A 72,089-nucleotide genomic window follows, 5' to 3' on the forward strand; every position below is an offset into this window, starting at 1 on the left:
TTGCCAAAATTTATCTTCTGCTGTTTCTACTTTATTGACATCAACTTCTCTATAATAAAATTAAGGGTAAAGAAAGGTCAACCACCTGTGTTAAGCTTTCTTCTCTTTCTACTCTCTCATATTAAGAATGGCTTGCAATTTTATTTTTCAAAACAGCTATTTTAAAAATTGGATTAGAAAAGTTAAACCTCCTATTTAACCATTGGAGCAACATGAAATTCTTTTTTCTAGGAAGAAACAAAGACTTAGTACCATGACATTATAATGGAACAAAATAGGTGGCAGCTATAGAAAAGAGTAAAATGTACAACATGAATTTTTTAACAATAACTTCTCAAATCTTGTACTACAACAGACCAAATTAATTCTTCTATTTTTATTGTAAAAGGTAATCATGTTGTCTACACCACCTATGTGGACAAACTAACACTGGATTTTCTTCTTAGCATAAACTATAGCCATGTGTTGTTCACCATCTATTGTAGAAAGCACTCTTGGGACAATTATCCCTTCCTGCATCACTATATAAATGGCTCATTCCAGTGATGTAGGTTTTAACACATCTTTGTATATTATAATTGCTCATTGGGTCATTGCATTAACAGTACTCTGATTTCTTACTTAGCTTGGGGTCCACACTACCTAGTGTCCTCACAAGCAAATTCTGATTAGCAAATGACTCCAAAGGAAAGCTACATAAATGGAGAAATTTGAAATAATGACATTCATGGTTTAGAGAAAACAAAAGGAAAATCTTATGATAAACAAGTTAGAAAATGAAATTAAATGACATGGCTATAGATACCTCAAAGATGGGTTCTATGAAGAAAGTGCAGAGATGTTCACGATAGAGAATATGCCAGAATGATAACCATGTGAGGCACATGTTAATTAGCAACATTTAGTCATTCCATAAAGTATATATACTTCATAGCTTTATGCTGCACACCACAAATAAATACAATTTATGTTTCAAATATACAAAGAATGGCCTACCAATTTGGGACTGGCAGCCTCACTATATTATTGCTAGTGACAACAGCAGTAGGGCTACTCTAGACCCACCAAATCTTAACCTTTCTATTCTACCATGATCACCTGTCACTTTTTATATTTGGGGAGCTCATCTGCATAACTGGTATAAATAAACTGTCTTTTTACCTTTAGACACCATACATTTTATTTCTTAATATTACAGCTTTGTCTTTTGAAGGGACAATTTTATGAATTAGCAATCATCTGCCATCCTGTGCAACATAATCTTTTACAGTCAACTAAACATCATCTACAGTTTTTCATGACTGCTTTTATGTGAAATTTCCCTGACTTTTAAATCAGAATCTTCCTTCCTCAGCCTCCCAAGATCAGGCATTATTGGCATATGTCTCTATGTCTGGCTCCAAAATGTGTTTTTATCCACACAAGCTTCATCATGTTTATAAAAGTTTGCTCTTATATATAATAGTAAGTAGCTATAATCAGTGTGTTACTGTGAGGAACAGGGGAAATAGAACATGTGATGCATGTAGCTCTTGTGGGATAAGACCTCATAAAGGGATCTAATGTAATATTTTAATCACAGTTGTTACTTCATTTTGTTGTCAATGCCTTGAAGTGTGTACAATGTGGAAAGCAAATTTGAATTCCTTTATGACTACAAAGGATGAAAATATTTGTTTAGGTACTGTTTCTTCCATTGCTCCTGAGTTGTACATATTTGTCACTATTTTTCCAGATTTTGTTATTTAAATTCTGAATTAGAGACTCATGTAGAGATTATTAGGTGACTGCTTCAGATCTATTTATTCAAAATTTATTTTAGACTTTCATTCATATTCATTGAGTATTGTTTGAGTCCACTTATTTATCTCATCACTGTTTTTAGTGTATACAAATCTTTTATTTTTCTATACAAGTGCCCACCTTGGTATGAACACAAACAAAAAGAGCAAGACATGTGATATTTCAACTCAATCCAATCTGAAATTGGAATGGAAAATGTACACTAGAATGGAATAAATTCATGGATGCTATAATGTCCCCAGGGTTAAATCCTGTAAAAAATTGAACACATGGTCATGGCTGAGGCAGAATCTTACATGGACTCTTACAGTGAGAGCTGTTCTCAGAGCCAGAGTCACTAAGCAAATTTATACCAAATTTGAAATAATTTAACATGGTATTGTGTTGTGGATTTTGTATAGATGTTCATCAAGGACATTGGCCTACAGTTTTCCCTTGGAGAATCTTTAACTAAATTGCGACTCTTATAATACAGACACCTAAATCCTAAGTAAGTTTCTATCCTATTTGCAGCACAGGGCATCATTGAAACCAAAATACTGCATTTGGAAACTCAGAAATGGTGGTTTCATATGTAACATCAAGTGTGGTTATGGAACAACCTGGTATGTATTAACACATCTGATTGTGTATTTTCCACATAAGCAGTATTTCCCCTTACAACTACACATCAAAAAAGCCACCTCAACAAACAAATACAAAGGACAACATGGCACTTCTGTAATTTAAAGAAAACTTATTACTTCAGCAACTTCAGGGCCCTATTTCTTTCCTTAAAACACTCAGAATCTTCCCCAAGTCTCCCTCTTCCTCATTCCAATTACCACTGTGGTTTTGTTCTGAACTGTGACATATGAAACAAGGAACACCCTCAGGACCTTTGCACCACTCCTTCTTCCTGCCAGACACACCCTGTACAGATAACTGTGTGAAAACCTTCTCCTTCTATTATGTCCTTTCAAATGACATCTATTTACATCCCTCGCATGGACTCATTAAAAAAAAAACTCCATATTCTCTGTTTTTGACCAACTCTTGATTTCTGTGGAGCAGTTATTAACTTTCTACAACTTGATTATATTATGTGATGCTTTCATAAATGTATACATAGAGTAGTTGTCAAAATATCTCCTAGAATATTAATCATGTTTTGGATAGACATTTAAAATCTTATTGTGTATCTTAGTTTTTCATAAGTTACAAATTTTCTTTCCTTTACCCATGATTGAATGGCTGGGAGTTTTAATTTTCAATGGCATTCCTAAGTGCATGCAAGAGTTCTTCAGTAAAACAAAATGATAAACAATAGTGAGAGAGGCACAGGAGCTCCCAATGAGTCATGACACAGGGAATATCCTAAAGGACACTAAATACAAAAATTAGCCACATTACTTCTCTTTCCCCATGGTCAGTTAAAGCACATGTAACCACAAAATAATACAAGGATTTTAGAATTCCTTCCAGGATTTTCAAAGCAAAACTACAGACCCCCTGTCATGGGCTCTTTCTCTATACATACCTGATAACAGTTGTTGGGAAATTGATCATCATTCTGGCCATGATCTCAAATGTACCCCTGCACATGCCAAAATACTTCTTCCACTCCAGCTTTACCTTGGTGGACATTTGTTTTACCTCCACCACTGTCCCAAAGGTGTGGTGAACATCCAGACAAAGAGCAGGAGCAAGGTCATAATTTATATCCAGATAAATATCATCCAGATATTTTTTCCCATTATTTGTGGGGCTTAACAACTTCCTCCTGGCTGTGTTAAACTATGAGAATGTTGTAGCCATCTGTCACTCCTGCATTAAACAATCACATGAAGCCTGAGCTCTCTGAATTGCTGGTGCTGGTGTCCTGGGTCACTAGTGCCTTGAATTCCTTGTTACAGAGTCTTATGGCATTGCAGCTGTCCTTCTGCACAGACATGGACATTCCACACTGTTTTGTAAACATAACCAGCTGGTTCACCTTGCCCACTCTGACACTTTTCTTCATAATATGGTGATGAATTTATTAATCTGACTTATGTATGGGAATCACTTGCCAGCATCTTTTACTCTTAGTCCATCTGTGCAACCTTATCAACTCATAAGTGAACACCATTTTCCACCCATTTGTCTCACTTCTCAGTAGTCTCCTTATTTTAATGTGAACTCCTGAGAGTGTAACTCAATTCTGCTGTGAAAAAAGCTCACATATAAGTGTCACAGCCTCCCTGATGCACACCATGGTCAACCACTTGCTCAACCCCTTCATCTGCAATCTGAGGAATAGGACATCAAGAGAGCTCTGAAAAGGTTTTTGAAAAAGAAACAACAAAAGTGACCATTCTAGTGAGCCTTAAAATGTGCTATTTATCATAAGCCATGCAGTTGCAGAGCTAGAACTTAGAATATTTCAGTTCCTGTTCTTTTCTGGAGTTTTTTTTTTATTTCACCTTATCTATACAATTATTATTTCATCTTATAAGCTTTCTGCTCACTCTGTGACATCTAAGTAGTGTTTCCCTTAATAACTTTGGTAGTACCTCAAAGTATTTATCACTCATGTATTGGAAAGATGGTGAATTCCCTTTTGTCATGGGATAACATGGGTTGCTTAAGAATAATTCTTAAAATGACAGATCATAACAAATTATCTTCTTTTTGTTGTTACTGTACACAATATTGTGTTATATTCCACTTATGTAGAAAAGCCACACTACATAGAAAAAACTACTTAAGTGGCTATTTAAGTAGTTTTACACTAGAGGAAATCCAGACCCTTCAGTTTTGGGCATGTGGGTTTATCATGCCATCAATTATCACTATTTTAAGGGCTCTTCCTGAAAACATTACATTGCAGTGGTACAGTGTGCTCTGTAATTCAGCAACAATTTTACTCTCAGCCAACAGGATTTTGTTATCTTATTCAGCTTGGTGTCCACAGTACCTACCGTAATCCCTGAAAGAAGTCATTATCAGTACACCTTCAAGTGAAGTCCACATAGAAGTTCAAATTTGAATTAATAAATTGATTATTTTGATCTTAGAATGTGAGAAGTCCTTCAAGATGATGATTTTATTGTCTGCATGGTACATTGTATTACTAAGAAATGCAAATAAAGTACAATATCTATGAATAAACTCAACCAAGGAAGTGAAATACCCCTACAATGAAAATTACAAGACTTGTGGAAAAACAGAGAGCTACACCATATTATTTTTTACAAATTAACCTAATATATGCAATGGAGAAGAGAGAGCCTCTTCAACAAATGATGCTGGGAAAACTGTTCATTTACCTACAGAAGACTGAAACTAGACCCCATCTCTCACCCTGTACAAAACTCAACTCCAAATGGGTCAAAATGTTAATTTGTATTTGGAAGCAATGCAGGTTAGCAGAGGGAAAAACCTGGTAGGTGAAATACACATAGGTAATTATTTCTGAATGGATTCCAATTCCCCAGGAAATAAGGAGAAGACTTATTTGACTTCATCAAGTTAAAAAGTTTCTGTACATCAAAAGAAGCAATTCTTAGACTCAAGATACAAGACAGAATGTAGAAGTATTTCAACAATTATTCAACAGATAAAGGCCTAAAATCCAGAACATACAAATATGTCAGAACAGTAAACAGCAAAAGAACAAATAATTCATTTAAGCAATGGGCAAATGAATTGAACAGACAGTTCTGAAAAGAAGCTAATTATTAAATAAATACATGAAGAAGTGTTCAACTTTAGCCATAAATGGATGCAAATCAAAACTACACTAAGATTCAATCTCATCCCAACAGATTGGCAAGAATACAAACAAATGCTGGTGAGGATGCAAGGAAAAAGGAACCCTCATACCTGTTGATGAGGATATAAACAACTACAAACACTGTGAAAATTAGTACAGGGGTTCCTTGAAGAAACTAAAAATAGACTTATCTTATGACTCCACTATATTTAGGCATATATCCAAAGACTGTAAAGCAAAACATAAGAGAGATATTTACTTGTATATCCATGTTTATCATTAACAATAGCTAAAGTGGAATCAGCTGAGGTGGTCAACAACCAATAAAATAAAAAAAATTATATATAAGATGTAATATTATTCAGCCAAAAAGAAAGATTAAATTACATCATCTGAAGGAATAAGCCAAGTGAATGATTCAGATATTCCAAGCTCAAAAGTCCAAATATATGCTCTTACTCATTTGTTGAACCTGGGCCTGTGATGATAATGATGGTAAGCATGTGAACTACAAGTGAATGGGGGATGACCTGGAGGGGGAATCAACAGTAATGATGAGGGAAAAGAAAGGATATTGGGCAAAGTAAATGAAATATATATATATATGTATATATATATATATAACTTATTACTTTGTCTCATGCACTCGCTATATGAAGACATTATAATGAAAACCACAAAACACTGTTTGAAAAAGGAGGTAAAAGGAATAAAACAGATGAGACTACTTAAAAGTACACTGTACACATGTATGGGATTTTTAAAATGAAACCCTCTCATATTATTAATGTATGCTTATTCAAAAATATTATGAAACTATTAGTAAAAGCAAATGAGTCATATCATGACAACTCAAAAACACCTATTGAGGCCAGCTAGCACAGAGACTGGTGGCAAGAGAATTAAAAAGAAAGCCAAAACAAAGGGCATGAAAATCAAAGTGATCTAGAAGCAGGAGACAAAACTGCAAAATTGCTAGGATACTAAGATTAAACATTGGACCAAAGAAAGAAAGCACATGCACTCATCTTCTCAGCACTTCTCATTTTCCCATTAAGTAGCATATACAAGAGTTTCTCCCACTTCTTCCAAATGAGTAATGCACAAAGAATGCAAAAATTCCTGTTAAAGAAAGTCGTTGGATAAAAACAGTGGCCATAAAAGTTACAAGAAACAGGCATGCCCTGCATGTCACAAAACCCTTTAATTAGTATGACCACCTTGAACCAATGTGTCCATGTTTTGGTGATAGCATCAAGAGTGAAACAGCAAAATGAATGACTTTTACCAGGTACTGAACATAAAGAACATACTTACCTGGAGTAAAGCAGAAGGTAAATTCTTCTAGCCTTCTCCTGTAGAGAGGTATCTACCACACTCACACAGGAAGCACTTGGAGTGCATTTACCTATCTCTTGCTTGTTCCACACCACTTATTAAAGTTTTTGCCCTCAAACCATCCCAAACAAAAACCAAAAAATAAAGAACAAATAACTGAATGTCAGAGGATAAAGCCAGATTAAATTGAGTGGATTCAAAATAAACTGTACAGAAACTTTAATGGAGCACCAAAAATTAAGAGAAACAACTCATAACACTAATGATTCAATGCTATCGACATCCATCATTAATTTTATAACAACCTAGATATAAGAAACCATAATGAAAAAACCCTGAAATTTTGTGGCATGTACCATATATTGACTTACTGTTTGTTGAATGAGTAAGAACTACATCTCAGTATATAGGCACATTTCACATATTGCTGAGCTTAATGTTCACTTCCCTTTCTAGCATGGTAAATAAACACAGCAGTGAATTAATTAACCCAGCAAGCAAACAGCCACAGCAATCTCTCAGCTCTGGGCTAAGATGCATTGACTCCCAGATGGCTTGAGGTAACTCTTGTTAACTTCCTTACCTCAGAAGCTCTCCTGTTGAACTTGCTGGGATCTCTTTCTCACCTGGATGGATTTTCCCAGTGGAAAGTCTCCAGACTGAAGTTGAAATTTTTTTCCAGATGATTAACGCTCAGGCTGTATGATGAGACAAGTCTGCAGGAAAGAGCCAAATGTCACTCCCTTAGCCAGATGAGGACTCAAAAAGATATACATATGTGGTACAGACCGAGGTAGCATGTGGTGAGGCATAAGAGCAGGAAAGGTGTTTGCACTGCTGAAGAACATGGCAGGTGCTCAGGAGATTTCTGTCTATTATTTCAGTACGATAGGTAGTTTCAAATGTTGTTTGGAAATACTGGTGAAGTAGCTCAAGTTGGTAGATGGGTAAGAATGTTAGCACCATATGGAAAACAATATTGTGTCAAACAAACTAGATTCTTGGGTTCATATTTTTGTGGTAACAGAGTCTCTTAAAATTTTAAAGGATAGGATCTGATACTGGCAGCCATTTCTTTTGTCTCAATGAATAATACTCCATTCCTCAAATTTCTTCCTCTCTTTATTTTGCTAATATGATACCTGCCTATATATATATATGTCCATTTACTACTTTCTATTACAATTGTTTTTATCAGGAGGTATAATTTATCAGGCATAAAACATTATGTGCATTTTACTTTATGGAGCCATACTATCTAATCTAGCATATAAAAGCATCTTCTTTAACTTCTACATACTTCATAATGTTTATTATGTTTACCAATAGTTGCATAATATATCTCTTGTCCTTCCTTGAGTTATTTTTCCTTCTTTATTAATTTTAGGAATTTCTTAAATAGTGTTAAATATTCTTACTGAGTAAAACTTGGACTGATAGTTTTGCAATTCTCTTTTATGAGACTACTGGAAGAATAATTGAGTTTAGTAATTTGCATTTACTTATTTAAAAACTGATCACTAGTATTTTTGTTAGTCCCAACCTACTTGGAATTTTATGTTTATGCATCTAATATTTTTTCTTAAATGATGTGAAAAAAAGAATAGATGCATGGATGAATGGATAAGAGAAATAAGGATGCACTGATGGGAAGGAGAAAGAAAGTTAATGGCATAAATGACAGGAGAAGCTCATGGATAAAGGATGGAGGTGGAAAAAATTAGAGTCAGGAAGCAAACAAAAATAAAATGGGATATAGAGTATTTTATCTGTTTTGTTAGTTTCAAAACTTTAAGATATTTTCAATCACTATTATGTATGAAACCAGAATGATGAAAAATGCTTTTAAAAAGGGATATAAGAAAATGATAAGAGTAATTGAGGAGATGAATTTGATCAAAGTATATTATATAGATGAATAGAAATACCACACTAAAACCCATTTGTACAATTAATATGTGCTAATAACTTTCAAAAAATCCAATATGAAAGCCAGAATCTCAAAATTAAAAACATGACAATTAGGCTTTCCTCTGTCTTCCCCAAACCTACTGAAGTACAAGTCCTCTGGTGATGCTTCCTTCCACTCAGCAGAACCCTCACCCCAGCACCATGTCCATTGACCTGATGGTGTAAATTCTTCATCCCTAGAATTAGGGACACAAGCTTCATTTCTATCATAGAATTAAACACAAAGTATTATGAAGGATCTGTTTTTATCTTCAACACTACATTTATATCAAAATGAAAACATGGCTCTTGAAAAATTTTACTTTCCCAGTGCCCAGTACTTTTCTTGACACAGAGCAAGGGCTCAGAAAGGTTACATTTGGTTTAAGAAGTATTTTTATGTGTGCTGGGTAGCATTCATATAATGCTTTCATGAGTGGTTTTATTCTTGGCTCTCCACTATCTCTCCACAGGTGAGCAGGAGAGGCATGATATACTAACATGAATACAAAGCAGTGCTGTAGAGTTGCATTGGATGTATTCATAGACATATGGGAGAAGTAAGCTGTATTTTGTACTGTTTTTTGTGGGTGGTAAAAAGATCTGCACAGAGATATGAGCATTATTATTTTATCACAGGGAAAAGAGTGGAATAAACTCTTGTTTGAATAGAAGTGACAAAAAATTTACATAAAAAATACATATGATAGTGAAACTTAAAATATTCAGTCAGACTGAAACACATAGAATGTGGGAATGAGTGGTGGAATACGGTATAGAAAAGGGACACAAAACCAATATTGCATATTTATAGACTTCATAATTATCACTTTGGTAATGTTCATATTTAAATTAATAAATGTTATATGCCAGAATCTCGTCTAAGTGAGGATTTGTTTAGAAATTTATTGAGGCCCCCAATATGGTAAAGAATGCAGTTAGTCTACATAAATATTCTTTATAAACATGGGAATTGTGGTAAATTCAAAGTAATGTTCCTCGTACATAGGATGAACACTGCACACATTGATGTCATTCCTTATTGCTTAGAGTTTGAGAAACAAAATTCTCCACACATACTGTAAAATAAAGACGTGATTAATATACTTATTATCCACAGTCTGACGTGAAAATGTTATGAATGCAATTTTTGGGATGGAATTAAATATCTTTTTAGTACAAAAATTTTTCTGGCAGTTCAGGGCTTTGAACTCATGGCCTCACACCTGTTAGGCAGGTGCTCTACCATCTGAGCTACTCCAATAGCCTTCCTTTTAGACAGTACTGTAAAATCCCATAGTTTATATGACTATGGATTTCTTATGTATATTTCTATGACACATGTCTGAAATTCTGCATATCAAGTAAAAAATTTACAGCTCATTGGACGGAGAAGGAAGGAAGGAAAGAAGGAAAAAAGGAAGGAAGAAAATAAAGGAACAAGAGAGAGAAAGAGTGAGAAAGAAAGAGAAGGAAAGAAAACTAAGCCAATTGTGGTGGTGGGTGCACACGTATATATTCTGAACCCTGGAGGAAGCAGGAGGATTATGAATTCAAGGACTGTATGGACTAGATATCCAGTTTGAGGTCAGACTGGGTGACATATATCACATATTAAAAAAAACAGAAATGAAATGAAATATGACAGGAAAACAAAATAAAATGAAGAAGTTACAAAAACCTAAATTGTATTCTAAAAATAAATTTGATGTAACTTTAATAAGATTGATCACTAAGAAAGAGTAAAATTGAAAAGATTCATTCGTACACCTCTACATAAAAACAAACATCATGAAAATATAAACAAGATCATATTGATACATTTAAGGATATAGATAAAATTCTCAAATTCTCAGGTAATTAAAGATAATCACTGTACTAGAAGCGAATGAAAATATATGAAGGTCTGAGAGTATATCACAGGGATAAAGCACATGCATAGGATACACAAGGTTCCAAGTTCAACCCCCACCAGACAATACAAGATTTCCATACCCTGATACATAATAAGGCAGTATAATCCACAGTTCAATCACTTTCCACATTTTTGTAATATTTTTAGTTTTAAAACAATTTTATTAACATATATTAGTTGCACAGGTAAGATTCAATGTGACATTTACATACATGCTTACAATGTATCATAATTAGATTCACCCCTTCATTCTCCTTCATATCCCTCCCATTAGAACAATTGAAGCATATTTCATTGTTCCATTTTCACACATGCATATGAAGTTCATTGACCATATTCCCCCTCATCACCCACTCATTTAACCTCCCAGTCCTCCTGATACCTACCCCTTGACAAGTACAGTCTGTCATTCATTTTAGAATATACTGGGGGATTCGTCATGGTATTTCACTCATGCACATAATGTACTTTAATCAGATAAACCCTCTATTACTTCCTCTTTCTATTATGCTGCTCCTTTATTATTCAGCTGCTTTTAGTGCAATTTGATATACCATCTTCCTACATAGGTAGTATGTATTTTCATATTTCAGTGTAGGAACATCAAGAAACCTCTTTGAACACTGACGTAAAAATTATTAGTGAAATACAGGACTGTAAAATAGGTACAATGTGGGGAGGGGGTACTAGGAAGTGTGGAAGGGTGAAAGCAGGACATTAAGGTGAGGGAGTAAGTTTGAGGGACTTCATATAATTATACAAAATAGAACGACAAAATCTCTTGCAATTGCTTTAAGTGGGGTTGGGAGGCTATCAAGGAGGAGAGAAGGAAAAAATAAATTTTAAATAGTTAATGTAAAAAATTTAAAAAATAAAAAAATTTTCTCTTTCTTTAGAAATAGATATTATATATATGTGTATATAAGATCATATATGTATTTATTTGTGTATTTATTTAGGTATACCTTCCATGGATCAGTGGAAATATATAACCTTTGTCCTTTGAAGTCTGGCTTTCTACATTTAACAATAAGACCTACTTACATTCATTTTCTTGAAAACAACATAATTTAATTTTTCTTTATGGCTGAATAATACTCCATTGTGTAAAGACAGTTCATATTGTTAATCCATTCATCAGATATAGGGAATTTGGGCAATTTCCATTTTTTGACTATTGTAAATAGTGTTGCAGTAAGTATGGATGTGCAAATGTCACTACTGTGTCCTGGCTTGCATTCCTTCAAGAATATGCAGGAGTTGCATATCACTGGATATGCAACAGTAGGTATATTTTGTGTTTTTTGAGGAACCGCCATACTGCTTTCCAATGTGATTGCACTAATTTGCATTCCTACCAACAGAATGTAAGGGTTCCTTTTATGCTGCATCCTCAAGAGCATTTATTATTGTGTTGCTGATCCATTCTAACTGGGGTGAGGTGAAATCTCTGTGTTGATTTGATTTCATTTCCTTTATGACCAAGGATGTTGGGCATTTCTTCACATAATTATTTGCCATCTGTACATCTTCTGAGAATTGTCTGTTCAGTTAATTTGCCATTTATTTATTGGGTTGGTGATTCTTTGTGGGGTTGTTTTTTGAGTTCCCTGCATATTCTGGTTATAAATCCATTGTCAGATGCATGGTTGGTGAAGATGTTCTCCCATTCTATAAGCTGTCTCTTCCATCTAATCACTATTTCCATTGCTGTGCAGAAGCTTTTTTATTTGATGCAGTCCCATTTGTCAATACATTCTCTTATTTTCTGAGGCATTGCACTTGGTATAGGAAGTTACTACCTATGACTATATGTTCCAGTGTTTTCCCTATTCTTTTCTATAGTACTTTCACAGTTTCAGAAATTATATTGAGATCTCTGATTCTCTTAGAATCTATACTAGTACAAGATGACAGAAAGCAATCTAGCTTCAATCTTCTATAGGTGGGCTCATTTCTGGGTCTTCTATTCTACTCCATTGGTTTTCAAGTCAAATTTTCTGCCACTATCATGCTGTATTTATTACTATGGCTTTCTAATATAGTTTGAAGTTAAGTACTGTGATACCTCATGTTGCTCTTTTTGCTCAGAATTGCCTTGACTATTCAAGGTCTTTTCAGCTTCCCTATGAATTTTAGGATGGATTTTTCTATCTCTGTGAAGAATACTGAAATTTTCATGGGGATTTCATTGAACATATAGATTATTTTGAATCTGGTATAGCCATTTTCATATTGATTCTGCTGATATAAGAGCATGGGATGGCCTTCCATCTTATAAGGTCTTCTATCATAGTTTTATACTTTTCATTGTCTAGGTCTTTCACTTCCTTCATTAAATTTATATTTACTTATTTTAAATGTTTTGATGCTATTGTGGATGTTATTGTTTTGAATTTCATTTTCTATTCATTGTTCTTGCTTTGAAATGCTAATGATTTTTTTATTGATTTTGCCCTGCTACTTTGCTGAACATATTTATGAGATACAAGAGTTTTTGGTAGGGCTTTTTAGGTGTAACAGCACATAATCTTCAAATAGGGCTAATGTGACTTCTTCCATACCTAGGTGAATTTCTCTTATTTCCTTGATTCTGTTTATGTGTTGTAGTTCATTTATTGATTTGTGAATGTTTTATCATTCTTGCATCCCTGGAATGAAACCTACTTGATCATGCTGTATGACTTTTTAATGTGCTGGACTCAGTTTCCAAGTATCTCATTGAGGAATTTTGTGTCTGCGTTTAAAACTGACATTGGCCTGTAACTTTATTTTTTGATGTGTCTATACCTAGTTTTGGTATTAGGGCAATACTGGCTTTGTAGAATGAGTTACCTTTTATGGTGTAGAAAATAGTTTGAGGAGCATTAGTGTTCATTTTCCTTTCAAGGTCGGTAGAATTCTTTAGTGAATCCATCTGGGATTGGGCTTTTCTTTCTTGGGAGTTTCTTTATTACTGTTTCAATCTCATTACTCATTATAGATCTTTTTTTTGCTCTTGGCTCAATTTCCTTGTCTCACATGTGTGAGGAAATTTATCTGTTTTTCTTGATTTTCTTCTTTTCTGGAGGACAGTATTCAAAACATCCTTGCATAATTTTCTTTAAAAACTTTTTATTAGAGTATGTTAGTTATCAAGGGGACTTCATTATTACATTTGCATATATACTTACAATGCGCCTTAGTTAGGTTTATCACACCATTATTCTCCCTCATCCACACCCCTCCTACTTAATATGATTATGAGGGTTCCAATTCTCTATCTTCACAAATGTATATAAAATACATTGACCATATTCACCCTCCTTTACTTCCCCATTCACTCCCTTCCACAAGAACCCTACACTTAACAGTACCTGTCTTACATTCCTATCCTTACTTATTTAAGTGTGTATTCATTATTCAAAGGCTTTTTTGCCATGGTTTGTCTCCAGTGTATATTTTATAATATAATCAGTCTCACTGCCACTATTACACTTCCTTACCCTTTTCCCTCTGCCCCATATTATTAAACAATGTTCATTATATTTTGTTATATCTTCTTCCTACAGGACTGCAATTTATTTCAATATTATTCAATTTCTATCATTCTCCTTTCTTCTCTCTCCCCATCTTCATCTCCTCAAATATTTCAACCACGAAACATGTTATAATGAAGATGCAGATTTCTGAGAGCCTCACTAAGGTCCCACAAACCTGAAAGATTTCATAGGTTGGTGGCTGCAAGGGTGATTGGTCTGAATTATTTTCAAGGGATTGAAACTATATAGACAGAACATATCTACTACGACCAACCTCTAAATAAGCCTTTTAAAACACAAATCTGCCCCAGGTGTGTAAGTACCGCCTGGAACTCAGTCCATTCTGTGACACTACCACCACCTGAGTTTTCTTCTTTTTTTCTCTTGCTTCCAGAATTGAACCAAAGTAGCTTGCAGTCCAAGACGACCACCAAAAGTGCTAAAAATTGACACGTGAGTCTTTAAGGAGCCTCTGTAAACTACAGAGAAAGGGAATGATTACCAACCAGCACCCTGGGTAGGAATCTGATACCAGAAAGAGGACCCTGAAAATCTTTTAGGTGTGCTAACCACTTTTAGTCCCGAGGGCTACGCACACACCTGCTCAGCTTATGGAATCTGACTGCTCCCCAACCCCAGGAGAAGGCTTTTGGCCTAATAAACTCCAGCTGATCTCTCACTGCTGAACTGCCTGGGGTGTGGCAAGGAAATCTCAGTGATGTACCATAAAGTAGAAAGGCACAGAGTAGGCATGGGCTGACAAGCCAACCACCTAGAGTAGCCGCCAGCACTCAGCAGAGATCCAGAGAGGCATAAAGGCTGTGAGAGGGAGTGGAGTAAGAAACTAACCTCCCAAAGCAGCACAGGAGGTTGATTCCTGAGCTTATCTCTGGGACAGAGGACACCATTCAAAACTAAACTGCCCCATCTTGCTGGGAGAGGAGCTGACCAAACAGAGCTGCAGGTGAAGAACAACAGCACTGCCGCCTGTTGAGAACAACTCTGACCACCCTGCATTAGCTGGCAGTCTTACCTCACCTCACAACTCCAAATAACCTTATGGACAGAAAGTCCAAATACCACTCACAAGGAAATCATCTGGTGAGACCACAACAGAGCTTCCACTTGAACACCAATACCAGGATTGCACACCTAAGGAATAACTCCAGAACTTATATGAATAGAATGAACTTTCTATGGCTCCTGAACCTGGTGCTTTTTAACTTGTGTTTCTTTTATCTTTCATTCTTTCCTTCTTTCTCTTACTTTATTCCTGTAATATTAAATCCATTATCACTATTCTCTTATCCCTATGTTCATATCGCCACTCTCCCTCCTTCTCCTGCATTACAGTCCATTTATCTCGTCCAAATTACTCTTTCTGCCCCTTCACATCCACTCTTTCCTCATCTTCCCCTCCGCCTCCCATTCTCCCCCAACCTGTCAGCGCACCACCCCTCCCTCCTAGACAGTCACCACCTGCTGACTAGACTACTGTAACAAATATGCATATCCCCAGCCCCCTGAAACCACTGACACAAACACCCTCCATTACAGCAGCAGAACTGCACCCAAACACACATAAGGGCCACAAAACACAGCAGCTCCCATACCTCTTAACCCACCCACCCACTCCTTTTCCTGCCCTGCATGTTTTTTGTACCACCTTTACCAATTCCCCTAAATCTATATCTAGCCTAATAATCATTACCCCCCAACTCCAAAAATTTTTAGATATTGTCACCAAGGGGTTTTCTATAGAATACACTAGCAACTGGTCAGGCATTGAAACTGTGAGCTTGTTATTGCTAAATTACACCTCCAGACAAGGGTCAAATACAGCACATCAACATAGCTAATGACTAAGTCAGCCACAAATCAAAAATTAAATCAGGTAAAGAAATCAGGGAATCAAATCCACCAACTAGCCTACCAGCTATATAGTGACAAAGCGACAAGTGGAGCTATGAGAAGAAGAAGGGATGGAAAACACTCTCCTCAAAAAAATAATTCAGGATTTAAAGGGAAATGAAGAAAATGGATACCTAGTTCCTGACCTCAACAAAACAATGATCAATGTAACTAAGGAACTCAATTATGCTCACAATAAAAAAAAAAAAAACCTCAAACAAGAAAACTGGGAAAATAGATCTGAAGAATTCATCAAGAAGATATTAGACATGATTAGAATGTAGAAGATGAACTCAAGAAGTTTCAAAACAGCAAAAATAAATAACATGAAATGGCACAGAAACAAAAGAACTCAGAGAAGACCTCAACCAAAAGGAAAGTGAAACAAAGGACACTATAAAAAAGAGCTGCATGAATTAAAGAGGACAACACAAAATATAAAAGAAGAGTTGAACAAACATATGGAAAACCTCAGAAAAAAGAATCAAGCAGAAATTCTGGAAATAAAAAACACTAGAGTCAAACAAAGTGGAAGGCTATTCCAGCAGACTAGAACAAGTGGAAGACAGAATCTCAGCGCTCAAGGATAAAATAGAAATTAAAGAAAAAAAACAGTAGAAGCCTCAGTAAAAAAACTCAAGAGCTGTGAAAGGCTTATGCATTTACCTCAGTGATTCTATCAAAAGACCAAACCTGAGAATCATGGGCACTGGAGAAGGAAAAGAGTTGCAAGTCAAAGGGATATGTAACGTATTCAATAAAATAATAACAGAAAATTTCCCAAATGAGAAAATTTTGCTCATTCAGGTACAGGAAGCCTCCAGGATACTACACAGACTTGCCCAAAATAAAACCTCCCCAAAATATATTATTAAAACAACAAGCTTAGCGAACAGAGAAAGAATATTGAAGGCTGCAAGAGAGAAAAAAACCAATAACATGTAAAGGCAAACCCATCAAAATAACATCAGATTTCTCAATGGAAACCTTAAAAGCAAGAATGGCTTAGAGTGAGGTATTTCAGGCACTGAATGAAAATAGCTTCAACCCTAGGACACTCTACCCAGCAAAACTATCACTCAAAGTTGAAGGAGCAATAAAAATCTTAAATGATAAACAGAAACTAAAACAGTACATGACACCCAAGCCACCACTACAGAAGATTCTACAAGAAATTCTGCTCACAGAAGATGAAAGCAAAAAAAAACCATGAGAGGACAGGAAGTATCACCTACAGATGAAGAAAAGAAAAGCAATCAGAGAGTAGCACTGATTCAACTGCACCCAACCAAATCCTTAAAGAACAAACACAGCTAAGTGGAAGGAATCACAACCTACCTACTAACATTCACACTAAATGTTAACAGACTCAACTCCCCCAACAAAAGTACCATTTGGCAAATGGGGTTAAAAAGGAAAATCTGACAATCTATTGTTTGCAAGAGACCCATCTTATTGACAGAAATAAACACTGGCTTAGGGTGAAAGGCTGGAAGAAGATTTACCAAGCCAAGGGCCCACCAAAACAGCAGGGATAGCAATACTTATATCAGACAAAGTAGATTTCAAACTTACTTAAGTCAAACGAGACAAGGTCACTTCATACTAAAAAAAAAAACAAAACAGGCAATACATCAAAAGGAAATAACAATCACCAACCTATATGCACTTAATGTCAGTGCACCCAATTTCATCAGACATGCACTTAAGAACTTAAGAGCACATATAGATTTCAACACAGTGGTAGTGGGAAAGTTTAATAACCCTCTATCACCAACAGATAAGTCAACCAGATGAAAAATCAACAAATAACCCCTAGAACTAAAAGACACAATAGACCAATGGACTTAATTGAGATCTGCAGAATATTTACTCTGCCACAGCACAATACACATTATTCTCAGCAGCCCATGGTACTTTCTACAAAATAGAACATATCTTCAGGTACAAAACAAGCATCAGTAAATATAAGAAAATTGAAACAATACACTGCATACTCTGATCTCAATCCAATAAAACTAGAGCTCAGCAAAAGCAGCAGCAGAAAATACACAAACAAATGAAGGCTGAACAACACACTGCTCAATGATCAGTGGGTCAAAGCTGAAATAAAGGAGGAAATCTAAAGGCTTCTGGAATTTAAAGAAAATGAACACACAACCTGTCAGAAACTATGGGACACAGCAGAGGCAGTCCTCAGAGGAAAGTTTATAGCTACAGAGTAAAAGCACAAAAAGATCTCAAATAAACTACCTAATGCTGTATCTCAAACTCCTAGAAAAACCAGGACAAGCTAAACCCAAGAAAGCAGAAGGAGAAAAATAATAAACAAAAGGGCCCAAATCAACAAGATAGAAACCCTCCCAAAAAAAGTGCAAAGAATCAATGAAACAAAAAGATGGTTCCTTTACAACATAAACAAGATTGACAAGCCCCTAGCAAATCTGACTAAAATGAGGGGAGACAAGTGTGAAATTAGTAAAATTTAAAATGAAAAGTGGGAGTTAACAACAAACACCAAGGCTATCCAGGGAATCATCAAGGACTACTTTGAGAACCTATATTCAAATAAATTAGAAAAGCTTGAAGAAATGGACAACTTTCTAGGTATTTATGATCAAAAACTGAACCAAGAGGATATTAAACACATAAACAAATCTATAACATGTAATGAAATTGAAGCAGAAATAAAGGTCTCCAAAAAAGAAAAGTCCAGGACCTGACAGAATCTCTGCTGAATCCTACCAGAACTTTAAAGAAGAACAAGTACCAACACTCCTTTCCTTAAATGTTCCATGAAATAGAAAGGGAAATAACACCATCTAATTCATTCTATGAGTCAGTATAACATTCATCTCAACAGCAGACAAGGACACATCCGAAAAGGAGAACTACAGGTGAATCTCCATAATGAACATTGATGAAATAGCCTCAACAAACTAATGGCAAATGGAGTCCAAGTACATATCAGAAAGATCATTCACCATGACCAAGTTGGCTTCATCCCAGGGATGCAGGGGTGGTTCAACATACGAAAATCAATAAGTGTAATACAGCACATTAATACCACCCAACAGAGCCTGCTAGTGAGTTCATGGCTAAGAGAGTGAACGAGTCTTTTGAGCTTCCAGTCGTGATTACATAAAACCCTTTGGAGGTATTAGTATGAGAATAGCTGTCAATTTGATGTCTTAGGGAAGATGACTCTGCAAATGTTACTCAGTCAAAATCGTGCTCTACCCTCTCTTCATACATCTTAAACATTGCTCAGGAACTGCACAGGTGTGGCCATAAGCACTGAGGAGTCATAGATAAAGTCCTGCATTACTAGGTGTAACCATAATGATTCCCCATAAAGCCATGGAAAAGGTCTAGATCATTTTTGCTATGACTGAGTTTTCAAAAATGTAATATGGAACTATGATTTTTGGATCTGAATATGTGGGATGTAAGACTGCCCATATTCATTGCTGAGTATACTGTGATGTTTACTGTTTTTGAGAATATCATACAAAAGGATTTTGAATTTATTGTGTTGGGCAATAACCAATCAGATGCCTATAGCATCACTGACTTGGGTTCTGAAGCAGGAGGATCACTTCAACACAAGACACAAGGTCTGCCATGGCAACATTGGGTGGGGGAGGGGCCTCCACCTGGAAAAGGAATAGATTTATAAATTATTACAGCCAGAGGAAAAAATGTAGATGTTTGAATGGAGGAAAATTTTTAAATAAAATTTCTAAATTTGACATAAGTTTGTCATTATACGCACTCAGTGATGAATTATATAGCCTTCTGAACAGTGAACTTGGTTCAACATTGAAAAAGGAATACGTTTATTTCCACACTGGTACCCATTCGGGATTTTTTCCGATGAGTAGAATGATATCTATATACATCCACTGATTTCCTACAGGAATAAACGAAATAAGCTATAGAATATATACAGGATAGTAGTCAAAGAATTACTGAAATGAGCTGGAGACAGAGAGATACAAATCATAAAAATAACCAATCAGAAATCTGGAGGTGAACAACTCAAATAGAAGATTTTAAAAAGAGTCAAGTTCCAGTCACTCACAGCTATAATCCTAGATATTTTAGAAAATGAGATCAGGTGGAGTGTAGTTCAAGGTCAGCCTGGGCAAATTTCAAGATACTCCATCTCCAAAATAACCAGAGCAAAATGGATGGGAGGCAGTGTTCAACTGGTAGAGTGTCTGCAAGTGTGAAACTGTCAGTTCAAATCCCAAACCTACTAAAAAGGAGAAATGTTTTTTCAAAAAACTGAAATACTCAACAGAATTAATCAGGCAGAAGAATAAATTTCTAAGCCGAAAACCAGATAATTTTAAACTAACCCACATGATACTTTTTAAATGACAAAAATAACACGAATGTTTAAGCATTTAATACATTTGGGCCTTCACTAAGCAAATACCACCCAATGTTGAGAGCACCCAATTATATATGTTATTAGATCTACAAAGTACAGGGAAATTCTAATACAATAATACATGGGAATTTCAATGACCATGATCCTCAATGGACAAATCACTCAAACAAAATAAAATGCTGCAGTAAAACCTTACTTTAGACCAAATGGACCTAACCTTCATTTATATAAGATATTCAACAGCTAAGAGAATGAACAATCTTTTAATCAGCACAGATTATCAATGATAATCCAAACATTTCAATAAAAAATAATTTTCAACAAATTTAAAAACATTGAAATTATAGCATGTGCTTTCTCTGATCCAATGGAATAAAATTAGAACAATACCAGGTACAGTGGAAATGGTACAAATACATAGAAATTAAACAGCATTTTGAATGGGTAAGAAATAAATCAAAAGACAACTTTAATTTACTGAAAGAAATGAAAATCAAAACCATCTGCCAGAACATGTGCGATACATCAGAGACAGTACTAAGAAGGAAGTTCATGTAGTAATTAACTACATCAAACACAGTTAGAAAATAGATTTCTTACAAGAACCTGAGTGTAAACACTAATACCATGATCCATGGGGGTAGGGGGAATATGCAGTTACATGTTTACATAACTCATAATCTGCTGACATTGTATTTAAATACTTAGCCCAATTAATTCTAATGATTTAAATTCCATGTTGTTAGTGAATTACTTATAAATTAATGAACATTCATAAGTACGCTTATGTTTTCCTCCTAAATTCAAATATTGCTGAGAACCACACAAAACTGAATAGAAGCCAGACACCAGCCAATAATCTTAGATACCTGAGAATGTGAGATTGGGAGGATCAAGGCTTGAGACCAGACTGGGAAACAGTTTAGGAGAGTTCATCTCCAAAATAACCAGAGTAAAATGGACCAGAGGGGCAGCTCAAGAAGAAGAGCACCTTGAGTTCAAACTGCAGTCCCACCAAAAACAAAACAACAACAAAAACAAAACTGAATACAACTGCCAAACACAGTGCCTCATGTTCATAATCCCATCAACCTGGGAGGTGAAAATCAACCTGGGTGGTTTTAGGAGAGCCAGGGCAAAAAGTTAGTGACGCCTCCTGTAGGAGGTCATAGATGGGAGAATCACTTTTGGAAGCCAGTCTGGCCCACAGAAAAGACCCTTTCTCCAAATAACTGATAAAAGAAAAAATGGGCTGAGGTAGTGGCTTGAGTAGTAGTGTGCTTTCCTAGAAAGCACAAGACTCTGAGTTCAAATGCCAGCGTACACACACAAAAACAAAACCAGTCAGTTGCCAGTGGATCACAACTACAATCCCAGCTACTCAGTAGGCAGAGATCAGGAGATCATGGTTCAAACCCAGCCCAGGCAAGTCGTTTGTGAGACCCCCATCTGGAAAATACTCAACACACACATAGAAAGGACTGCCAGAGGGGCTCAAGTGGTAGAGCACCTGCCTTACAAGCATGAGGCCCAGATTTCACAACCCAGTACCACCACCAAAAAGAACAATAACAAAAAACTGTCAAAGCAAAAACTGAACACAGCCCACTTGACAGGGTATAAAAAAATGAGGCCAGTAAAAAGTGATAAAACCAGGCACAGTGTGTCATACCTATACTCTTATCTACATGAGGCAGAGATAGGAAGATAGCAGCTAGAGGCTGGCGTAGGCAAAAAGTTAACAAGAACCTATCTCAACCAATAACTGGGCATGGTGGTTACTGCTTGCATCTCAGCTGTAGGTGAAGTGTGAATAGGAGACTGGCCTATGAAAAAATCAAGATCCTCTCTCAAAAATAATAACTAAAGCAAAAAGGTCTGGGGCATGGCTGAAGTGGTAGAGAGCCTGCCTAGCAAGTGCAAAGACCTGAGTTCAACTCCAGTACCAGTAAAAAAAAGTGGTAAGTTACTTGACAAGATTCACATTTTGAAAGTCATCCCATGAAAGGAGAATGGCAAATGAGTGAAAGGAGAGTAAAAGTGAAAGCATTCAAGGCAAAACATGACCATCTATATCAGGTGACAGATCAATAGGAAAATGATTAGGAATTTATCTGTTAAAAAAAGAAAAGAAAAAGAAAAAGCAGGAATGGAATTTCATACTAGTAGCTGGGAATTGTGGCCCATACCTATAATACCAGCTACTTAGGAGGTGGGGATATATGAATCATAGTTTATTGAGCAAAAGAATGAGACCCTCTCTGAACAACAGACTAAAAAATGCTAAAGGACTAGTGGTGTGGCTCAAGTGGTATAGCACTTGCCTAGCAAGCATGAGGCCCAAAATTCAATTCTCAGCACCTCCAAAGAGGAGGAAAGAATAGAATTTTGTACTAGTTTTTTGTACCTAAGGTGATAATTGGATTTATTGACAAGCAGGTAGAAATAGAACATAAAGTAATTTTGAATAAAGGGCAAGAATGATTGGCATGATGGGCAGACGTTAAAATGATATTAGGTACATTGTGTTTGAGGTTTCTGTAACCAAGTATGTGAGGTTGGCCCACTGGCCATTGGATATGGCCCAGTATTCAGAAAGGGGATTTAAGGTGAAGATAAAGATTTAAGAGGCAGTCAAACCTCAGTCACAGCTGGAGCCAGAGTGAGTGAAATGGCTCAAAGAACTTGATTGAAAGAGTAGAAATGACTGCAGAGTCTGAGGAAACACTAATATTCAGCACTGAAGAATAACAATAGACTATGAGAACTGAAAACTACTTTTATAATAAAAAAGTTCAATATTAAGAAATCAATTAGAAAACAATTCCATTTACAATAGCCTCAAAAAAAATCAAATACCTAGGTGTAAACCTAACAAAAGATGTGAAAGACCTCTACAAGGAAAACTATACACTTCTGAAGAAAGAGATTGAGGAAGACTATAGAAAGTGGAGAGATCTCCCATGCACATGGATTGGTAGAATCAACATAGTAAAAATGTCGATACTCCCCAAAGTAATCTACATGTTTAATGCAATTCCCATCAAAATTCCAATGACATTCATTAAAGAGATTGAAAAATCTACTGTGAAATTTATATGGAAACACAAGAGGCCACGAATAGCCAAGGCAATACTCAGTCAAAAGAACAATGCTGGAGGTATCACAATACCTGACTTCAAACTATATTACAAAGCAATAACAATAAAAACAGCATGGTACTGGCACAAAAACAGAAATGAAGACCAGTGGAACAGAATAGAGGATCCAGATATGAAGCCACACAACTATGAGCAACTTATCTTTGACAAAGGAGCTAAAAATATACGATGGAGAAATAGCAGCCTCTTCAACAAAAACTGCTGGGAAAACTGGTTAGCAGTCTGCAAAAAACTGAAACTAGATCCATGTGTATCACCCTATCCCAAGATTAACTCAAAATGGATCAAGGATCTTAATATCAGACCCCAAACTCTTAAGTTGATACAAGAAAGAGTAGGAAATACTCTGGAGTTAGTAGGTATAGGTAAGAACTTTCTCAATGAAACCCCAGCAGCACAGCAACTAAGAGATAGCATAGATAAATGGGACCTCATAAAACTAAAAAGCTTCTGTTCATCAAAAGAAATGGTCTCTAAACTGAAGCGAACACCCACAGAGTGGGAGAAAATATTTGCCAACTATACATCAGGCAAAGGACTGATAACCAGAATATACAGGGAACTTAAAAAACTAAATTCTCCCAAAACTAATGAACCAATAAAGAAATGGGCACGTGAACTAAACAGAACTTTCTCAAAAGAAGAAATTCAAATGGCCAGAAAACACATGAAAAAATGCTCACCATCTCTAGCAATAAAGGAAATGCAAATTAAAACCACACTAAGATTCCACCTCACCCCTGTTAGAATAGCCATCATCAGCAACACCACCAACAACAGGTGTTGGCGAGGATGCGGGGAAAAAGGAACCCTCTTACACTGTTGGTGGGAATGTAGACTAGTACAACCACTCTGGAAAAAAATTTGGAGGCTACTTAAAAAGCTGGACATCGATCTACCATTTGATCCAGCAATACCACTCTTGGGGATATACCCAAAAGACTGTTACTCCAGAGGCACCTGCACATCCATGTTTATTGCGGCACTATTCACAATAGCCAAGTTATGGAAACAGCCAAGATGCCCCAGCACTGACGAATGGATTAAGAAAATGTGGTATCTATACACAATGGAATTTTATGCAGCCACGAAGAAGAACGAAATGTTATCATTCGCTGGTAAATGGATGGAATTGGAGAACATCATTCTGAGTGAGGTTAGCCTGGCTCAAAAGACCAAAAATCGTATGTTCTCCCTCATATGTGGACATTAGATCAAGGGCAAACACAACAAGGGGATTGGACTATGAGCACATGATAAAAGCGAGAGCACACAAGGGAGGGGTGAGGATAGGTAAGACACCTAAAAAATTAGCTAGCATTTGTTGCCCTTAATGCAGAGAAACTAAAGCAGATACCTTAAAGCAACTGAGGCCAATAGGAAAAGGGGACCAGGAACTAGAGAAAAGGTTAGATCAAAAAGAATTAACCTAGAAGGTAACACCCACGCACAGGACATCAATGTGAGTCAATGCCCTGTATAGCTATCCTTATCTCAACCAGCAAAACCCCTTGTTCCTTCCTATTATTGCTTATACTCTCTCTACAACAAAATTAGAGATAAGGGCAAAATAGTTTCTGCTGGGTATTGAGGGGGGGGGAGCGGGAGGGGGTGGAGTGGGTGGTATGGGAGGGGGTGGGGGCAGGGGGGGAGAAATGAACCAAGCCTTGTATGCACATATGAATAATAAAAGAAAAATGAAAAAAAAAAGAAATCAATTAATATATGTGATTGTACTCATAGCTCTATGGACAAAATCATATGAGCATTCACATAGACACTGGAAAAGATACATTTTTTAAAACAATCTATTTGTGCAGGACACTATGGCTCACACTTTTAATCCACCAACTTAGTAGGAGTAAACTGGGAGGATCATGGTTCCAGGGCAGTCCTGGCAAAAAGTTAAGTGTTCTCATTTCAACAAAATAACCCAGGTGTTGTGGCACATGCCAGTTACCAGCAACATGGGAAGCATGGGTAGAAGGCTAGAACTGTATGCCAGTTGGACAAACCCAGAAGACCCTATCTGAAAAAAAAGGGGCAGGGCAGGACCAGGGCATGGTCAAATTGTAGAGTGCCTATGTAGCAAGCATCATGTCCTAAGTTCAAACTCACTGCCATATCTCATTTGTATTAAAGACCAGCAACAAAACAGAATTCATGGTATTCTTTCTTTTTCTTTTGGTGGTATTGGGGTTTGAACTCAGGGCCTCACACTTGGTAGAAAAGCCCTCTACCACTTGAACCACTCCACTAACAACCCATATATTCCTTCTTAAAAAAAGAAATCTGTGCATCATTGCCCAAAGAGCAGCAGATCAGTTAAAGGGGAAACAGGAGGATAAAATGGTACATCAAATATGTATTTAACACTTTCTGAGAGATATTAGCCAAGTCAAGTGGACAGAAAAACAAAAATGAGAAAGATTATAATCTACATATAACTTATACCTGAAACGCAATTTCCTGAAAATTATTAGAAATTGAAAGATTCAATAAATTTATTATTAAAATAACATATCATAGTGCTCATGTATATGAGAACATTCACACAACAGAAAAAACAAAAAGGAAATTACCTAGCAATACATTTAACCACAAAAATATGTAAGTATAAGAGGGGAGAAAGGAAAGGAATACAAAAAGATAATTAAATAAATAAAGACTACTATATTCATGGACTGTAAAATTTTACATAACAAGTCATCAATTCTCCATATGTCAGTGAAATACTTTAACATTATCTTAATGAAAGCATCACATTATTAGATGCTGACATGTTAATTTGAATGTTCTTATAAGAAATGAAACAGGCAAAACTAGTGTGCGATAGTTTGTATTTCTGTTCTATCAAACTGCTTGTCCATCAAGAAATACTACAGACTAGGTAGCTAAAACACAGAAATTTAGTATCTTACAGCTCTATAGGCTCAAGATCAAGGTGTCAGATGATTCAGTTCCTAATGAGGTCTGTTTCATGGCTTCCAGATGGTGGCCTTCTCAGTATGTCCTCACATGGAGGAAAGACAAAGTACTCTCCCCTGCGTTATTTTTTCCAGATCTGAGAATCAAACTCAAGGGCACTGCCCATGCTAGGCAAGTGGTCTACCATGGAGCTAAGCAATATGTCTTTGAATCTTGGGATGTTACCTACCATAGGATTGCTAATTATCACTGGATAATAAACCTCTATAAAACTTACTAGTTCATGTTTAGCTCCTCAGCAGATCATGATGATAACAGCTAGGCTCCTTGTGGTGTATGTGGTTGCCAGGTGGTTGACAAAGTATCTCAGGTTCAGAGAGCAAGCTGGCTTTAAACCTGAGCACACTGATTCTCTTTCCTCCCCAAGACAACTCATCCTCTGGTAGGCGACTCTGGGCTTATTCTATGGAGAAAGCAGATTCCTAACAAAATAGAAAAAATATGGAAGTCCATTCCACATTCAAGTCTGGAAAACATTCTGCCTTTCATTGGGCAGTTAAAGCACATTGCCAAGGTCATGGTATAGAGAAGGATAAAAAAATTGCTGAAATTTTGGTATTCATTATTATTCTGCCTTTTCTTTCCATTCTTTTTGTCTTTTTTTGGACTGGAGTTTGAACTCACAGATTTGCACTTGTAAAACAGGTGCTCCAGGGTTTCAGCCACACCTCCAGTCCATTTTGCTGGAGTTGTTTTGGAGATGGGGATCTCATGAATTATTTTGTTTGGGCTGACCTCGAACCTCTATCCTTCTGATCTCAGCCTCCCTAGTAGCTAGGTGTGAGCTACTGTCACTGGCATTCTGCCTTTTTTGTGGGTGAAATTTACACAACTGGTCCAAGTCAAGGAACTTGTCCAAAGTCCCACAACTATTAAGCAGTTAAGCTATACTAGGACTCAGGATCAACTCTGACTCCAAAGTCCAAACACACCCATGGGACCAAGACTCATGTAACTTTCCTTGCTTTTTTAAGTCATGGATCGTAGTACTTACTCAAAACTGTAGGATTTGTGTCCATCTAGTATTCTTCAACAATGGGAATGATCTTAACGAAATACTTTGGAAAGACTTGGCCTAACTTGGGGAAATGACTAAGGACTAAATTTGGAAGTCAAAGGCCAACAGTACATTTTCCAATCACCCTAGAAATTTGAGAATATACATAAAGCACACCAGAGGTATGCAAATTCTTTCCATCCATTTTGGTAGTTGTAGATTATTTATATTTTCCAGCACAGACACAATCAAATTACTATGTCTGAAATATCACACTATGGCAGCAAGTGTCATAAAAGCAAATGATATGTTCACTGAATACATTGTCCTTTGCAGCAGCATAGCTAAACATCTGACAATATCCAGAATTTGTTCTTTGATTTTAGCTAGGCAAAGTTGTTTTCTGAGACCCAAATTGAGATGCTGTAAGGGGAAAATCCATAGAAAACACAGGGAAGTCATACACAGCTAATGCACCTCTAAACCCACAGCAGGAGTTCCTAATACCTGACTGAATGTTAGGATCTCCAAGGAAGATGTTTGGAATCTTTCAAGACCAAGTTCCAGTGATCACTGAAATCAGAATCCCTATACAGAGATGTAGGAATCAACACTGTTTAAAGCTCTCCAGGTAAATATGGTGTGAGGCTAAGCCCAAAACCCATTGCTTTAAATCATCATCTTTTGTTGAACTGCTGTGCAATTATTATCATTTGCTGAAAACAGCCTCTCCTGCTCATTTTGTTCCTCATGGAACCCTGTTCCACAAGTGTGACAGTATGTTCACAGCACTAGAATCATGGGAACTTGTTATGAATTGATTATAGATAACCAGGGAAGTCTGTCTCAGCTTTCCTGAACCTAGGCAATATGTGTAATATTTTAGGAGGCAGTGACCTTTGATGATGTGGCTGTGAACTTCACCCAAGAACAGTGGGCTCTGATGCACCTTTCCCAGAAGAATCTGTATAGAGGTGTAATATGTGAAACTGTCAGTAACCTGGCAAGGTGACAACAATCTTTTGCTTAGTCATCTACCAGATCAAGTGTATCTTGGTCATCAGTGGTGTTCAGTGATATAAGATATGGAAAAGGAACTTTTTTAATTCAATTTTTTGTGGTACTAGAGTTTGAACTCAGGGCCTCATGCTTGCTGGGCCAGCACTCTAACACTTGAGCAACTCCACCAGCCCTGTTTGTGTGCTGGGTATTTCAATCCTCCTGATCTCTGCCTTCTGAGTATCTAGGATTACAAGCATGAGCCACAGGCATCATGCTGGAAAGGGAATATTTTGATAAGTCATCAGGGCCTCAGTATGCCATAAATATAGAATTAATAAATTTTCCAAATATTCTAATAGTGCATAATGGTTTTTTGGGCCTAAAATTTGGGAATAAAATGGAAAGGTCAGCACATTGAAGATCACAAATATAGTGGATACAAAAAAAGTGGAACAGACCTAAGGTACTTTGCACTCATAAGGGAATGAAATATAGTATGTCATGAAAATATATTTTTACTTACTTTCTAAAAAAATTTCTTGTTATGTTTTCCTTGGAACTTAAGGGCTCAGGAAATTCTTCTGTCTCAGCCTCTCAAGTATTGGAAACACAGATGTACAATTGGTGATAGTGACTCATTTCTACAATTCTAGCTACTCTGGAGGCAGAGATCAGGAGGATCATGGTTTGAGTTCAGCCAGTGGAAATAGTTCCTGAGATCCAACAAAAAAAGGGCTGGCAGAGTGGCTCAAGTGGTAGAGAGAGTGGCTTGCCTAATGAGTATGAGGCACTGAGTTCAAACCCTAGTATCAACCCCTATGCCCCCAAAAATTAAAAAAACAAGAAGCAGGACAAATAATGCCCGATTTGACTGTTTTAAATCCATTAACTTTTGGCCCAGAATCACATAGTCGTTACATAAAATGTAACTAGAATCAATAGTCATAATCCTCATGTGGGGCTGGAGACACCTGCCTCATCAAGTGGTAGAGTGCCTGCCTAGCAAGCTTGAGGCTCTGAGTTCAAACCCCACTGTCATACAAAAGGGCAAAATGAAAAACACAAGAATTCCCATGTATGAATGTTGCCGTTTTGATACTGCTCTGATAAGTTATTTGCACAACATTTGATCAGTTCATTCTCAATTAAGTGCAAAGGGGAGTTCAGGCAGAGAGCAGGTTGAGGAATAGGGCTGCTCACTCGGAAGGGTCCAGCCTGGAAGCAGAGGTGGTGAACCCCACCCACCCCACACAGACTGGCCTAGGTGGCACTGCTGGATGGCTGTGGGTGAAGCATGGCAAGGAAAATAGCGGCCATCAGGGGTCTTGGAGGCTGTTGGGGGAATGGGGTGCCAGACTAGACAAGTCTGCTCTTGAAAGCTTGCTTGTCACTTTAGGCCACAGAGCCACTTAAATGTGGGTTCTGCAGGGGTCACTTCCAGTTCATTGGGACCTCACCTCATCATAACAACACAAAGGTCCTAATGGTCCTGGAAGGGGAACAGAGGTCCGGATGAGGATTTCTGTGACAATTGGCTGAACTCTCAACACCAAGCCCTCCCATGAGAGAGTTCCTACTGCCCCATCAAAGAGCAGAAACCCAGCTCCTCCAATTAGTGGTAATCTGTCATTCTGTGCTTGCCAGGAGACCCGCTGCCCTAAGGCACAAAAAGGCCAAGCATTTCCCACTGTGTCCAACCACAGGACAGTCCTTGCTTCTCCATTAGAGAGCAAAAATGCCAGATTCCCCACTGAGTTGAGGAAAGCTGTAACCTATTACTTAGTCTGTGGCACCAGAAGGCCTGCTTCCCAAAAGTGCACAGAAGCTCAGCACTTCCCACCTCATTTGCCTGCAGGAGAGTCCTGTCTCCCCTGTCTAAGTACTGGGACCCCAGCTCCTCCACTGAGTGACAATCTGGACTCTGCAGCTGTCAGGAGGCTTTCCTGCCAAGGTGCTCACATACCCACCAGTGCCTGACAGTGGGAGAAACCCTGTTCCCCCATTAAAGAGTGAGAACACTGGATTCTCCACTGAGGAAAGGAAAGTTGTAACCAGGTACTCTGTAGGAGGCATCAGAAGGCCTGTTCCCCAAGGTGCAGAGAGGCCCAGTTCATCACACTGTGCCTCACTAGAGGAGATCCCATCTCTCCTGTTCAAGAGCTGAAATTCCAGGTCCTTCACTGAATGTCAATAAGTTCCTCTGCAGGTCTTACAAGGCCTGCTCCCACAGTGCACAGAGAACCAATGCTCCCCACTGTGACTGTGGGAGAGTCTCTGTAACCCTACCAATGAGTGTGAACTTCAGTTCCCTCACTGAGGGAGAAAAGTGGTAATCAACATCACAAGAAGAACCCTGCAAGGGGTAACATTTCAACAATACCCTTCTCTGAGGAAAACTGCTGAAGCACCAGGAGAAAAAAACTCAAAACCCCAAATACGGAAACACAGGGGTTTAAAACCATAACCGAAAATAACCAGAACAAATCCAGATGCATAAATCTCAACACAGAATTAAACAAAACAGCTGGTCTCTATTAAAAGCCAATTCCACCATTAAGGATCTAAACGCCTGCATATACAAACAAACAAACAAACAAAAAACACCAAAAAAACCCAGCTGCATAAAAGAAGAGATATCAGATAGTAAAAATAATTAAAAACCTGAAAGAAGAAACACAAAAGCTAGTATTTGACCTCAAAGAGGATCTGAACAACTAAATGAACTCAAAGAGAATACAAACACATGAGTGAAATTAAGAAGACTATCCATGATATCAAAGAGGAAATCAATAAAGATATGGAAACCCTGAAAAATAATCAATCTGAAATAAACAATTTAATATCCCAAATAAAAATCTCAATCAAAATCTAGGTGACCAGAGAGGAACAAATTGAAATGGAGTATCAGAACAGAAGACCAAGTAGACAAATAACACCAAACGGTAAAGATCATAAAAGAATGCTAACAAAATATGAATGGAACATGTAAGATATCTAGAACACCATGAAAAGACCAAATCTACGAGTCATGGGTGTACAATAAGTAGAGGAGATACAAACTAAAGGCAAGGACAACCTATTCAATAGAATAATGGCTGAAAACGTCCCTACCTTCCAGAAAAAGAGACTCACTCAGGTGCAGGCAGCTTACAGAACACCAAACTGTCAGGACCAAATAAGAAACATCTCCAGACACATCCTAATTAAAACACTCAGCACAGAGAACAAAGAAAGGAGGCAACAGACAGCTCATCTGGTGGAGCAAGGAGGTGCCCAGGTGGATGAGGGAAAGTCTGAGAGAGGCCCAATCCTGTCCCGGTGGGGGAAGTGGACCCTCCCCAACCCCAAGGAGACCCGCCAATTCACTCACCTATGGTGGACACGACGGTACCCACGAAGTAGAAGGCGCCGGTGAAGTCCCAGCGCGGCCGGACATTATCCACCCGGATCCCGGCCCCGGTGGCTTCCTCATAGTGGCGGAGGAAGCCTGGCAACTCTTCGCGGATCAGGTTGTGGCCTTGGCTGAAGGTGGCCAGGTGCTCCTACCAGCGCTGCTTGGCCAGGCGCTGGTGCGCCAGCTCCAGTGCCGAGAAGACCGCGGCGCCGCCCAGGAGGTCGAGCACGATGAGCACCGCCAGCAGCAGGAAGCCGCGCATTGTCCTCGTTCAGGTGCCCGGGGCCACAGCTGCATCCCCGGCCGGCCATGGCCTGTTCTCCGGGGGCAGCCCCGGAGCCACACAGCTATGGGCACCCGCGGACCGTTGCCCACGTGCCAGAGAAGTCGCGGCTCAGCTGGTGCTCAACCTGCCCCTGGATGCCCCACGGCCGGCTCGTCCATGACCGCCAGGCGCTGCCCCAGGCCGCGCGGATGCCTGGGCCGCTCCTGTGGCACCAGTTGCCCACGTCCGCCTTGACTCCTGATTTCGAATCCGCTTTGTCGCCGCTGTTCTCCCCACACACACCCCGTCCATCCCTACCCCTGCCTTGACTTCTTAACGCTGAAGATCCGAGCGTCTGAGCGCACAGTCCGCTTCTGCTTGGCAAGTGGATGCAGGCGCTGGGTTGGTTTCCACCCTGGCTCACATTGGGGAGGAGGCGTGGCACGTCTTCAAGGCAAACTCCAGCGGATTTGAACTTCCTGTGAAGCGCAGTCGGGAAAGATCGGTGGGTAAGCGGGACCTCGGGGTCCTGGTTCCTTTGATCATAGCTTTCCCAGCCGCAGATGGCTAGGATGTGCGGCTGTCCGCGGGTTTTGGAGATGCCTCCCCAGATGGTTACGCGGTGGCGCGTCCTCGTGGCAGTGTCGCGTCCAGTCTCCGGCCTCCGGAATCACCGACCCGACTGCCGGGGTTTAGAGGCTGGGACCGGTCCGGAATAGTCGCACGGACAGAAGGACTTGTGCGGGGCGGCGGCTGTGGATTCGGACCTCCCACCCGGCCCCCACATTGCGCGCAGCCGGCGGGCAGACCAGCTAGAGAGCGGAGAGCAGAAAGGGGGGTTAGAACATGGGAGTGAACATGGGTTAGAACATGGCATCTCCCCGGGCAGCCTCCCCCGCCTTGCCTCGACCAGAGCGCCCTTAGTTTCTGGGCCCTGCACCGGAGCGTCCTTTGTCCACACGTGTTGGCGCTGCCAGTCCAGCTTCCGGAAAGGAAGCCAAGGGCATTTGCCAGGAGAGTTAAATGTCTTCCACCCTGGCTTCACGTGGGCAGAGGTTCCGTGCTGAGTGCCCCCCATTCCCTGCAGAGTAAACCCCGGGGCTTCTTCCTAGAGACCTCACCTTGCGAGGAGCGCGGGTGCCGCGGTTGCGCTCAGGTCTCACCTCCTTGGGGCACCCGCTCCGTGCTGCTCTGTGAAGCCCGTCCCCGGCTTCCTCCTTGCGTGGCTCTGCCTTGCCCTGCCGAGTGGGGCGGGGAGCAGAGGTCCGCGCCTGGCTCTGCGCTCCCGGCCCGCGCGCTCCGACGCGGCAACAGGTGGAGCTGCACTGCTGCCAGCCGCAGCGACTCCACCCCGTCGCCCGCCTCCTTCGCTGGTTTCCGCCCACAGACGCCAGCGCTCTGCTAGTCAACCTGGGGATGGGGTGCTTGCACCCGGGTGCTCAGATCCCGGGTGCTAAAGAGGAGGGATCTGGGGTCCGGTGCTTAGCCGGCCTGAACAGGCCGTGAGAGGGCGCTCGGTTCCCTTCAGACACATCTCGCCCCCACCAATGTACCCAGCTAGTGGCCGCTGCTCCAGAATCACCCGCCAGGGGCACGTGGGAGCTAATATGGATGCGTGAAGGAAGGGATACGTGGGCTACTGTGAATGATCGCAGAAGCATTCCCTGCCTTCCGAGAGTGGTCCCAGGAGACACACCCACCCAAGGTATCCACCAGGGAAAGCTGGAAGGGCTGCGCGGCCCTGTTTAGTAAAACCAAATGATTTCGAATAAGCAAACACAGCCCTGCTCTATCCAGCCTACTGGGGCATGAGCTTTGTGGGATGGAGGGTGGTGGTTATAAAAGGCCTGTATACGCACCCAAAGTGAGTGAGTACTGCATTTTATTATGAAAAAATTTAAACATACCAAAAAGATGAATAAATTTTACAATGACACGCACATAACCACCACTTAGATTCTAAAATTAATATAATTGCTATTCATAATTTCTAAAAGTAACGTTATATTAATTTATAATAAATATAAAAATATTATAAATTATATATCCACTCTTTCCACCCATCAACCCATTGAGTTAGGTTGCACTAAATGAAAGTTGTAGACATCAATATACCTTCACCCCCTCCTTGTACGTCTGCCATTAGAGTTGAATATTTATAGCATTTTTTCCTGCTATAGCACGAAATTCACAAATCTTAAGTGTAACATGAGATGAATATGGACAAATGTTTATACCTTTGGAAGCCAAACGCTGTCTACCCAGCTTATCAACTAAGTGTCACCAACAGGTCAGAGTTCCCAGTAAATCCCCAGCCACATTCTTGTAGAGTTAAATGCTGTTCTAAATGTTTAATCATGAATCTGTGCTTTTATAGAACCCAGTATTGCCTGCTCTGGATCTCTAGAATCACAAGAAAATCATACAACGTGCCTTTTGTGTAACACATTATGTTTGAGGCTTATCCAATGCTATCTGTCTTAGTAATTTTTTATTGCTAATTTTTGTTGGGATAGAACATAGCTTTATTCACACTTCTCCTACTGATAGACACCAGGAATGCTAGAAAATTTTGGTTATCATAAAGTAAACTTGGGAATATTCTTGTGCAACTGTTTGTATTTATGTGTATTTTATCTCTTGGGTAAATACATAGCAGATGAATTGCTGGACCCTAGGGTAGGTACTTAGTTTTGTAAGAAATTGCCTGGCAATTTTTTCAAAGTAGGTGTACTAACCAACAGATGCTTCGTATCCTTTGTAAACACTTGGTGACAAGTCATTTTAATTTTAACTATACTGTATACTGGTGAGATGCCTGAAATTAATTTAAAAATGAAAAAAAGAACAAAGAAAGAATTCTGAATGCTAAAAAAGATAAAAGACAAGTCACATATAAAGGAAAATCCATTAGAATAACAGCATAATTCACAACTAGAACATTAAATGCAAGAAGGTCATGGAAAGACATAATTAAACCAACTGTCAACCTATACTGGTCTACCAATCAAAACTGTCCTTTCAAATTGAAGGAGAAATTAAAACCACCACAACAAGGAAAAACTAAAGTAAACCATGACAACCAGGCCAGCACTAGGGAAGATACTTAGAGGACTTTTACATACAGAAGATGAAACTAAAGTGAGACAGTTAAATGCAAAAAAGAATAAACACTTTGGAGCAAGCAGACCAGGAAACAAGGAATAAGTAAAATGAAACAACAGTGGAGTAAAAGTCACTGAAAACAACAGGCACATCTCAATATTAACAATGAATGTAAATGGCCTCAATGCCCCAATCAAAAGACAAAGAATGGCAAACTGGGTTAAAAACCAAGACCCAGCCATATGTTATTAGAAGAGACCCATCCCACTGAAGAAAATGAACACAGGCTTAAAGTCAAAAGGTGGAAAAAAGGTTTTCAAAGCAAATGGACCCCATAAACAAGCAGGAGTACCTATACTCATACCTGACAAGCAAATTCATAAATGTAATACAGCATATAATCAAAACTAGTGGCAGAAACCCCATGGTCCTCCCAATGCAGAAAAAGCGTTTGACAAAATTCAGCATCCTTTCATGATAGCAGCTCTGAAGAAACTGGGAATAGAAGGAATATTTCTCAACATACTACAGGCTATATACGACAGACCTACAGCCAACCTTAGAGTAAATGGAGAACATCTGAAACAGTTCCCAATAAGTCAGGAAATGGCATGTATGCCCCCTTTCTCTACTCCTATTCAATATAGTTTTGGAGTTCCTAGCAAGAGCAATAAGATAAGACCAGGAAATAAAAAAGATTCAAACAAGGAAAGAAGAAGTCAAATTATCCCTATTTGCAGATGACATGATCCTATACCTAACAGACCCTAAATACTCTACAAGAATATCAGAAATCAAGAAGACAGCAGCATTTACAATAGCTTTGTAAATAGCATTTACAATAAAGTACCTTGAAAGAAGTTCAATAAAAGAAACCAAAGAACTTTTTAAGGAAAACTATAAACCACTGAAGAGAATAATCAAAGAAGACATCAGAAAATGAAAGACCTTTCATTCTCATGGATTGGTTGATTAAACGGTCATAATACCAAAAGCAGTCTACACATTCAATGCAATTTTTTTTCTACCTCATATTTTAATAATTACATATATTTTGGCCATATACTGTACATATGTGTGTTCACAAACAGTTTAAAGTCACCTGAGACTAAAAAGGAATCTCAAATTTTTGAAAATTATACAGTCTCTATTTATACTTATTAAGTCCATTTTCATAAAAGCCATGGTATATGCAAAACTGCACTTACCTAAATAAGTGAATTTAACACACAATACTGACTAGTTTGGACGAATGTCACCTAAGGCCATCACCTTTAGAAAAAGGTCATACTATATGACCTTGACTCATGTGTTTGACTTCCAGCTGCCATTTAGAAATCTAAGCTGTAAGGAAGTGTCCACAATGTTACTCAACCATGCAGCAAACACCAGAGGTGAAAGAAAGGACTGTCCAGCCTGTTGCAGGATTTCAGTATTACACCCACCCCAGAAGCAAAAAAAAAAAAATCTCCTTACACAAGATATCAACAGCTTCGAGATGGGGAAGGAGTAAGAACTCATCACCAATATGAGTCAAAGGTTTGGCTCCAGTAAACCTCATCCATCACTGTGAGTTCAATCCTTGGACCCTCTCCTAGTGATGAAGCGTTAGACCTGAGCAGCAGAAGTGCTTCACTCAACTTTGAAAGTAGCACATTCTGTCTTACCGTTCCGAACTTTCTGAGCATAACTTTCCAACTAAGTCTACTCTGCCAAAGGAATCAGGCTTTAAAATGAGCTCCGAGGCAAGTTCCTACGCGCCCACCTGCGTGATAGTGCTGCCCAGCCCAGGTCCTGAACCAGGTAGTCCAGGGGCCTGGGCTTCCAGCTGAGCCTCTGAAAGCTTGAACCCTGTGACTTCAGTAGCTACATTTCAAGTTTCCAGCCTGGCTTCTCCAGACGAATGCATGATCTTAGAGTGCCACGATTAAAACAATCTTTTCTAATATTTGAGAATTGTCCTGTATGCTCTAAACTGAAAACTCAAATCTAATGTAAAATTCACTACATCAAAAAGCTAGAATGACCTGCAGGGGAGAAGGGGACAGAGCAGACACCTGATTTGATGCTTCTGTAGGTTACCACGAACAACACAACAAAACTCCTGACCCAATTTCCACACAGTTGGTAGGTCCAGCCCACAACTCCTTGCCTGGGTAGTGGTTAATTACATCACCGCTGTGTGGTCATTACGTCACCCAGCTGGGAGCCGTAAGGCCAACAGGGCACTGTCCACTCTTCCAGCTTGCTTTTCCCAAGACGCTAAAGACCGCAGACTACCTACTCCATGTCCCCATGTCCCCGTCTTTTATCTTGGGGTCACCTCCCAATGAACCCGACTCTCAGCTGGCTGCCTTTCAGTGGTCAGTAAGGGAGTCTGGTATCTAATGAAGGTCCAGGTTCTGGGCAAAGTCACCCATGTGTTTTATGGGAATCTCCCAAAACCTTTTTTTTCCCCTAAGTGTAGGCGTATCCAATTCCGGAAGCTCTTGGAACATCCAGAATCATGGAAGAACTTTTGGTTTTTTTTGCGGCAGGGGGGAGGTGGGGGGGGTCCTGATCCTTTTCAAGTTCAACTCCCAGAGATTCACTCCACACCGTCCACTTCTCAGATCTTTGGGGACAAAGCACGTTATGTCAGTCAGGCACCATCTCTCTCTCACGCACACTCACGGGTGCGCCCCGGGCGTCGCGCCTGTGTCCCCGTTCCGGCCGGGCTCAGCGCAGACTTACTTGAAGAAGTGTCTCTGCCCGGTGGCTGTGAAGGTCATCTCCCAGCCGGGGCAGCTCGTCGGTCACGTGGTAGGACTGCTGGCGGAGGTGCGCATGCTGCTGCGCGGGACTCCCCGCTGCGCCCGCGCCCAGCTGCAGGGACGCGTGCGACAAGTGCGAGCAGACTTGCTGGGCACCGCTGGGCAGCCGCGACGGGGGTGGCTGCCCGAGGAGTCGGTGCTGGACTGGCGCGAGTGCGAGCCGGAGTCCGGCTCCTTGAAGAAGGACTCGGGCAGGATCTTCTTCCCCCACGAGCTGGCCTTGGGGTTCATGACAGAGTTGAAGAGGGTCACGAGGTCCGTGTCCAGGTCCTGCGTGACGTGGATCACTTGCTGCCCAGGCGGCGGGAGTGGCGAGGGCACGGAGGATGGGTTCATCTTCTGCCAGGAGATGGGGTCGGCTGCTTCTTCCAAATCAGAGGCTGGGTGCGCGGCCGCCGTCGGGCCTCGGGTCCCAGTGCATCCCAGGCGCGTGGAGCCTGCAACGAATCAGTGTCCCGCAGCTCAGGGGCCTCAGCGCTCACATCCCCCGAGGGGCCACGGGAGCTCGCGGTGCGCGGGGAGGAGCGCGCGACAAGCCTCAATGCAGTTCTTATGAAAATTCCAGTGATATTCTGTGCAGAAATAGAAAGATCAATCTTGAAATACATATGGAAATACAAAATACCTCGAATAGCCAAAGCAATTCTGAGCAAACTAACTAATGCTAGAGGCATCACAATACAAAACTTCAAATTATACTACAGAGCCATAACAATAAAAATCATATGGTATTCGCACAAAAACAGAAAGGAAGACCTATGGATCAGAATATACAACCCAGATATTAACTCATACATCTATAGCTAACTGATCTTTGACAACGTATCAAAAAACACAATGAAGAAAACAGATGCTGCTGGGAAAACTGGATATCCATGTGCAGAAGACTGAAACTAGATCCCTGTCTTTTACTCTGTATAAAAAATCTTCTCAAAGTGGATCAAACACCTAATATAAGGCCTCAAATTTTAAACAACTCCAGCAAGCAGTAGGAAATACACTGGAATTGACTTCCCAAATAGAACTCAAAATGCTCAGCCTCTAAGGGAAACAACCAATAAATGGCACTGCACCAAACCAAAGAGCTTCTGCACAGCAAAGGATAGTCACCAGACTCTGGAGACAGTCAGCAGAATGGGAGAAAACATTTGCCAGCTACTCATCCATTAAGGGACTAATATCCAAAATGTGCAGGGAACTCAAAAACCTCAACCACTGAAGAATAAACACCCCAGTGAAGAAATGGACACATGAATTAAACAGGGAATTTTCAAAGAAGTACAAATGGCTAGTAAATGCACGAAGAAGTGTTCAGCTTCTCTCTTTATAAAAGAGATGCAATTGAGATGTATTGAAAATTGTTGAAAAATTGGGGGGGGTGATAGGTAAAGAGGTAAGGGAGAGTAATCAAAGGGTTCAAATGGATCAATGTAAAGTATAGCCACAGTGAGCATAAATTGAGAAACACCTTTGAACATCAACTTAAATACCAATAACAAAAATAGGACTTCTTTTTTTTTTTTTGGTGGCACTGGGGTTTGAACTCAGGGCCTCACACTTGCTAGGCAGGTGCTCTTACCGCTTGAGCCACTCCACCAGTCCAAAAATAGGACTTCTAAATAGGTACAGTGTATGTGGGGGTTACTACTGGGAGAGGGATGGGTGAATGAAGGAGATTAAAGTGATGGTGTATGATAGATGGACTTCATATTCCTTTAAGAAACAGAACTAAGAAACCTCCTGCAAATGCTTTAAGAGGGGCAGGGAAGGGGTTGAGGAGGAAGACAAGATGGGGGCAATATAACTAATGTATTATAAAAGTCTAATCAGAATTGTCACTATGAGTGCCCCTGTATAATGAATATATCATAATTTAAAAAATATCCACCTGACCCCACTTGACATAGGTGAGATGCTATGGTCAAGACTTCCATCTTTCTGTGCCTTCTGTGGCATTTCCCCTACTGACATTAAATTGGTCACATTAGCTTCTTCAAACTGTGGATGGCTGACATGCAGGGCTGGAAGAAATGGGAGGGTCGTCCAGCTCTGGACTTTCTGAGCTTTGGGAACAGCACACTGGAGACTTAGTAACCAGATATTAGGAAGGCTGACTTTTTACTTAATTTTCCTTATCATCTCAGCTTGAAATCTCAGCCCAGAGCTTCCAGTCATGGTGGGATGTGACAACCAATGCAGTTATGATCTGTGAAGGGTCATGCTTTCATGACCATCTACTTGGTGAGTCAACTTGCAAAGGTAGCCTGTCTGAGGAGCATTTGATAGTAGAGAAAGTGCCTGTATTCTTTCCCTTGGGTAGCACTAACAAAATAACACAATCCAGGTGGTTTAGAAGCATAATTTGTTGTTTCACAGATCTGAAGCACAGAGGTCTAGAATCAAGGTGTCCACCGGTCTGTGCTACTTTTGTGCATGTTATAGAGAGGTGTGTGAATAATTCTGTTAACTGGAAGTGAATTCACATGTGTTATATTATAGGTTGATAAAAACATACTATGAAGTATTTCTACAATTAATTATAATATTCACTGACACACACATTTTAATTGCAGGTCACATATGACGTTAGTACTTATAACAAATTCAGACAATATTTTATATACATATATGTATATTATATATATATGCATATACGTACACTACATATACTAGCTAATGCTACAATAATGTATAACAATCTCTTGAATGTACACACAAAAACATCAACAAAATACTAGAAAAGTAAATTCACCAATATGTAAAATGACTTACACTACGTGACAAAAAATTTAACTTAAAAAAGCTATGTAGTTTGAATGTCCAAAAGAAAATTAGTATAATGAATCATAAAGGAATGAAAATATCAAAGCCATAAAGTCATCTCAAGAGATACGCAAAGAAATCTGAAAAACTTTAACACCTCTTCACAATGAAACACTCCACAATACTGAACAGAAGTGAACCTCCTCAACCTGATGCAAGGCATGTATTTAAAGACCAAATGCTTGATGACAAGAATTAATGCTTTCTAGAATGCAAAACATGTTACTCCAAAGGCATCTGCACACCCATGTTTACTGCAGCACTATTCACAATAGCCAAGTTATGGAAACAGCCAAGATGCCCCACCACTGACAAATGGATCAAGAAAATGTGGCATTTATACGCAACGGAATTTTACTCAGCCATGAAGAAGAATGAAATCTTATCATTTGCAAGGGAATGGATGCAACTGAAGAACGTCATCCTGAGAAAGGTTAGCCAGGCTCAAAAGACCAAAAATCATAAGTTCTCCCTCATTTGTGGACTTTAGATCTAGGGTAAATACAGCAATGTTGTCTCATAACAAGGGGAGAGCACATATGGGTGGTATGGGTATAGATAGAAAACCCAAAACTTGAAAGTGTTTGATGTCCCCACTCCAGAGGAACTAATACAGAAATCTTAAAGCGACAGAGGTCAACATGAGAAGGGGATCAGAAACCAGTGTAAAGATCAGTTAGAGATGAATCAACTTGGGTTGTAACACATTTGTACATGAAAGCAATGCTAGGAATCTCCCTGTATAGCTGTCCTTATCTCAACTAGCAAAAATGCTTTGTCTTTCTTATTATGCTTATGCCTGTTCTTCAAGAAAATTAGAGATAAAGGCAGAACAGGTTCTGCCTGGAAGGAGGGGGTTAGCGGGGAGAAGATGGGGGTGGGGACCAGTGGGGAGAAATGACCCAAACAATGTACACATGTGAATAAATGAATAATAAAAAAAGAAGAATCAATGCTTTCTTTTACCCTCAGATTAGACAAGACATACTTTGCCTTCTTTTGTCATTCTCCTTCATTCGAGGTGAACAATCCATATAACAGACTGAAATAATGGCAAAAAGTAAAGTGTAGAAAAACGAGGAGTGTATAATAAACTTTACATATGAAAAATTCATGCTAACTCTATATTAGCAAAGAAAATGGAATGTAATTCTTCATTTTCTTCACCTACCCAAGAGTAGTTTTCACATAAGAAATGTAAAGTATGTACAATGCATAAATGCAATTCAGACCTGCCCCCAAAACACACTAATAAAATCACAAAAAATTTTAAATGGTTTATTTTTGCACATCAATCACAGGAAACTTAAAAAACTACCAACTTATTAGAAATACATTTCAATTTACCCACAGATTTAACACATTTTAAAATAGAGAAATTTTTTCCATGACTTAAAAAGTCACGACTTTTAACTGTGGCACTATTGCATAAAATGTACAGTCATGCATACTACAATGTTTTGGGGAGCAATGGAACACACAGATGACAGTCACCCCACAACTCTGTAAAATAGAGTTGAAATTTTCCTATCACCGAGTAAACACATAGCTCAAGAAGTGTAGAAGAAAATGTATTCCCATGAAAATTCACAGTGAAGGACTTTGAAGAAGCTATTTAAAAAACATAGCAAGCTCCTTTTGAAGTTTGAGAACATAAACCCACAACACCAAAAGTATTTCATTCACAAAGTGTGGTCAGAGTGCATTACCTACTAGAAAGTGAATCTATGATGAAAAAAAAAAATGAAACAAAGCAAGCCTGCTACCATGCACATAATTCTGAAGAGAGTGACACTCTCTCAAGCAAAGCCTCAGACTGGTCTAGAGGTGTGGTTCCAGCAGTACAGCACCTGCTTTGCAACTGTGAAGCCCTTAGTTCAAACCCCAGTCACACCAAAATAAAAAAAAAAAGACTGTTACTCCAGAGGCACCTGCACATCCATGTTTATTGCGGCACTATTCACAATAGCCAAGTTATAGAAACAGCCAAGATGCCCCACCACTGACGAATGGATTAAGAAAATGTGGTATCTATACACAATGGAATTTTATGCAGCCACGAAGAAGAACGAAATGTTATCATTCGCTGGTAAATGGATGGAATTGGAGAACATCATTCTGAGTGAGGTTAGCCTGGCCCAAAAGACCAAAAATCGTATGTTCTCCTTCATATGTGGACATTAGATCAAGGGCAAACACAACAAGGGGATTGGACTATGAGCACATGATAAAAGCGAGAGCACACAAGGGAGGGGTGAGCATAGGTAAGACAACTAAAAAACTAGCTAGCATTTGTTGCCCTTAATGCAGAGAAACTAAAGCAGATACCTTAAAGCAACTGAGGTCAATAGGAAAAGGGGACCAGGAACTAGAGAAAAGGTTAGATCAAAAAGAATTTACCTAGAAGGTAACACCCACGCACAGAAATCAATGTGAGTCAATGCCCTGTATAGCTATCCTTATCTCAACCAGCAAAACCCCTTGTTCCTTCCTATTATTGCTTATACTCTCTCTACAACAAAATTAGAGATAAGGGCAAAATAGTTTCTGCTGGGTTTTGAGGAGGGGGAGCGGGAGGGGGTGGAGTGGGTGGTAAGGAAGGGGGTGGGGGCAGGGGGGAGAAATGAACCAAGCCTTGTATGCACATATGAATAATAAAAGAAAAATGAAAAAAAAAATAAAATAAAATGGTACAAATCTTTAATGCTTAAATTTCACTTGTTATCATTACCATTGACATTAAAAATAATGTGAGCGAAAGAAAAAAAAAAAGAAAAGAAAAAAGCCTCAGATCTACCCTTCTGCAGAGAGTCCAGAAAAGGATCCTTGTCACAACAAAGAACAATTACATATGTTTGTTGCCACTAGTGACTTTCCACTGGGACAGATGATGACGTGGAAGGCAGTGCTATGGATGATCCTGACCCTCTATAACCCAAAGCTAATGTGTGTCTTTGAATCTTAGTGCTTTTAGTCTCTCCCTAGGTTTTCACTGATTCTCACTCTGCAACCCAGGCTGGTGTTGAATTTATAACTGTCTTAATTCAGCATCCCAAATGCTGGAGACTTAAACACAAAAAATTAATTTACTGGATAAAATAGGGGAAAAAATCTTACAGAACAAGGATGTAAAAATATCTCATACCCCTATAGCAGTTATTTGTGTTTTATGTTGTTAATGTAGGTTAAAAGATTTAAACATGCAAAGACCTCCAAGTAAAAGGGTTATAGTAAGCTAAATAAATTTATTCTTGAAGAAAACACTTGTATACATTTAGTATAATCTTTGACTACAGTGTTTATAAAGTTCACAGTATTGAGCGATAATGTAGGCCTTCACATCCACTAAGTGCTCGCTCACTGACTCACAAGAAAACCTACTCCACACGTTCCACTCATAGTAAGTCCCCTTCATGGATGGACCATTTCTTATTATCTTCTATATATCCTTGCTGTACCTGTTCGTTTTAATAAACAAATGCTTATTATTGTATTTCCACTACTACACTATTCAGTGTGAGATAGCATGCTATTGTGGTTTGCAGTATATAAACAATAGGTATACTATATAGACTGGCGTGTAATTGAATAAATCTTCTACATTTCTGTAATTGCTCTATGATCTTAAAACGATGACAAAATTGCCTAACAACACATATCTCAGCTTGTTTCCCCATTGAGGATGGACAAAATTTTATACACACAATTATCACCTCAATGCATCCTTGAAAATAAATGGAAACTCATAAGTAAGCCTAGGGACCTTCTTCAAATACAAATCTCTGATTAATAAAATACTGGTATGTGAAATTTGTGTAACATTTCATGCATGTGAAATTTTGACCACTGAACAATAACTAATTTACATCAGGATGTCAATAAATTTATATTTATAGGATTTCTTTCTCTGCATTTTCACATGACTTTTAATGTAATTTTTACTTCAAATCTTATTATTATTTTTCAAACAACTAGCGTTCCAATCCAAGGGCCATTTTTTTGTATTTAAAAGTCTGTCTCCAGAGTGCATTATCATGCATCTTGTAATGGATATGAGAGAAATGAACATGTTCCCTCATTGTATTCATTTATAGGTTTTTCTCCAGAATGATTCATGTATTCAAATGGAACTGGAATAACTATAGGCCTTAACACATTCCTTACATTCATAGAGTTTTCTCTCAGTGTGAGTCTCTTCTATGTTTTCAAAGGGAACTAGAAAAACTGAAGGAATCATCATTTTTACATAATCATAGGATTATCCTCCAATAACTTCTTCCATGCACTTGAAGGGAACTGGAAAAGTTTGAAGGATTTAACACATTGTTTACTTTTACAGAGGTTTCCTTTCAGCATGAACTTGAAAAACAAAAGGCTATATTGTTTGCATTTTCCCCAGTGTGAGTTCTTTAAGGTACTCCAAGGAAACTGTGATGTCTAAAGAATTTCCCACTCTGGGTGCATACATAAGATTTTTTTTTCAGTATTATTTCTTTCATGAAATTGAAGAAATCCAGGATAAATAAAGGACATATTATATAATTCACTTTCATACATTTTACTTCACTATGTGTTCTTTCATGTCTTCAAAGGGAACTGTGATGTCTGAAGGTTGACCACATTGCTTATACTCATAATACATTACTCCTGTATGAGTTCTTTCATGAATTGAAGGTAACTGGGACAACTAAAAGTTTTACCACATTTATTACATTCACACAGATTTTCTTGAGCTTGTGTGTGAATCAAGTGGTAGAGGACCTGCCTAACAATCACAAAGTTGTGAATTCCAACACCAGTATTGCAAAACTTAAAATACAGTCTTTATTTTTCATTGAGTATGTCTGTTCTTTCACAAATTCAAAGGCTGTTTTACTGTTTACATGCACCTGCTTTTCTCCACTACAAGAACCTTCATGAGACTGAAGAGAAGTGGAATAACTGCAGAGTATTCCCACATTGTTTATATTCATAAAGTTTTCCTTCACTATGAACTCTTTCATGTATCCAAAGGTAGCTGAGATTTCTGAAGAACTTACCACATTGTTTACGTTCATGCAGTTTTCCTCTGTTATTTATTTTATGTCTTTGAAGGAACTGGAAGAACTAAGAGCTTTCCCACATTACTTATATTCATAACATTTTTCTACAGCATAAATACCTTCTACATATTTGAAATGGACCTGGACCAACAAAAAACCTTTCCTCTTTCTTTTCATTCATAGGAATTTTCTGCACTGTCAGTTGGTGGATGTATTTGAAATGAACTAGAAAATTAAAGGTATGCAAACATACCTTCCATTCATAAGGGGCATTTACATTGCAGATCACCATCTGAGTACTTAGGACAGCAATGAAGGTTTTCCCACATTGTTTACATTCATACATAACAATATTAATCACACTCATTGTTCAAATCCAGAGTGAGATATGATGTGCCTATTAATGTTACTTAAAAACATTTCCACACACTCTACATTCACATTCCTTTTTTTCCAGTAAAATATTTTTCACTCATATTACAATTTGGAATCTGGGAAATATTTGTCCTCACTGACCACATTTTTTTCTTTCACAGACTGTGTCCCATATAAATTCTATAAATGATGACAAACATTAATAAGAGTTGCTTGACTAGTAACTATTTGTAGGTCTTTGAGTTAAACTGATGCCAAACTGTGGGAATGTGTATATTTTCTGCTTTATCTGAGTAGTTTCAAAGGAGATGGATTAATGGCTCTGAAACACGGTTTCCAGATGTACTACTAAAAGAGTAATGTGTATGTGCTGTTTCTTAGTAATGTTTCCACGTGAAGTATTTTGCAAAATCTGAATACCTTTGATACTATGACGTATTTCTTTCTGATGAATTTTTCTACTGATAATTCAACTTAAAGTTGTGTTTGTTTGATTTCTTCTTTTAAAATTTCATGGCAGGCTAATATTCACTCAAGGGGCATTGCTTCCTCTTGTATATGTATTTACCTTAGATTTCTGCCAGGATGTTTGTGGTTTTCAATGCACTTCTTCCTATTTGTTTCCTAAAATAAAGACCCAGAGCAATTATTATTAATCATTAAAAAAGTTTAGGGAAGAAACCAACAGATTGGAGACCCAATATATATTGAAACAAGTCCTGATTTGCTTACCAATTTTTTCCATATTGCATAACACACAACAGATTGTTTGTTAGCTGTCAAAGTGAAGGAATAATATCATTTTTCTATAGATGCAAGGCTGTTGAAGGGGTTGAGCCTCACATTTAAGTAGCAACTATTCTGAGACCGATCTAGCAAAGCCTACTCCTCAGAGTTGAGGCTCCCAGCCACATCCTCAAAGGCTAACAATGTCTAAAACACCCACATATGTGCATAGGATGGGAGAGGCTGGCACCATTGGGAAACAAAATTCAATTCATAAGGTATTCTCATGGTTTTGTGGACATCAAATATTTATTCAATAAATTGGTGATTATAACTCTCACTCATGATCCACACTCCATCATGCACAACAGTTCCAATGCTAGAGTGAAGCTTTTCAGAAAGGAAGGTGAAGAGTAGGAATGCTCCTCTCATTAGTGAGAGGAAGATTTGCCATTGGGTAACCTCTAATTTCTATTTTTGGAATGGATCATTTGGATCACTAGTACCGTCATAACAAACTTTCACTATATGTTGTGCACAAGACAGTAAACATTAGCATTCTTGAGACTTCTCCTTAGAAACTCATAAGTGTTCAAAATTTGACCTTTGCTGATATCAGAGAACTGAACATGCTGAGAGACATCCCACCAATAAAAATGATAAAAATTGTTCACTTCACCTGAATGTTTTATGCAAAGAGTATGTGTTTTTCTAAGCTCTTCCTTACCTTCTGAAAGTCTATTGATTTGTCCCACAGTCACAGTTGTTCCTAGAGGATCAACCACCAAAAGATACTACAGGCATTAATTCTCTAAGGAGACACTGTTTCATGTATGACTTCACCACTGTTGCAAGTGCAATTGACATCCTACATGATTGCACCAAGACAGACAACTTGAAAGCCTACAAAAAGTGTACTCCATGGAAAATTTTATCAAGTAGTAAATATTATACACATTATGGTGATCCTAACAGAATTATTTTTAAATTTCCATTAAATAATGTCAAAGAAGAATGGTAAATGTCTCTACTATGCTCTCTACAACTTAACATTATTTTAGAATTCTTGTCAATGGACTCTAGCAAGACAGTCACAAAGCTTTAAGGATATTAATAAAAAGTACTTTTGTGGGGGTTTTATTATAGTGATAAAGCCTTGACTAATATATACAAAGCCAAGTGTGGATCATTAGGGCTGGGAAAAAAACACTTAGAAACAGAAAGTCATACAGGGAGACATCAAAAAAATGCACCAGTGTCAATGAATGACAGATCAAGTAAGCAGGAAAATCTGTATTGGTATATTTTAGCTAAACACAATCATCATTCAATAAGATTTAATTCATATTGATATTTCAACTACTGGGAAAGTGCACATGCTTCTCAATATCACATGGAATATTCACAAAAAGAGGCTAAAATATGCCTAAGTGAATATAAAAAGCTAGTAAAAGCTGGACACTAAAGTCTAGAATCCTAGGTACTTGGGAGACAGTGATAGGGACGATTTCAGTTTGAGGACAGTCAGGGAAAATAGTTCAGAAGACCTCAAATTCAAAATGATGAGAGAAAAATAAGCTGACAGGGTGGCTCAAGTCATAGAGCGCCTACTTTGAAAGCATGAAGCCCTGCATGAAAACCCTAGTTTCCACAATAAAAACTAGTAAATATACAAAAATATGTTTTAAAGACAAATTGAAATTAAGCTAGAAATAAATAACAGAAAAGTCATTGGATAAACTGTGAATAATTAGAGACAAAATCACAAACACTCAAGAAAAATTTAATACTTCAAAAGAACTACGTTTTATGAAAACTGTGGTATGACACACAAGCAGCACTTGGCAGAAAAGTAGAACTATGAGTGCATAAAACTGAAGATCAACAGCAAAGTGATTATTTAATCTTCCATATTAGGAAACTAGAGGAAGATGAGTGAGAGAGAACTAAATCAAGCATGGGAAAATAATCACAACAGGTACTCAATACAGACTATATAGAAACTGCAGAAATACCATCCATATAAAGAACCAACAATCTCAAAAAACTGCTCCTTCAAATACATCAATAAAAATTTAAATATATAGCCAAGGTAAACCATAAATGAAGATACAAAAATGACTGATTAGGAAGAGGAGGGATCATCAGTGTCATGTACCATAAAATAGCCAGAAAGGAATATTATCAACATTTCCATGCTCACAAACTTAGGATCATAGATGAAATGAAAAAATTTTTTGAAATAATCAACCAAAAGGCAAACAAGGAAAGATAAACACTATGAATAGATTTGTATGTGTAAAGAAACCAAATCAAAAACTAATAACTGTCCTGAAAGGTATGAAGAAAACACAGATTATCTCCCTAGTAATTCTCCCAGGTCACTAAGAATTTTTATCAATTCTACTTAATTTCTTCCAGAACATAAAATCAAATTAAAACCTAATTCATCTTGTGAGATGAAAGTACCCTAATACCAAAAGAGAGCATTACAAAAAAGACTACTACATACTGATAGATACAAAAATCCTCATCAAATGTTAACAGATTGAATCTTACAATACATTTTAAAAATTATGAACCCCAACTAAGTGGGAATTATAATAGAATGTAATTCAAACTGCAAACAATCAAGCTCAGAGTGGATGTCAGTGATAGACCCATGGTTAGCATGTTGAATGTTCTAGGTTTATGTCGGACCCCAAAAAGAATAGATAGAAATGTTCAATATTAAGAGCTGAGTTCTGAATTTGAAGTACAGAGTCAACACAATCCCAATAAAAAAATCCTAATAAGTTATGACATCAGTAACAGAAAAAAACATTCTAATGATTATATGCAAAGAAAAGATACCCAGAATGTTCAACACAATAATAAGTAGTACACAGAATTGAAACTCCCTGACCTAAAGATTAACAATAAAGTTCAATAATTAAGATAGTGTACTATTTGGGAAAGACTTAACAAACAAACTGAATCAAAAGGAAAATCTAGAAATAAATCCACAAAAGCATAGTCAATTGATTCTTGACAAAGGACCAAAGAGAATTCAGTGATGAAAATAGGTCTTCACAACAAATGCTCAGGAACCACCTGGACATCTATATGCAAGGAAATTAACTAGACACAGGTTTTACATTGTTTGCAAAATTATTCCAAATGACTCCCAACCTCAAAATAAAATGCAAAGTTTAGAGCTCTGGGAAATAACACCAAAACCCTGACCTTGAATTTGCCAGTAAGATTTCAGGTGCACTGCATACTCATGTTTATTAAAGTGCTATTCACAATAGCCAAGTTATGGAAACAACCAAGATGTCCTACTACTGATGAATGGATCAAGAAATGTGGTACTTGTACACAACGGAATTTTACTCAACCATGAAGAAGCATGAAATCTTATCATTTCCAGGTAAATGGATGGAACTGGAGAACATCATTCTGAGCAAGGTCAGCAAGGCTCAGAAGACCAAAAATCATATGTTCTCCCACATATGCAGACTTTAGATCTAGGGCAAATGCAGCAATGTGGTTGGACTTGGATCACATGACAATGGGAGAACACATATGGGAGATATATGAATAGGTAGAAAACCCAAAACATGAAAGCGTTTGATGTCCCCAGTCCAGAGGAAATAATACAGAAACCTTAAAGCGACAGAGGTTAACATGAGAAGCAGATCAGGAACCAGTGTAAAGATAGTTAAGAAATGAATCAACATGGGTTGTAACACATGTATACATGAAAGCAATGCTAGGAATCTTTCTGTATGGCTATCCTTAACTCAACTAGCAAAAACACTTTGTCTTCCTTATTATGCTGACTGAAGTCAGTGGGGGCAGAGGTTGGGGAAGGGTAGCAGAGGGATAAATGACCCAAACAATGTATGCACATGTGAATAAATGAAAAATAAATAAATAAATAAATAAAAACAAGCTATGGCATTAGCTTTGTCATCATCTTAACCAGTACAGGGGGATTTAAGATATTTGAAATAAAATGGTTTCAGGCCATACCAAGCATGAATAAATTGACAAAATGGCCATCACTGGAATTAAGGCTCTCAGTTCTGTGGACAGACAGCACTCACTCAGTCCTCACCACAATTGTGGTGATGTAGGGCTGCAGACACCAAGTGGCCCAGAGATGCCCATCTGGAACCCAGGACATTACAGGTAGAAGGGCACGAGCAGGGACAGGACACTCGCCAAACTGCTGCCCAGCCCCACACCATGGGTCCATGGACCAGAGCAAACTTCCCTTGTGAGCAGGGACACTGACCCTCAGACCCATCATTCTCTCACACTTGTCATTTCCCAGCTTCCTGTATCTCCCTGCTCCAGGGGTCAGTGGAGGTCACAGCATCACAAATGCCAAGCATTCTGAGACTCACTCTGTAGCAGGAAGAGAAAACCTAAGATGGCAGAAAGGAAGATTCTTCTAGCAGTGGAGAGCTCGCCTCGCTCTTCCTGCAGGCACTACTCATTGGACACCTTGCCCTGTCTCTCTAGATCTGTGCTTCCCTGTTCTTCTGAAACACTTGCAGTTTATTTCTCAGTTGCTGGACATTATTCTCTGACAATACACACAGATTAGAAGAACAGAAGAGGTCAATTTGTTTTTCTCTACCCAGTTTTAAGAAAATAAACAAATCATTCTCTGAAGCCTCCAACACACTTCCATCAAGAATTGTCATAAAACTCTCTCACAAACATGTCCAACAAACCCAATATTTTTTTCTTGAAAAATAGTCTTGTTCTCTATAATTTTTTTCTTTATTCCCCCTGTCCCCCACCCCTACCCTCTCCCTGCCACCCTCCTCATTTCCAGGCAGAACCTGTTCTGCCCTTTTTTCCAGTTTTATTGAAGAGAAGACATAAGCAATAATAAGAAAAACAAAGATTTTTTGCTAGTTGAGATAAGGATTGCTATACAGAGATTTCAAGCCTGCTTCCATGCACAAGTGTATTACAACCCGAATAGGTTCATCTCTACCTGACCTTTTTACATGTTCCCCATCACCTTCCCATATTGACGTCTGCCACTTTAAGATTACTGTATTAGCTCCTTTGCAGTGGGGACATGAAACACTTTCAAGTTTTGGGTTTCTTACCTATCCCCATTCCTACTGTATGTGCACTCCCCTTAGCCTGTGACCCAAACCCAACAACACTTCTGCCTTTGTCCCAGATCTAAAGTTCACATATGAGGCAGAACATACGATTTTTTGTCTTCTGAACCTGCCTAATCTCCCTCAGGATGATGTTCTCCAGTTCCATCCATTTACTTGTGAATGATAAGATTTCATTATTCTTCATGGCTGAGTAAAATTCCATTGTGTATAAATACCACATTTTCTTAATCCATTCGTCAGTAGTGGGGCATATTGGCTGTTTCCATAACTTGGCTATTGTGAATAGCATTGCATCAAACATGGGTGTGCAGGTGCCTCTGGAGTAACTTGTGTCGCATTCCTTTGGGTATATCCCCAGGAGTGGTATTGCTGGATCATATGGCAGATCTATGTTTACTTTTTAAAAAAAGCCTCCATATTGTTTTCCAGAGTGGTTGCACTGCTTACATTCCCATCAGCAGTGTACGAGGGTTCCTTTTTCTCCACATCTTCACAAACACCTGTCATTGGTAGTGTTTTTGTTGATAGCTATTCTAACAGGGTTGAGGTGGAATCTTAGTGTGGTTTTGATTTGCATTTCCTTTATGGCCAAAGATGGTGAGCCTTTTTTCATGTAATTTTTGGTCATTTGAATTTTTTCTTCAGAAAAAGTTCTGTTTAGTTCAGTTGCAATTTCTTTATTGAGTCCTTGGTTTGGAGAGTTCAGTTTTTTGAGCTACCTCTATGTTCTGATTATCATTCCTTTGTCTGATGTATAGCTGGAAAATATTTTCTCCTACTCTGTGGGTGCTCTCTTTAGTTTAGAGACTATTTCTTTTGTTGTGCAGAAGCTTTAAATTTTAGATAGTCCCATTTGTACATCCTTTCTCTTGGTTGCTGAGCTCCAGGGTTTCTGTTGAGGAAGTCTTTGTCTGTACCTATTGCTTCCAGGGTATTCTTTTCTCTTTCCTGTACTAACTTCAGAGTTTTGGGTTTGATATTAAGGTCCATGATCCATTTTCAGTTGATACTAGTACAGGGTGATAAGCATGAATCTAGTTTCAGTTTTTTGCAGGCAGAATAACCACTTTTCCCAGCAACATTTGCTGAAGAGGCTGTCTTTTTCCATCGTATATGTCTTTGGTGCATTTGTCAAAAACAAGGTTGGCATAGCTGTGTGGATTCATATCCAGGTCCTCTATTCTCTTGCACTGGTCTTCATATCTGTTTTGGTTCCAGTGCCATGCTATTGCTTTGTAATATAGTTTGAAGTTGGATATTGTGATACCTCCAGCATTGCTCTTTCTGCTGAGTATTGTCTTGGCTATTTGTGGTCTCTTGTGTTTCCAAATGAACTTTAAGGTAGATTTTTCAATCTCTGTGATGAATGTCATTGGGATTTTGACGTGAATTCCATTGAACATGTAGATTGCTTTTGGTAGTATAATCATTTTTACTATGTTGAGTCTACCAATCCATGAGCATGGGAAAACTCTCCACCTCCTGTAGTCTTCCTCGACCTCGTTCTTCAGGGGTTTGTTGTTCTCCTTATATATGTCATTCACATCCTTTGTTAAGTTTATTACTAGGTATTTGATTTTTTATGAGACTACTGTAGATGGAATTGTTTCCATATATTCTTTCTCAATTTGTTGTTGGTGTACAGAGAAGCTAATGATTTCTGTAAGTTAATTTTGTATCTTGCTACATTGCTGCAGCTGTTTATGGTGTCTATGAGTTTTAGGGTAGAGTTTTTTGGGTCTTTATGATATAGGATCATGTCATCTGCAAAGAGGGATATTTTGGGAGTTTCTTTACCTACTTGTATTCATTTTATTTCTTCTTCTTGCCTAACTGCTCTTTCTAGGAGTTCCAGTACTATATTGAATACAAGTAGGGATAGTGGGCACCCTTGTCTCATTCCTGATTTTAGGGGACTTTGTTTCAGTTTTTCTCCATTACTATGATGTTTGCTATAGGTTTGTCATATATAGCCTTTACAATGTTGAGGTACATTCCATCTATTCCTAGTTTTCTTACAGTTTTTATCATGAAGTGGTGTTGGATCTTAGCAAAGGCTTTTTCTGTATCTATTAAGATGATCAAGTGGTTTTTGTCTTTGCTTCTATTAATGTGCTGTATTACATTTATAGATCTGTGTATGTTGAACCACCCTGCATCCCTGGGACGAAGCTGACTTGGTTGTGGTGAATGATATTTCTGATTTGTTTTTGGATTCAGTTTGCCATTATTTTATTGAGGATTTTTGCATCGATATTCATTAAGGAGATTGGTCTATAGTTCTCCTTTTTGCATGTGTCTTTGTTTTGGGGATGAGTGTAATACTGGCTTCATTGAATGAGCAGGCAGTATTCCTTCCCTTTCTATTTCACAGAAAAGTTTAAGGAGAGTTGGTATTAGTTCGTTAACGTCTGATAGAATTCAGCAGAAAATCCATCAGTTTGTGGAATTTTCTTTTTTCGGAGACTTTATGGCTGCTTCAATTTCATTTCAGGGTATGTATATGCTTATGTGATTGCCTTGATTCAGTTTTGCATGGTCATAAGTATCTAGAAATTCTTCCATTTCTTCAAGATTTTCACATTTATTGGAATATAGGTTCTCAAAGTAGTCCCTGATCATTCCCTGGATTTCCTTGGTGTTTGTTGCTATCTCCCTTTTTGTGTTACTGATTTTATTGATTAGTGTTTTTTCCCCTCCTCATTTTAGTCAGTTATGTCAGGGGTCTGTCAATCTTGTTTATTTTTTTCAAAGAACCAGCTTTTTGTTTTGTTGATTCTTTGGTCTTTGGGATCTCTATTTCATTTATTTGGACTCTTATTTTTATTATTTGTTTTTGTTGTTTAGGGTAGCTCAATCAATGTTACTGTCTGATTCTTTGTCTTTTCTACTCCTGTGGTTTGATACTTCCCATCCCCTATGGTTTTGTTTACTTTCTTCTGTGGGCAGAATTCCTTGTAGAATCTTTCATAGTGGTGGCTTGGTGGTCATGTATTGTTTTAGTTTCTGCTTGTCATGGAAGATTTTTATTGTTCCATCAATTTTGAATGATAATTTTCTGGGTAGAGTATCCTAGGGTTGAAGTTATTTTCATTTACTTCCCAGAATACCTCACTCAATTCTCTTCTTGCTTTTAAGTTTTCAATTGTGAAATCTGCTGTGATTTTGATGGGTTTACTTTTATATGTTATTTGTTTTTTCTCTTTTATGGCCTTCAATATTATTTCTCTATTCTCTGTGCTTGTTGTTTTAATGATAATTTGTCATAGGGAGGTTCTATTTTGGTCAAGTCTTTTTCTTGTCCTGGAGGCTTCCTGTACCTGAACAGGCATAACTTTCTTGAGATTTGGGAAATTTTGTGTTATTAATTTATTGAATGTATTAACAATCCCTTTTGCTTGGACATCTTCTTCTTCAATGTCCATGATTCTCAGGACATGATTTGGTCTTTTGATGGAGCTGGTGAGTTCTTGTATAATCATTTCACAGTTCTAAGATATTTGACTAACAGTTCTTCACTATTCTTTAATTTCTATTTTATCTTTGAGTTCTGAAATTCCATCTTCCACTTGTTCTAGTCTTCTGGAGTGGCCTTCCACTGCGTTTTTCATTTCTGTTTGATTCTTTTTTCTGAGGTTTTCCATATCATGGGTAACTTTGTTTAATATTATCTATTTTCATCTTTAATTCATTTATCTATTTATAGTGTTCTCTGTTTCACTTTTGTGTTTATTTATGGCTTCTATGGTTTCATTTATTTATTTCTGTGTCTTCTCATAGCCTTTATTTTCAGTGTCTGGAAATTTCTTCAGTGTATTGTGCATATTTTGATTAACTACGTGTAGTATCTTCTCCATGAAATTTTCAGTTATTATTTGCAGAATTTCTTCTTTGAGGTTGTTTTTGTGGGCAATGCTGGGTTTCTTGGTGTCATTTATCTTTGCTTTGTTGGGGTCAGGATGTAGGTATCCATTTTCTTCATTTCCCTCTGAATCCTGTATTAAATTATTTTTTTGAGGAGTGTGGTTTCTATCCTTTGTTCTTCTTCCCATCACTCCACTTGGTACTGTGCAACTACGTTCTTGATAGCCTAGTTGGTGGTTTTAGCCTCCAATTTTCTTTCCCTTGATTTAATTTTTGTTTTGTAGCTTTCTTGTTTCTTAGCTACATTGGTGTGCTATTTTCTGTTCCTGGTCTGGGTATAATTTAGCAATAACTGATTCACAAGTTCAATACCTCACTCAATGCTCTGACCAGTGGTTTATGTATTAAATAGAAAACCCCTTGGTGGTAAAATTTATAAGCAGTCAGAGTTGGGGGTTAACATTTGTTAGGCTAGCCATAGTAACTTGTGATGTTGGTTAGGGAGGCACTAAAAGTGGAGGCAGAAGTGGTGTGGATAAATTGGGTGAGCAGTACAAGGTCTGCTGGGTTTTATGGTCCTTGTGTGTGTTTGGGTGTATTTCTTTCTGTTTTTGTAGTAAAGGGTGATTTTTTTTTAGGGATTGCAAGGGGTAGTAAAGTTGATATAGTAGTATGGTCAGCATGTGATGAGTGTGTAGGAGTTAGGGGTAGTCTGGTGAAAGCTTGCAGGAGAATGAGATGAGAAGGTTTTGGCAGGGGGTGAGAGTGGGTGAGAAGGGGCAGAATGAGCTGTTGGGAAGGAGAGCAATGGATTTATCACAGGAGAAAGGAGAAGAGTGAAGGAGGTGACAGCTGAGATGAGAAGATGATGGCAAAGTTGATAGTATTGATACAAAAAAAGATAATAGGAATAGAAATAAAAATAGAAAACCCATAATACCAAAACAAACAAGAAAACCAACAGGAAAGACAACAAACAAATAAACACAAACAAAAAACCACCAGGTTCAGGAACAATATAATTTCAGTCTTAGTTAAAGTTCTGAAGTTACTCCTCTGGCATCTAGTCCTGGTATTGGCATATAAGCAGAAGCTCTGACGTGGTCTCACCAGGTGATTGACTTGTGAGAAGTGTTTTGTTCATTTGTCTACCAGATGAATTGACATTGTGATGTGAGATATTTTTGCCAGATCATGTAGAGTGGTCAGGGCTATTGATTTCCCCAGCTGATAGCTGTGTTACCCTTTAGCTGCAGCTGTTTGGTCAGCTCCTCTCCCAGTGAAGTGGGGCAGTTCTGTTTTGAATGCTGCCCTCTGGTTCAGATCAGCTCTGTAATCCACTAACTGCCCTGTTTTGGAGGGGGCTTTTTGTTGTGTTTGTTTACTGGGATTTCTGTGCTGGGGGTATATTTCTTTGTCACACCCCCTTTCTCTTGGGCAGGTTCAGTGTTCCATCAGCCCCCTCTGCTGTCCCTGTGTTATGACGGTTTGCTGTTTGTTTTTCAGTTTTGTGGGACAGTTCAGTTCTGTGTGCTGCACTCTAGCTCAGAAGATGAGCTCTGTGATCCTCTACCTGCCCTACTTCAGTAATTGGCTTATCACCAGCCTGATCTCAGCCTTCCTGCCTTTCCTGTGTTTGTTTACTGATAGTTCATGCTGAGATTAGCTCCTTGCCCCTCCCCCTTTGTCCAGTGCAGTTTCAGCATTCCAGCCCCCTCTGCTGTCATGCTGGGTTACAGTTTGCTGTTAGTCAGTTTTTTTGGAGATGATCAGTCTACATAGGGACTTTGGTGGTTTATGTTCCAGAGGGTAGCTGGGGGAGTTCTATATGGTGCGTGGTTCTTACCTGATTATTTTGTCAAATAATGTGCAGGCAAGTTTGTAGCTTGCAGGGGCAGGGGTGGTGGTGTGGCAGCAGCAGCAGTGAAAAATGGCTTCAAGTTTTCTCAGTGTAAAGTGGCATAGGGAAGCTTTCCTGGGCTAGGGGTTCAGAGTGTCAGTTTTGATTCTGGTTGGTGCTTTATTTCCACTTGATGGAGGAAGGAGAAGAGAAGGAAAGAAAAAAAAGGAAAAGATTCACCATGAGAAAGTAGCAGGATGTGCCTTGATGTCTGTGCAGTAGGTGCCAGCTGTTAGGTGTATTTAAAGGCTGATTTGTGGGTTAATCGTTGAATTTTTTTCCTGCAACTGGTGTGACAGCAGTTATTGTTTTGGTTAAAAGCAGTCAGAGGTACCCAGGTAAGGCTCAAACTTCTCAGGGAGGTTTTGGAGTCACGGAGGTTAGGCTTCTCCTTCTGTACCCTAGTCGTCATCTTGAGTCTAAGCCTGTCATGTAAAGGAAACCAATTATTTTCTTAATGGGACTACAATTATTCAGGAAATAAGAATAAGATGAGACAAATGGTATTTTTTTTCATGAAATCCTGTATTTGTTTGTAGTAACATGAAAAGTATTAAATTAATTGAAAGAATCCAGTCACAGAAATACAATTACCACATGTTGTTACTCACATGTGGATTCTCAAATATGGATTTCCAAGAAGTTGAGAGTGACTAAGTGGTTACCAGAGAGTGGAAAGTGTAGGAGTAGGGGATTGAGAATGATTTATGATACAAATAATACAGTTAGACAGGACTGTCTATAGCATTGTAGGGTCACTATTATTAATAATAAATTAGGTGGATTTCAAAATTGCTAGAGAAAGACTGTGAAGTTACTAAAATAACCATTTGATGGTTAAGTTTTCACCTGGGACTCTGGAGGTTCCTCCATGATCACTCAGGTCATGGCTAGAATTCATTCACTTGTATTGATAGTAATGAGGTGCTGTTGTCTTGCTGGGAATTGGGCAACACTAACTTTCAGCACTGGCAACTGTCCTCTCTTTTTAGCCAAAATTGCCTTTCACAACATGGTGGTTCACTACCAAAGGCCAACAGAACATTTGCAATTGTCATGACCCTTATCTTGACATTGTTCAGGCATGTCCTATGTCTGATCTTGTATACCACTGTTATTTGCTTCCCTTAACACTTTTTTCACATTAGTGAAAATTTTGCCTTATTTTCTCTTCTGTGACTGAATATTCTCACTTATCTGTGAGCCTGAGCTGTTTCACCACCAACATCTCAACAACCTGCTTTGTCAAGCTCAGCCAGAAATATCTAGTGCACACCTGCTAGGTTCCAGGCATGTATGCCCTCCCCTAATGACATCTCAATTCTATAATGGACTGAGTATTTCTCTCTCCTGTAAAATTTGTAGTTTGGAATCCTAAGTCCTATTGAGCCCAAGTAGTTTGATTATGTACCATTCTGTGTTCCATTTGTAGGACTAAAGAATGACATTCTTACCAGTTCAGACCAAAAAAGCTAATTCAGAGAATTGTTAGAACTTGCTAATCTGCAGCAATGTGGATAAAAATATTTATATTTGTCCCTGAATTATCAAGCATTTAAAAATACATGACTAAGTGACAGTTCTTATCTTGGGGCAGAAATATGATATTATATTCATTTTTGAATGAAGTACCAAGAAACCAAGCATTGTAGTAATCATGGCTTTATTTCAAGTGATTACAGATTGTCTTCCTTGAAGAGAGAAGTAAAGTTTTGGAGATGTCAAAGACCATGTTCCCATCACAAGCCAAAGAACATGGGGAAACCAATCAGCAAGAACCTGGACTTTCCATCAGACCTAGTCATATAGGAGCCTAAGTCTTAAAGCATTGAGAAAACTAGAAATGAGAGTTGGGATAAGGTTACTTCTTTGGAAGGCCAAAGAGTTCATGGAGACCCAATAATGAAGAAGAACCCCCCTGTCATTTATTCTGGTGTCATGGGAACAGAGAATTAGCATGAGAAATACTTTCTAGGCACATCTCAGTCCCTCTGGGAAATGATGAGCTCAGGGTTGGAACAATAAGAGGAAATGTGAGAAAGGATCAGACACAAGAGCTATTGTGCCATTGCCTTTGCTAAGTACAAACTTGGCTGGACTGAACATGGTTGTTTCTTTATAGTCCTTACGTGGCTCAAGGACTGAAGCTTGACCCTTCTTGTTCTGCAGTCTGCCTACATAGCTTCAGTCTTCTTTATCAAACATACAGGAAGGGGTTTTGATTTATCCATCCAGGTGAGTCTGAGAGCCCAGCAGGTGCTGCAGCAGAGCTTCTGAGAGAAGAAAGACAGGAACATTTACCCAAGGTTATCCGAGAGTCAATGAAGCCCAGCCCAGAGATGAGAGATGTTTGCTTTCTTGTTTAATTCAATGATGTGCTTATTTACCATGAGAAATGGAAGTCAACATTCAACTCAGCAATGCAGGATTATTGTAGACAGGGAAGTGATGGCAATGGAAAAGAAACCCAGTTAGGAGAGGGACTGAGGGGTTCTCAGTGGGCTCACTATAAGAAGAACATGTGTCCAAGGACCTTGCTGCTGATTAGGAGGAAAAGAGAACTTGACCGTTACTTGACAGGGTGAAACAAAACAGTGAAGGCATTTCCGATTTCTGAGATAAAGCTATATTGTGATTTTTTTTATTGCTAACATATGCCTGTTTTCTATAGTTACTAGCATTTTGACGGACTTTTCCAGTTTATTTTTTCTGTGTAACTTTTGGAATTATAATTTTGACCATACCCATTTTAAGTTTTATTTAGTGAACTATTTCTATCTTCTTGTTGAGGTGATTTCCCACCTGTGAATATTATCTATAGTTTTCTTTACATTCCTCTTTGCTTTCATGCTAATGTATTTAATTCTTCTGTTGTTGTAAGAGTCCTATACTAGATGACCATATTCATTTTCCTTCAGATAGGTAAGCATTTATATATTATTATTGATTTAAATACTCAAGCTTGTCCTACTCCATTAGAATATAACCTTGTCATATGTTAAATGCCTGTGTATAATGAGTATAGTATATAGCAACCTGTCACCTGCAATGGGCACAGCTTTAGAGGATCAATCTTCCATATACTCTTTCATGTCTTTAATTATTAATCCATGTTTGATAACATTAAATTTTTGGTGTTCTATATCTTTTTTTCACTTAGTTCTTAATGATAAGTTAAATTTTGTTTAATACACTCAGTTTAGCCTGTTCTTTTTCCTTACCATTTTTATATGTCCTAACATCTCCTTTTCTATCATTTCAGTCCATGTAATGCAGATATCCACATAGCGCTGTCAAATAATGAAATGAATAAGGCAAGCGAAGTCTCTGTTATTCTGACCTTGTATCATGATATTGAGATGTTGCACAGCTGTGTGGGAGGCAATTCCCTTAGGGGTATGCCACAGGCAGGGTTCTATTCAGTGTAAGAGGAAACAAACATCCTGCTTTTTAAGTATTTTATAGAGTGTAGAATCAAGAGGTTTTGCACATGGGATGAAAATACAGGCAGGACTGGAGTGTGCAGAGAGGGTTTGTCAAAAGAACTCAAACCTGAAAGTCCTGGAATAACACAGAAGTGATGTCACGCAAGGAAATGAAGAGAGAGTTCTGCTTCATTTGCTGTTGTCCACACAAACCAAATGTCTTTTTTCTTCTGTGTTTGGCTTATCCACATAATGGGAAACACCAAGTTATTTTTCTTGTGGAATCTAAGAAGCTGATCTCAATGAAAGAGAAAGTAGAAGAAGGGTTACATGAGGATGGGGAGGGAAGGAGAGCAGGAACTAGGAACTGGTGATCATTGAGTACACTAACATAGGAGGAATACATTTTTATGTCCTATTGAACAGTAATTAGGGTAAGTATAGTTAATGATGCTGAATATTTGAAAAATAGCTACAGGGAATCCTGAACATTCTCAGCACAGCAAATTGATAAATGTTCAGGTCATGAATATGATAAATACCATAATATGGTGATCCCACAATTTACGCATATATTGATACTTACATTGTGGTCCAAAATTATGTGTAACTATTATGCTTCATTTAAAGTGCATTAAAACATAAAATCCAATTAATTGAATGAATACTGAATGTAGCAAATAAAATTTCTTCTAATTTTTCATATGAAAAGTGCCTAGTTATGTTGTTCTTTGCATATTTCCTTTTTTAATTTTTGTTTTCTTCTTCACGTTGACCTGTTTTTCCCATGTAGATGTTGAGTTTGTGTCATACAACATAAAACACATCATTGCATTTGTCTTTTCAGAAATTGTTCTTAACATTTTATTTTTAGGTCCTCAAGGGAATATGGCTGGAGGTAGAAAGTAACCAGACACAGGGAAGCTTTTCTTCTTTACATCTTCCCCAGGACCAGCTGCAATGCCATTAGACATGATGGCAAATAGACTGTTACCTGGTAGGCTGAACTTTAAAAGTGTATGGGAAATTTTTAACTTAGAGTTTCTGAGTTCAATCTGTACACTGTTTTAGAGAAACATAATTGGTGTCAGACAAATTGCCTACTATCATTTCCTTTGTCAGTGTGACTGGGGGTTGATAAGAACATGATGTCAATATGGTAACAGATGGCACAATATTTGACAGGTTTTTCACCAGTGTGGTATACCGGGTGTGTGTTTGTGTGTGTGTGTGTGTGTGTGTGTGTGTGTATGTGTGTGTTTTGTTGTGTTTGTCTTTAAGAGTGGGAATATATTTCTGAGAAAGGGGATGTCTATATAATATATTCCAATATAAGCCAAGAGTAGACTCAGAAGGAGGAAATCAGGAGGATCATGGTTCAAAGCCAGTCCAGTGAAAAAGTTAGTGAGTCCTTCTCTTGAACAGCACACATACTATAGTGGTACATTCCTATTATCCCATCTATTTTGAGGTACAGGTAGGAGGATAACAGTCCATGGATGGCCTTGAGCACAAACATAAGACTATCTGAAAATTAACCACACCACAAAATGGAGGGCTAAATTTATGAATATATGATACTTGCCCATGTTATTTTTATTTTTTATTTTTTATTGCCATGTTAAAATTATTTCTTTTACACTTCTTGAAACATGACTATAAATCTATATGAAAGTATTTCCACCAGATTAGTGTTGCAGATAATGTGTCACAGTTTTTCTCCTTTTTATTGGTATCTTCAGGCACATGTGGTAAATAAATGACTCAAGAATTTCAGAATTTCTTCTGGGAGTTTCAGAGGGCTCAGACCAGCAACCTCTTATATTTGGACTGTTCCTATCCATGTACCTGGTCACTGTGCTTGGGAACCTACTCATCATCCTGGCCATAATCACTGATGTCCACCTGCACAGGCCCATGTATTTCTTCCTCTCCAACCTGTCCTTTGTGGTCATAGGTTTCACTACCACCACTGTCCCAAAGGTGCTCCTGAATATCCAGACACACAGCAAGGCCATCACCTACTCAGATTGTATCACCCAAATGTACCTTTTCCTAATCTTTTCAGTGTTGGACATCTTTCTGCTAACTGTCATGGCCTACGACTTCTTTGTAGCCATCTGTAGCCCCTTGCATTACACAATCATTATGAACCTTAGGCACTGTGTGTTGCTAATTCTGTTTTCCTGGATCCTTAGTGTCCTGCATTCCATGTTACAAAACTTAGTGGTACTGCATCTGCCATTCTGTAAAGATTTTCAAATCCCACACTTTTTCTGCGATCTTAATCAAGTCATCAACCATGCCTGTTCTGACACCTTTTTTAAATGATGTGGTGATTTGTTTGGCAGCTGTGATTCTGATTTGCTGTCTCCTCACTGGCATCCTTTACTCTTACTCCAGGAATGTTTTCTCCATCCATGCCATCTCATCAGCTCAGGGGAAATACAGAGCATTCTCCACCTGTGCATCTCACCTCTCAGTTGACTTCTTATTTTATAGTACAAGCACAGGAGTGTACCTCAGTTTTGCTTTGACATCAAACCCACACTCAACAGCAGGAGCCTCAGTGTTGTCACCCCCATGCTGAACCCTTTCATCTACAGTCTGGGGAAAATGACATCAACAGTGCTCTGAAAAAAACTTTTCAGATAGAAATAATGAGTCCCTCTTGTAATGACACTGAAGAAGTTCTCATGATTGTACCATGCAAAGCCTCACAATCACTCCTGTTGTTCTTTGACAAGACAGGGGAATGAGAAATGTTTCCTTCTATTTTGTTCTTGGAATTTTTCTTTTTCTGGTTTCAGATTTTTCTATACAACTCACTAACAAAATTTGCCCTCATATTTTTTATCTCTATGACAAACGAGAGTCTACATTTTTTCATTTTCAAATCTTTCCAATTGTTTTTCATTTGTAAATCTGTAATGCTTATAAATTCACAGCTATCCATGAGGACATGTTTTAGGAATAATTTTTTGTCAATGAAATAGATGTCACTATGTCATAATAATTCTGACTATTATTAAAATAGTCAGAAATTTGACTATAATGGGGAAATCTTCATTTGGTCAAAGAAGCCTTATATAGGATTTTATAGTGGAAAAAGTCTGAGCTAGAGTTTCCACTTGCATATTTGTCATTTCTGCAATATGACTGCCTTAATTTCCTTACTGATTGTATTGATGTCAGCATCTTAGAGTGTATGGTTAGTGATGAGACTATTTTCTTATTTTAAGTATCTTGTTTCCAGTTTGGCTCGCTTTTCAGTAAACAAAATGTCTTCTATGAGCGATCTATGCAACCTTCTTTACCAGGAAGATGTTTTAATACTTGTGACAATACTTTCTACATTTTCATTAGAACATGTTAATTGTACAATGTGGGAGGTTTCACTGTGATATTTCCATACACACATATGACATACATTGATCACATCCTCCTTCCCCTACTATTTCTTATTTCCATGTTACTACTCCCTCTTATTTATCTTTCTTTTAATGATTATATGCATGTCATCATGATCATTTCTGCAATGCATACAATCAACTTCAGTCATATTTCTTGTATCATCTCCCTCTTATCCCTCCCTATAATGTTCCCTGTTTGATGTTCATGTCTATATTTTTCTTTAGATCTAGCTTCCACACATGAGAGAAGTTTTGCAGTATTTGTCCTTCTGAGCCTGGTTTTTTGTGCTGAACAGGATGATTCTCTATTGGACACATTTTCCTGCAAATAACCTAAATCCATTCTTCTTTATGGATGAATACAAGTTCAGAATAATATGACACATTTTCTGTGTTCATTCATTGGATGTTGGACACTAGTCTGATTACATAACTTGGCTATTGTGACTAGTGCTGGAATAAACTTATATGTAAATTATCTCTATTGTGTGATGACATTCTCTCCTTCCCTTATAGGTCCACTAGTGGTATAGCAGGTATAGCAGGTTTGTATGGTAATTTCAAGTTAATATACACATATGTGTGAATATGGCAGTGGTAAATAGGGAGCAGTATGGAGATGCCACATAACAGCTTTAGTAATCCTTGAATCCATGAAATTATTCTATGGTTTACTTTCTACATGACATATTTATGGGTGCAATATATTTCCTACACATGTGAAAAACTTCCACGGAAGAAACCCAGCCTGTCTTTATTCACCCTCCACTGACCCACTTCCCAAAGTCTATTAACCATTATTCTACATTCAGGTGGACTTTTAAAGATGAATTTATGAACGAGAACATGTGGTCCTTGTCTTTTTGAATCTGGTTGACTTTAAATGGCAATATATCTTCCAGTACCTCCATGTTGCCAGACATGAGAGGCTTCCATTCTTCCTCCTACTTCAGTAATATTCATTGTGTACAAGCAACATGTTTTCTTTATCAATTCATCCCATGATGGTCTTCAAGTATTGTGAAAATTACAATGTACATGATTAGATGGGTGTTTTATTTGTTTTCTGAATTCATTTCCTTTTTGCCAGTCTTATATGTGGGGTATGACCTTGCTGTGTGGTTTTTCTTAATATTGTCATAGTGGAAGACGAATGAAGTTCACAAAGACCATTCTATTTCATTTCTTAGTTACATTTTATGGTTTTACTGGGATTTGTACTTTGGGGCCTCACATTGCTAAGCAAGCGCTGTGCCACGTGAGCCATATAAGAAGCCTTCTGTGTTATAGCTTCCTCTTGCATACTATTCTACAATTATTTCAAAATAAAAATGTGTAATTAAAAGTTACAAGAGGGATGCTAGCAAGGCAAATATGGTTGATGTACTCTCTAAACAAGAATGAATATAGAATTTTTGAGCCTGTTAAAAACACTATAAGAAGAGGACTATGGTAGAAAGAAGAAGAATAGAGGACATGAACAAATTCAGATTATAATACATATATGCATGGAAATGGCACAAGAAAACTAATTGTACAGCTCTCTTTAAAAAGTCATTTGGTTTTATTCTACACAATCACAGAACAAGAGTGTGGAACAAGTCCTGTCTGGTGAAGTTGGTCCAGTGGAGGGAGAGGAAGTGGAGAAGGGTATAGGAGGGTGAATATGTAATTGGGAGACCTGTTGAAATGATGCCAAGAATGGGGGAGAGGAAATAAAGGAGAATGATGGAGAGGGTAAACTCAAGTATGATATAGTTGATACACTGTAAGAACTTTTGTAAATGCCACAATGTACCCCCACCCAGCACAACAATAAAAAAAGAAAAACAGAAAAAAGAAAAGTATCAAGGAGGGCATTTTTAGGACATTCATATTTTGACATTTTTCCATTTCTTTCTTCAATTTGCACATCCTTCTCACTGTCTTGAACATAATTTATATTTATAAAATATGCATTGCTTAAAATCACATATATTGTTCCAATAAAAGAAGGAAAATAAAAAAGAATGAATTCATGATGATATTCTCGAAATCAAAGAATAAATAAATGAAAAAGCATGATGAATTCAGGGCTTGCAGTCAATTCTCGTGCTTCTATAATAAATGATTCTGTGTAACAAAGTTTCTCTCTCTTGTGAAAGGTACAATGGGAATTTTCTTAAGATACCTGGAGCTGTGCTCTCCAATGCAAGTCACTGCTCTGGAGCTACAAAGAACCTAGCAAAGAGTATACCTCAGACTCTGGAGAATCTGGGAACTAAGAACTGCTAAAACTTCTAAGGAAGTTAGATTTCTGTAAGGCAGAGATTTCAGGAAAAAATTGTAATAAAGACTGCATTCAACAGTTGATCCCTTGGGAACATAGAATGAGCAAGAAAATTTTCCTCCTTCCTCATAACAATGTTCCTTGGGGAAATCAGGAAGTGGCACAGAGTTTGGAGGCCTGAGAGGGAATGTACCTAATTATCTTAAGGAGCTAGAAATACATATTGAAGTGTGTAAGGTCCATTCTGCTGAATATCACTGCCATGACCTCCCAGGGTCTCAGACTCACAGGGATGGAATCTTTAGGAAGAAGTACTCTGTGTGGAAAACGGGATTTCCTTATGAATGTTGGATGGAGACTGAAGCTCTTTCCCAGATAAGACAGCAGGAAGGAGTGAAGCATTGCTCCCCTAGCCAGACTTAGGATTCTTAAGGCTTCAAAAGGAGCCACCATGTTTTTTTTCTGGACAATCCTTCACCCTAAGGGACAACACCAGAGTCAAACTTCTGGTTTTTTTGGAAATATGGTTCTCACTTTTAGTGCAGCCAAGCTGAGAAATGAGTGTGATAACGCATGTGCTACCTGAGCTGAGGGCATGGTGAGAACTCAGAAGGGGAATGGCAAAATACTGTAATCATGCTTTCACTTAATTTCATTACTGTTATCCGGAGCTGTGTCCAGTGGTGGAAGCACATTTTAGTCGTTGTGCATTTACAGAAGGTGAAATTATAACTTAGATAGTGCTTTTTCCACTTACTCTAAAATATTTCTTAAATTCTATCTCCAGGCATTCATCAATTAAATTTTGAATTAGAGACTCACCTTACTTTGAATGAACCTTTGTTAATTTAGATCTTTTCATTGAGAATTTTTAGACTTTTATTCAATTAATTTAGTGCTGTTGCTTTGCAACCATTTATTTATGTGATCATTCTCTCTGTTGCACAAACACTTACTTTATTTTTTTCTCTAGTTCTAATTTTTAATCTTTTAGAAAACAAAAAATGAGGAAAAACACTTAATACCTATGCTCAACTGGATCTTACATTATGATGAAAAGTAAAATGCAATGAAATAAATGCATGTCTGGTGGAGTGACCCCACAGATAATCACATGAAGCTAAAGGATGGCTTGTCCTGACAGGCGCCGCATGTTATAGAGCTGTTCTCAGACACTGGTGCCAAAATTCAATATGTTTAACTTTGTCAAAGATTATTCTGCATGTATTGAGATGGCTATGTGGTCTTTTTCCTTGTTTCTGTTAATATGCTGTATTAAGTTTATTGATTTGGATATGTTGAACCACCCCTGCTTCACTAGAATGAAACCAAGATGATTATGATGTATGATCTTTTTGACGTGTTGTTGAACTTGGTGTGGCAGTATTTTTTGAGAATTTCTGAATCTATCTTCACTAACATATATTGGTTTAATATTCTCTTTTTTGTTGTGTCCTTGTCCAGTTTTTGGATAAGTTTAATCCTTCATACAAGAAATAAAGTGGTATTTCTTCCCTATTTTATAGAAGAGTTTGAAGAATATTGATATTATTTCTTCATTAATTATTGTGTAGAATTCAGCAATAAATCCATCAGGTCTTGGGTTTTTCAATTTTGGGATACTATTGCTGCTTCAATTTCATCATTTGGTACAGTTCTGGGTAGGTAGTTTATATCCTCTTGGTACAATTGGTAGCTTATTGTACCTCTTGGTACAATTTTGGTTTGTCATATACATCCAGAAATATATCTATGTTCTAGAATTCCCAATTTATTTGAATATAGGTTTTTAAAGTTTTCCCTAGTAATCCTCTGTATTTCACTTGTATTTCTTGTTACATCCCCTTTTTCTTCTCTACTTATATTATTTGGGGTTTTCCCTCCTTATTTTAGTCCGATTCACTAAGGGTTTATCAATCTTATTTGTATTTGCAATAACCAACTTTTTGTTTTGTTGATTCTTTGTATATTTTTTTGTCTCTATTGCAGTGATGTTGGCTCTTACTTTTATCATTTGTCTCCTTCTGTTAATTTTGGGTTTAATTTATTCTTGTTTTCCTAGCAGTTTGAGATTCAGCATTAGGTTATTTATTTGAGAACTCTCTGTGTTTTTAATATTATCACCTATACTTATAAAGTTTCCCCTTAGCACTGCCTTTGCTGTGTCCTATAGATTCTGGTAACTTGTGTTTCATTTTCATTACATTCCTGGAACTTTTGGATTTCCTCCATTAGTTCTTCTATGATTTACTGGTAGTGTCACAATGTATTATTCAGTCACCAGGTGTTTAAGTATTTTCTCCTGTTTCTTTTGTTGTCGAGTTCTAGTTTTATTCCACTGTGTTGAGACAGTATGCATGAGGTTATTTCAATTTTGTTATATTAGGTAAGATTTGCATCGTGTCCTAAAATACGCTATATTTGGAGAAAGTTCTATGTGCCACTGAGCAGAATTTTCAGTTTCTTTGTTGAAATTTTTTGGTTTGGATGACCTATATATTTTTGAGAGTGGAATATTGAAATGCATCACTACATTGTATTGTGGCCTATCTGTGTTTCTAAGTTCATTAATGTTTGCTTAATTGGGCTGGGTGTGCCAATATTTGGCACTTATAAGTTAATAATAGTTATTTCCTCTTGATGTATTATTCCTTTTTATTAGTATGTAGTGACCTTTTCTGTTTCTTCAGACTGTTTTAGGTATCCAGTCTCCTTTATCACATATAACTATAGCTACTCCTATCTGTTTTAGGTGTTTATTTGCTTAGAAAATCTTTTCCCACACTTTACTCCATGCCAATACTGTTTCCATTATTGAGGTGGGTTTCCTATAATCAAATTATCATAAGGTTTTCCTCTTTAATCCAGCATACCAATCTGTGTCATTTGATGGATGGATTGAGACAATTAACATCCAGTGTAAATGTTAAGAGGAATGTGATGATTTTTGACATTTTGTTGCTTTTGATTCTTTCATGCCTTGCACTCATTATCTGTTCAACTGGTGAGATTTATTTATTACCAACCTTTCATCACTATGTTTATCTTTATTTTCTCTGTGTATGATTTCTTTGAGTACCTTTTGGAGTGCTGGTATAGTGGTCATAAATGCTTTCTCCTTCACTTATGAATGATAGCTTTGGTGAATACATTAATCTAGGTATGAATTGTTTTTCTTTCAGTGTGAATTACCTTACCCAAACACTTCTTGATTTTAAGTTTCTTTTAACAAATATACTATTATTATGATGAGTTTACCATTATTTGTGATTTGACATTTCTACCTTGCAGTTCTCAATATTTTTCCTTGTTCTTTGTACTAACGTTTTAACTATAACAGGTCATGGAGATTTTCTATGGATAGGTGTCCCTTCCTCAATATTTGGCGATTTCCTGCTATTTGTTAACTGAATGTTTCCTATGCCTTTAGCTTACACCTCTGCTCCTTCATATAAAGGGGACACAAAGTTCTTGCATATTCCCTTTGTATTTCTTCAGTCTTTTCTCTATGCATTCATCTGTTTTTTTTCCATTACTTGTTTTCAAGTCCTGAAATTCTGTCTTCCACTTGTTTCTGTCTGCCAGAGTGGCTTTCAAAATGTTTTTATTTGACTTAAAGACGTTTTTATTAACAGGATTTTAATCTAGTTCTTATTGCTGTTTTTAAAAGTCTTTATTAAACTGTCTTTATTACACTCCACTTTTACGTTTTACTGTATTCCTTATTTAATTTATCTGCTTTTATTTGTCTCCCTTGATTTCATTCTGATGTTTGTTTGTATCCTCTGAGCTCACTGGGTTTTTCTGTGACTTATCTTCCTGTTTATCCATATTCTCTTGGACTTCACTGAGTTGTTTTTGCATATCCTCTTTAACCTTCTTAGTCATTCTTCTCATCATTGTTTAGAGCTCAGACACTGAGGTTCCATCCCTTTCATTATTAATCAGGTCCTTTGTTGTGTGTCTTTTGACAGTTTGAGAAGCCATGACACCTGCCTTTTTCTATTTCTGATGCTTCTGTTTTCAGTTATCTTCATCTGTTACTGATTACTTGGTTGGTGGTTTTACTCACTTGAAGTGCTTCCCTTGAATTAATTTCAGTGCTATGTCAGAATTGGATAGGTTGTTGTGTGATATTTTTCCACTGATCTGGGAGTGTTACTTAGGAATAAGAAATTCATGAATTCAATATCAAAACTTTTAGTTACATGAAAAATGAAACCCTTATAATTTTACCTATAAATGAAGGTGTATTGTTTATGAGATTAAAATTTTGGCAGTAAAAATAATTGGAGTGTGAAAGGAGATAATGAAGAAGGAGGATGGGGAAAGGCACAAAAGTATGATGTGTAGGGACTACAAGTTACTAAAATCTGAGTATGTGCAGAGGTGTAGTTCAGTTGTGAAGGAGGATGATATTGTCAGGAGTTGCAGAAGGGCAGAATGGATTGGAGTAATATAAAAGGTGGCAAAATAAATGACTAGTTGAGTGGCTTGTAAGGAAAAGATTGAGAAATTCCAGGGGAGGAGAAGATGGAAGGAAAGAAGAAAAGGAAAGGGGAAAGGGGGAAGATTAGAAAAAGTAGGGAGAAACACTTGAAATAAAAGGACATACAAATTGAAACTTTGAAAAAAGGAAAAAACTTAAAGCCTGAATTTCTTCCCTTGAGAAGAGTGTCTTTCCTCTATGCCAAATGAGTACTTTGGACACTTCCCCCCAACATATACTGCTCAGATTGCAGTCTGCAGTTATCATGCGTTCCATACAGGTGACACATCTCCCAGAAGGTGCAAGTCAACTTTCCTTTACACAAAGGCT

General features: G+C 38.0%; 2 pseudogenes; one reads left to right on the forward strand and one right to left on the reverse strand.

Annotated features, from left to right (window-relative positions):
* Positions 1–19,740: 19,740 nt before the first annotated feature.
* LOC141416132 (potassium channel subfamily K member 13-like) lies at positions 19,741–32,522 on the reverse strand (annotated as a pseudogene).
* Positions 32,523–63,430: 30,908 nt separating this feature from the next.
* On the forward strand, positions 63,431–64,225 carry LOC141416133 (olfactory receptor 7A10-like; annotated as a pseudogene).
* The last annotated feature ends 7,864 nt before the right edge of the window (positions 64,226–72,089 follow it).

The sequence above is a fragment of the Castor canadensis genome, chromosome 14, assembly GCF_047511655.1.
Source record: "Castor canadensis chromosome 14, mCasCan1.hap1v2, whole genome shotgun sequence".
Classification (NCBI taxonomy): Eukaryota; Metazoa; Chordata; class Mammalia; order Rodentia; family Castoridae; genus Castor; species Castor canadensis.